Here is a 70,939-nt window from a genome sequence, read left to right on the forward strand (position 1 = left end):
AATTTTGTGCTTGAGAAGATCAATGAAATGGATCGGCTAAATATCTTGAGAGCCATGCAATAACTTTTGGGAAAATGTTCAGTTGCATCATGTGCATATTGCGTTCGTCTATATTCTAGAGACAATGCATGGGATATCAGTTTTAGCATTTCGGATAACTACATAATACTGCTCCTACCAGTTAGGTAATAGAGAGGGTCCGAGCACATGAGGTTGAAAGTTGAGACAAAAAATGTGTTGCTCTTTCTCGTAATGCAAGTTGGTGGATCCTTATCAACTCCGAAAGATATATCCTGATCTACTCCGAAAGCTTATATATATCCCAGACTTCCTTACTGGCATTTTCTCGGTTTGGCTCAGAAAAAGGAGCATGAACCCTTTTTATTTTTAATATCCGCTTGACAATCTAGCTAGTGTAATGTTGGATATGTACAATCCGCTAGTTGAGAGTGTGTATGTCCTAAGGTCATTCAATTTCTAGGGTCTAATATGCACTCAAACTATTTATGTTATAATAAATGATATTTTTTTAATGACATCTTTATCATATTAATTACTTACATATTTATATTTATATGATAAAATCTTTAGAGTAAACCTAACCAATGAAATCATAAAAGTTATGATAGTGAGATTCATTCGATTATATATAAAGATTTATTCTTAAATATATAGTCAAAGTATTAACAAGATAGGGCATTGTACTGTTAATACGGTTAGACTGACATATACTTATGTCGCTTCTATATAAGAAGTAGTAGGCATTATCTATTATGATGTGTGATATCTAAACTAGTATATGGATGCTTGATAAGATGATCAAATTCACTAGAGTGATTCGCATAAAGATATCCTTAAAGTGCCAAAGGATTAGTCTTTAAATTATATTTGTGTAAGTGATCCTTAGATTTAAAATTATCATAATATCTTGAGTATAAATTATTATGGTTTGATTCTATTTGATTGCTTCTCGTAACTAAGCAGCTCAAATTGTTAGTGATTGGATATAAGAATTTACCACCTCTTATGTTAAAGAAGTTATCTCAAGATTAGCTACTAATATAATTCAAAATTTTTAGCACTAAATGGAAAGGTTTTAAAAAGTGTTTCTGAGTACTTTTTTACTAGAGTCATATTTTGGTATAAGAAAATAATGTTAGTCTATATAGAATAGACATATACTCTAAGACTAATATGCGATAAGTATGGTGAAAAGATATTAATTACACAGTAAATATTCATTGAGAGGTGAAGTTATCTACTTGATTTTTCTCATTACTTTGAGTGGTCATGATACATTGCTAGATGTCAAACTTGATTGAATCAATGATAAATTAAAAGTGTTTAATTTATCTAGTTCTTATTTAATAAGAATTATAACTAATGCTTATTGCCAACGTATATGAGAACCTAATGGGCCACACACATTAAGATTTTCTTTAATTAGATTAAGAAAATTTTAAATAAGGACTTGATATATAAGTTTTTATAATTTATAGTTTTATTTGTCTTACAAATCAAACTTGAGGGATTTATGATGCAAATAAAGTTGTCTCCCAATGTAAGAGTTATATTTAAATAAGGAAACTAAGTCTTCTTGAAAACTAGTTTTAAGTTTTTTTTTATAAGGATTTCAACAATCTCTATGTCTATAAATACTCTCTAAAATTTTGTTAACAAGACCAATCAATACACAAATTGTCTTGTGTGAGATTTTCCAAAAAAAATCTTGAGAGAAAAATACCTAAAATTCATCCAAAAGAAGAAGGGATCTCTCTTGGACGGGTTTTTCCCAGTGAAAAAACTGTAGATTTTTCTCAACCAAATTGTGTGATTACCCTAAGAGCACCAAATTTAAGCTTTTACTAAAAGTGTTCTTAGCATCAAAAGTTGTACTCCTAATTTTATGAAATGATATTTACTAAGTACTTTAAAAGTACTTTTAGCACCTAAAAGTACTCTTTTACTAAAAACACGGCAACTCCAAATGGACCTTTAGTATTGGAATCCTATACCAAGGAGGCCTTACTCTAGTCACTGCTAACATTGAGGCGATTAGGAATTAGAGGTCATGGATTCTAGTCTTCCTTCTCTCTTCGTGTTTCTTTAGGCCCATCCCTAGGATCTCATATTTGACTTGTAGGATTTTTTTTTTTTAAAAAAAGAAGATTGGGATCCCATATTTGACTTGTAGGTATGCATTTATGTCAATATATTATTTTTGCTATAAATTTCTATTTCTTTAAGAAAAATAATGTATGTACATTTATGCGAATATATTATGTTTGCTATAAATTTCTATTTGCTTAAGAAAAATAATGTAAGACATTGCAATTAAGATTGACGTCGTGAGACCTACCTAACTGATTTGAGATGCAAGAAGGTATAACATTAAGGACATATGTAGTAGCTTTTTTTTTTTAATAAATATCTAAGTAGTATACTAAACTCAATGCTTTATAAACTAGTCCACCTTTTTTTATTTTACATTTTTTTTCTTAGAGTAAAGAGTAGAGAACATAAAAAAAAAAAAAAAACTTTTGTTGAGAAGGACGGTGGGGAAGATCCATGCAATTTCATCCGCAAATATGGAAGGGGAAGGGACACTCTTTTTTAATGATAGAATTGAGAGAAAAAGGACTGAAAGAGAAATTCTTAAGTCATTTTTATTCAATGATGTCTTTTCTCTTCTTGACATAGTGCTTTGAGTGAAGGAAAAGGAACGAGTAGGTTAATTATCAATGACAACAACATGAGATGGACCTGATGGTAGTCTTAGTTATTTGTTCTTTATGGAAATAAAAGACAAAATAAAAGACCTTTCAATTTATCTTTTATGCAAAAAATGGTTTCTTGATTGGACTGAAAAATTATTATTGGTTTCCCTTTATATCAAAAAATGCGTGGCTATATCTAAAGTTGGTTGCCCTTTATATGTGCACAGAGTAGAAAATAAAAAAAAAAAATTGAAAGAATTAAAATTAATGCAGATTTGTCACCTTCGTTTCTTCAACTGACTCATTTCCTAAAAGGATGTTTGCAGACTTTGCTGCAACAAGGACAAAAAGTCAAGGAATAACAATAGGGGAAATGTACTTTTCATTCACATTATTGTTTGGAGTTTGGACCAATTTTGGTCCCTATTGTTTTAGCAAAAACACATTTAGCCTCTTAAATTTTAATCTTTGACCAATTAGAGACAATTGACGTTTAATCATTCAATTTAAGCTAAAGCTGAAGTTTAATCACTCAATTTGGACGGAATGAAATGTATGAGGGGCAGGCATATATCGTTAGGAAAAAGTCATTAGTGCCTCAAAATTCATCACCTAAAATTCATCAAAATTTGAAAATAATGTGGATAAATTTACTGAATAGTGAGTGTAAAGAATCATAGGGAAGGCAAAGTGGGTCCAATCTAATGAATTTTGCTTCCCCTTACGCATTTTAATTCCGTCCAACTTGAGTGATTAAACATTAATTTCTGCCCAAATTGAATGATTATTAACTTATACCTAATTAGTCAAAAATCAAAAGTTATGGGATGAAAATTACAAGGGAACTTACATCTAAGAAGGGAAATTACAAGGTACACGTAAGTAGAAAAATTAGGGATTGTACCAAACTTGTCTAGCTATATAAGTGAGACGATTATTGCATCAAAATTAGTAAAACTTAAAATTAGATTGTCATGCTTCAATAAATAAAATTGAATTTAATTTTATCATTTTTTGGTGCAACAACAGCCAGATAAGTCTAACAAGAAATGTTAGCTGACACATTCTTGGGGCTGTTCTTGTAGCATGATGGATGAGTTTTTTCCTCAAGTGTGAGCCACAGACGTTTATGAATGGAACAATACGGCTGTAAGTGTAACTAGTACTTGCACTTATGACACTAACTTATCTTTATTTGACACAAAAAAAAAAAGAAGAAGAAGAAAAAAGGTTGCACAACATAAAAAGAAACTACTTCTGGTGCATATCTCTATAGATTAGGTATCAAAGAATCTAGAATAAAAGAATTGATAGACGAATTTCAATATCGATCAGCCTTTTTATCTAAAAGATTATCAACAACTAGAAGACTTTTTTATCAGAATTTTTCATATCCTCACATGCAAAATATGCAGGGTACTTGCTACTTTGATACGGTTGTTAACCATTTGTAGAAGTGCATTAACGTTTACAATAAAGGCATAGTAACACGGCTTTTTATACAATCTTGCAGTACAATTTAGTGTTTGGTGATGGTATTTTAAACCTCTCTTTGACGACTCTTTGTGGCTTATCCAATTTTTTTCGTGATTCTAATTTTCCAGTTCTTGCTTTTTCCACCATCTCGTCTCGTCGAACCAAGGAAAGGTAAGTAAAATTAAATAAAGAAAGCATATAAATACAATAGAAGATAATAATTGTTAGTATGTGTATATATATGGTAGATTAGGTGAATACTTTATATGTTAACGAGTATTCTAAGAGCATCAGTTGAAAAAACTCGTACATATCCGGAACCATTCCTTATACTTTTCTGTTGTGCAGATCATATATGGATAAACCTGCGAATCTTATTGGGATAACAAGTGCAGTTTCCGAATTGGATCAACAATTGACTGCGGCTAAGAATATTCTGCATTTTAAGCACAAAAGGAACCCTTTTTTCTTTCTTTTTCTGAAAGGAGCACCAAAGGAACATTATTCCTCTCGTTCAGAAGGAACTATGCAAAGTAAACCGGAAAAAAAAAACCCCACAAGAGGATATGACCAGGCATGAAAAGAAAATAAATTTGACACTATTTATTCAAAATAAAATGTGACATATTAAGGCCCTCAATTGATCATTAGAGTAATTATTAATCATGCATACCACTAGCAAGTAGGCAACATATTCATCATCTTTGATCATTACCATGCAACATTTTCTTCAATTGTGTGATATATGACATTTTGAACTCAGGCATCAGCCTTCAAGTGAGGGCGCTTGACTTGACCACTGGGGTATTAGGAGCTTTTCTCGAAGCAGGTATGCCAAGGAATATTCATCAACTTTCGTTGCCAATAATGGAGGTCAGTAAACAAGTATTATAATACTTGTCTTTGCTTGTATACTCATTAGGATTTTGACATATGGGATTTTCTTTGCATTCCCCTCAAAGAAGATTGACATATTCGCATTGTTGTCATTTGCAGAATGGTTGAGATCATTTTAAGAATAGAAAATTTCAGGAATAACAACTCCAGAAAGTTCTTCCTTTAAACAATCATGGTTTTATGGGCCCCGAAATAGATGTTTCTACGAAAGTATGAATTAATGTTTGAATTAAATAACGTTGAACCAGTATGCATACTTCAACAGCAACAACCAGCTGATTCAATCATCCAAATTAATCTGTATTTATGACTACAAATCAAGATGTACAATTTTTCTTTTTCTTTTTTTTTTTTGGGAGGATACACTTGATTCTTTTCTCTACTATTGATCTACAACTTAATTAATCCTGCAAATGTGAGCTGCGAAAATGTTTACGTAAGTTTATTTTCTTGCTTTCTGGTTCTTTCTTTTACCAAAGAAGGAAAATTCGAGCTTGCTGTCGATATTCAAGATCGAAGAACTTGGCTCTGATACAATATGGATAAGGGAGATTTAGTACTACTCCAATGACCAGATATCTAGAAGTCAAGTGCAGAAATGCCATTTGGGGTTGTATATATGGCAACTTAAAGCCTGTACCAAGAGTTAGAAGTGCCAAAGAAAGAGCACCTAGCAGGAGGCAAGAATACAAGAATTTAACCTAATCATTTTCTTAAAAGGTGATGAGAACTTCGTAGGGTTTCTTTTAGGTTTGATGATATTCTCTTTCTTACCGCCATAATACAAGACAAATTAAAGTACAGTACATCAGGCACTTATTATTTCCTGCTTAACTGATGTCCTGCTATGTTGAGACAAAACGCTTGAAATGTTAGCTGATCCAAGAACAGATGAGCAATAAATTTGACAAGTTGGTGGTAGCATCATATTGTTCCAAAATGCTTCTTGTTTCATAAACTTTAAACTTTCACGTCCTAGAAGCATTATTGACATTTTCCTACTGTCATAAAAACGAAGCATTCCATCAAGCTCAATTATGTTTCACTCTTGCAGTACTTGCTTGTTGGCAGTTGGCATGCGCCAAACATGGATCCTTTGATTTTGAAGATGGTATAGTCCTTCTTGTCGAGTCAGTAGTCAATCAAAGTGCGGTCCTCTCTCAATAAACAAACCAATCACAGCTTATCATACCATCCAAGCATGACTCTCCTTGTTTATATGTAATAATTAAAACAAACAAAATAGAGTAAATTTTGAGCTAGAAAATTGGCCTAGGTGACATCAATTTTCATGAGTAGAAAGAAATTAAGAATTTTTTTTTTGGGTGAGCTATAGAAGTGGCACCTACAAAAGCTTTATTCGAAAATTTATTATATATTAAGGACTCTTCGTACGAGTTTCAACTTCAGTCTCGCCTGAAATCTTCATCAATTTGTTGCGTAATCTTAATGTGTAACTACAAATATGAAAATTAATTAGCTTGTCATCTTCACAAGTCATCCCAAAATAAAAAGAAAAAGCCCATATCCCATATCTTTGGCTTAAAAGACACTGCTGGAAATAAAAGAACTTCGAAGTTTTAAAGAGAAAGCTGAAAATTAGCTATACCATGAGCTCAATTTGAAAAATCAGTTTTCAAGTTTCATATGCAAAAATAAAATAACTTTAATGAAAATTCTCTGTGCATAGCTCTAATTGAATTCTAGTGAACAAACTCTTTTCCTTGATTAAAATACCTTAGCCAAAAATTTCTGAATTACAATTAATGTCAGCAAATTTTAATCTTAGAAGTACTAATGTCAGCAAATTTTTTGTTGTTTACTTCACAGAAAATGGTAATATATCATCATTTTCTGATTGGATCGCAGAAACTCACAAACGGCTGTGTCGGATATAAAAATCAGAGCGGGCAAGCCGAGGGAACTTCTCACCCCGTCTCGACCACCGCGTGATGCCACGCTACAAGTCTAGAACCCAGAAGTCACTTTCACCGGCCCCGCATTGGAATTTTGAATTGTAATGGTTCGAGTCATGGCGGACCCACAGGTTCATAACTCCTCCGTTAAACCCAATGATTCTCGCGTCTACTCCACGCACGACTCTCGCGCGTGATGGGCCATGACAGTTCATGTTAGCTTATGTTTTCACTATTGTCCAAGCCGGGTACATGATTACACTAAGTGGAGGTAACAAAATCCTTCTCTCAGTAAAGTTACAAGAAGTTGCCGCTCACTGTTCTGCTGCCTTTATGCTCTCATCACCCAGACGGTGCCCCTCCACTGTGTGTGTTTTTGCTGTTTGAGTGTGTTTGGGTGTGAGAGAGGGAGAGAGAGAGAAAGAGAGTAGGAAAGGAAAAGTGGAAAAATGAGGACAGCCCATTCTTTGTAATGAGGTGTTAAACAGGGAAAAATATGGAAATGGGCTGTTGCAGAAGCTAAAAGAGGCCTTAAAAGCAAAAGGTTTTTTTTGCTTCTTGATGCCATTGTTGTTGCTGAGTGAAAAAAGAGTCCATTTTTATCAGATTTGTTTTTGAGCGCATTTTATCAGATATTTGTGAGTGGGAAAGAGAGAATCTTTGGTGTTTCTGAGCCATACTTCTTGCTGCTTTTGACTCTGCCTCAAAAGGTTGGTTTATCTTCTTTGCTCATACTGCACTTAGCTTTACAATCACTATTCTAGTTGAAACAATTTGTAGTTGGCTCATGGCTGTGGTTCTGTTTCTTTAGTGTGTACTAGTAGGATTCCTTTCATGTTCTTTCTTGATCATGATGCCTACTTTTGAGTACCACTTGCAATTAGTGCTTTTCCACTAGAAAAATTAACAGGTTTCAACTTTCTTGTTTGATGCATGTCCCCTTTTGCTTGCAAAGTTGACTCTTTTCACTCTTGGGAGCTTTGGAGGATTGGTGGAGTTGAGGATTCTTTTTGTGTTTTTGGATAGTGGGATCAATATTCTTTGCAGATTGACATCTCTGGCATTTATGGATTGTCTGGTTCAGATTTTTTTGGCTTCTTAGGTAGTTTTTATTTGCGTTTGATTTTGTATAATTTTTGGTTGGTTTTCCATATTACCAAATATTTCCAAGAAATCCCTTTTGTTTACTTTGACTGAACTTGTGCTGTATTCGTCCTGATGAACCTTGTCAGTTTCCTAGATTTCCTGAAATTTGAAATTTGGTAATTCCATCGTTTCTTGAGATTTTTATTTGTTTACTAGTAATGACTTATTAACTTTCTATTCTAGATGCTTTACAAATGTCTGTTTTCTTGCTTGAATTTCTTTTTGGGGGTGAATTGTCTTCCTAGTTACTGTGTAAATGTTTTTTGCTGAGCTGCTTGAAAATTTTCTTTTTTAATGTATATTTTTTCCTCTTTTGAAGAGTTATACCGACCTTGTTATTGTAATTTATGGTCTCTAACTTAATCATTGTTCTGCTTTGGAGCAACCCCATTCATATACTTCTTTTCTTTGCTTCATGGGGGAGGGTCTACCAGCTGGTAGCTGAAACTTTAGCTATTTTTGAAATAAAAGAAATTTTTGTCTTTGCATCCTAAAATTTGTGATTTATTGAGTGAAATTCATCTCATTTTTAGCATTTACAAAGTTTCTGTTGTCACTAGCGTTTATAATGATCGTTATCCCTTGCTTGAATATTTCCCCCTAACTTTGTATTAGCATTGACTCTCGTTGTTTGCTTACAACCTGATAAAGTAGAGATCACGTAATTTAAAATTTATTTCTGACAGCTTTGAGGCGTAAATTTCTTTGCAAAAATGGTTTCAAGATCTTATTCCAACCTATTGGATCTTACTTCTGGTGATCCACCGACATTCAGCCAGGGAGGAAAAAAACTCTCTCGAGTTGCTACCTTACCAGGAAAGTTATCTGAGCTCGATGAGGAAAGTAGAAGTAATGTCAGCTCTGATGCTCAGTCTTCTGTTTCCGAAGAACGAATGATCATCGTTGGAAACCAACTTCCCATCAGGGCACATCGAAGATCAGAAGGTAAGGGAGGATGGAACTTCAGTTGGGATGAGGATTCCCTTCTTTTGCAACTCAAAGATGGACTCAGAGAAGATGTGGAAGTAATCTACGTTGGTAGTCTCAAAGAAGAGATTGATCCAAGTGAACAGGATGATGTAGCTCAAACTCTACTGGAGACTTTTAAATGTGTGCCTGCTTTCATTCCTCCAGAGCTCTTCAGTAAATTCTACCATGGCTTCTGCAAGCAGCACTTGTGGCCTTTATTTCACTACATGCTTCCCCTATCCCCTGATCTTGGTGGCAGGTTTGATCGCTCCTTGTGGCAAGCTTATGTTTCTGTAAACAAAATATTCGCTGACAAGGTAATGGAAGTGATTAGTCCTGATGATGATTTTGTTTGGGTACATGACTACCATTTGATGGTTTTACCAACGTTTTTGAGGAAAAGATTTAACAGGGTGAAGCTTGGGTTTTTTCTTCATAGCCCCTTCCCATCATCAGAAATATATCGAACTTTACCCGTCAGGGATGAACTTCTTCGGGCTCTTTTAAACTCTGATCTTATTGGCTTCCATACATTTGATTATGCAAGGCATTTCCTTTCTTGCTGCAGTAGAATGCTTGGAATTTCATACCAATCTAAACGAGGTTATATAGGGCTTGAGTATTATGGCCGCACTGTTAGCATCAAGATTCTACCAGTTGGAATTCACATGGGCCAACTTCAATCTGTCCTGGACCTTCCTGAGACAGAAGCTAAGGTTGCTGAGCTGCGCGATCAATTCACTGGTCAGACTGTTTTGCTTGGGGTTGATGACATGGACATATTTAAAGGAATAAGCCTAAAACTCCTGGCTTTTGAGCAGTTGCTCACTCAACATCCTGACAAAAGAGGTAAGGTTGTTTTGGTTCAAATTGCAAACCCTGCTAGGGGCAGAGGAAAAGACGTACAAGAAGTCCAGTCAGAAACTTATGCTACAGTGAAAAGAATCAATCAGATATTTGGACGATCAGGATATCAGCCTGTGGTTTTAATTGACACTCCGCTTCAGTTCTATGAGCGCATCTCTTATTATGTAATAGCAGAATGTTGCCTGGTTACTGCAGTTAGGGATGGAATGAATCTTATACCTTATGAATATATTATATCTCGACAAGGAAATGAAAAGCTAGATGAAACCTTGGGCATGAACCCATCAACACCAAAGAAAAGCATGCTAGTGGTTTCTGAGTTTATTGGCTGCTCTCCATCTCTGAGTGGTGCAATAAGGGTGAACCCATGGAACACTGATTCTGTGGCTGAAGCTATGGATTCTGCATTAGTAGTCTCTCAAGCAGAGAAGCAAATGCGGCATGAGAAGCACTACAGATATGTGAGTACCCATGATGTTGCATATTGGGCTCGTAGCTTCCTGCAAGATCTTGAGAGAGCTTGTAGAGATCATGTAAGGAGGAGATGCTGGGGAATTGGTTTTGGTTTAGGTTTCCGTGTGATTGCTTTGGATCCAAGTTTCAGAAAACTGTCAGTTGAACACATTGTATCTGCTTATAAGAGGACCAAGAACCGTGCAATTCTTTTGGACTATGATGGTACTATGACCGTGCAGAGTTCAATGAGTACAAGTCCCAAAGTAGAAAATATTGAAATCCTAAATAACTTGTGCAGAGATCCCAAGAATGTGGTTTTTATTGTTAGTGGGAAGGACCGAAAGACTCTAACGCAATGGTTTTCCTCTTGTGAAAGACTGGGAATTGCTGCAGAACATGGTTACTTTGTAAGGTATGTACACTTGAGAATCACTGAATTCATAAAGTTCGTTACCTTTCCAAGTTTTTATTTTATGAATTTCATTCACCCTTCTGTTGGCTGCACAAGATAACATCAAGTAGCCACATTGCTCAGACTTTTAACTCTACTGCTAATTATGTTGCTTATGCTACAAGGAAGCATGGCTGGTATTGTTGTCTTGAGCAATGCATATATCAGTTTGCAAAGCTATATGTGCTCAAATTAATTGAGAAAATCTCATGAAAAGAAAAGAAATATAGAGGAATGATGTATGAAGTAGAAATGAATCTAAATTCCATCACAAGCATAATAAGTTTGGCGGAATAAGTTTAATATGAACAATTCCTAGTCTGTGCTGTAATCTAAGACAAATAGGCAACTAACCACTTATAATTATGGATCCTAAAAATTGGCAATGTTAAATGTGTCTTTCTCAAGTGACCATATTAGCTCATTAAAAGATGTGAATTCTGGAACTTGCCAAGTTGGTTGGTTCACTGCATTTGTTTGTGGCATCTTGGACCAGACTAACAAATGTTAAGCATCACGAGTGCCTAGGTCTCCATGTTTTGCTAAGGCTGCAACATGCTGGTAAGCTGTCAGCCCTCTAATTTTGAAGTGCAACCATACCCAATTCAACTGTCAAATTTTGTGGGAGGAAATAGAACGTATATATTTTCTTGTTTTGGGAGTGGAAGTAGTCCATGGCTATGGTGGATTTTGCCCTATGAACTTGTTTTGGTTGGTTTAGTTCCTTTGTCATCTGTGAAAAGTTGAAGATGAAAGCTCACTGTGAGACGTTCATGTATTGCAAAACTTCTTTGTAGTGATGGGTTTGGTTTAGCATTGCAGCCATGAACACAGCATCAGTGTAGTTGATTGTAGGTTCTCATTGTCGTCTAGAAGTTCTGAATGCTGTCTAAGTGTAGACAGTCGTATACTTTTTCCTTAGAATTCTTCAATGAATTTTTTAGAACATGCAAGTTGAATAAAGAAATGGTCCGAGATTTGCCAAAATACTTTAGCAAGATTTATGAGAATGGGCTAAAAAGCAGTTGACAACATTCTCTGTTGAGAATGTCTTGCACAAGCATAGGCACCTGAATGGTGGTGAACATTATGCCTACCCATGGTAGAAGCTTCTAGGTTTGGGCATGATATTCAAAAATAGCAGCAGAAATGATGAAATAGAATTTGAGCTGAGTACAGCAAAGGGCCTATCTCATTTGTAACCTTAAGCAGTCATTTTTGTTTAATAAGAAGTTTGCATGTCGCAAATGTGATCTCTGTTTTTTCCTCATAATTATGGCTTTATTTGACTTGCCATTGTATAACGACACAAAAGGACAAGCTTCCCTTGCTTTCTTGTTATACACGTCTCCGTATTTTCATTCACAACTCATCTGGTTCAGCCAAGTCTTACTATTGGCCATTTATATTTTTTTCATCTCCTTTACATTTTCACATTGAGCTTGCTTTTCCAGATTAAATCAGATGGTTTGGGCTTGAGCATCCATATTGGCCAATAATAGCTTATTTATTATCATTCTTTTTCAGGCCGGAACAAAATGCAGAATGGGAAACTTGTATTGCTGTGCCAGACTTTTACTGGAAGCAGATTGCTGAACCTGTAATGCAACTTTACACTGAAACAACAGATGGTTCTTTCATAGACACCAAGGAAAGTGCTCTGGTTTGGAATTACCAGTATGCAGATCCTGATTTTGGCATATGTCAAGCTAAGGAGCTTCAAGATCACTTGGAAAGTGTTCTTAATAATGAACCAGTTTCTGTCAAGAGTGGCCAGCACATTGTAGAAGTTAAACCTCAGGTTAGTCATAGATACTCTCCTGTCTTGCTTTGAACAGTTTCCACAAACTTAAAGATCTAGCAGCTGCAAGTCTGGTCTATGTTCATGATTACAACTTCACCAATCCAGAAATATAATTTGGTTCTACTTTTCGACTGTAGTTCTCCAAAAATTCAACTAAATGCATTTCATCTCTTCTAGACCTGCAGATTGCCTAAAAAAAATGTTGTCATAGAAGACGATTCATCTTACCCTCCATTCTTTTTCTCGTATGTCTCATTACCCCAATTAACTTAAGCACTTCTTGAACATTTACATCGGGGTTGTTTGGATTGAGATTTTTTTATCAAAAAGTGCATCATAAGCAATTTTTTCAATTACATTTTTATTTTTCCAATTATCTTTTTATCTCACATGCATCACATCTCAAAAAGTACTACAGTATATTTTTCAAAAAGTTTCCAAAAATTCTTCAATCCAAACAGGTGCAGAAGTATAACAAGTACATTCTCTTACCATCCAGAGCATCAATGACTTCAGTTTTTCCCGTAAAGTATCTCTTTCCTTTCTTGTAGAGAGTATTTTACTAATCTTCTACTCCCTGTTCTCTCAACATTAGGGAGTGAACAAAGGCCTTATAGCAGAACGCCTCCTAGCCACAATGCGGCAAAAACAAATGCTTCCAGATTTTGTTCTCTGTATAGGGGATGATCGATCAGATGAGGACATGTTTGAAGTGATAATGAGGGCAGTTGCTAATGCCTCTCTCTCCCCGGTTGCTGAAGTTTTCGCGTGTACTGTTGGCCAGAAGCCAAGTAAAGCTAAATACTACTTAGAGGACACCCCTGAGATACTGAGAATGTTGCAGGGTCTTGGTGCTGCTGCTTCTGAGCAATCAACCAAAGCCATATCTCCATCTTCTCAACGAGTAATCATTGAGAAGGAATGAGCAAAGGAGAGGGTTCTGTTTAGTTATCCCCCTTAGAAATGCAAATTGCCTGTGCAGATAGATTATTGACCTATTGTGTAGTTTATTTAGCTTCCTCTAATGAGGGTTGAGTTTCAAAATCTGGAATTTCATCTGCAGTCTGTTCTTGAAGTTTTATGGATTTAGTATGTTGTTCATCTGAGAAATATTTGGTTCCATTAATGTAAGTAAACTTTGTTGCTGCTCTCTTCTTGTTTCTTTTTTATGTTCATCAAAATTCACTCCTCTCAAGTGCAAGGCATGCTAAAAAAATAATCAGAGATCCTGAACACATTAATTCATTCCCTTGTAAAGACCTTTAAAACATTACAGTAGCTTTTTCCAATTGAGTTGAAATGTCTTTTCTTAGAAGGGAAAATGAAAAGGCAAAAAACTTTCTTGTCCTTGTCGTGCAAATACTTACTTTTACCTTTTAGGTTCCCATGTGTAAATGTCGCTTTCTCTACTTAAATGGTATCTGATTAGTATCATTCAGATTTCTTTACTAATTCTGCCCATTAACCTTCTTATGAAATTATTCTAAGTAAGATGATTATGAAGGAAAAAAAATAACAAGAAAAGGAGATAATCCACTAGTTGCGTTTTGCTTAAAAGCTTGTTTATGATTATGGGCATTTAATATTTAAAATGCACAACATATTAACAGAATAGCATATTTAGAAGGTTAGAAATATTTTTCTTCGCTAATTAATAGACACTGTTCAACTTTTATCAGCATTATGAAGGGCTATTGGTGGTGATGGTACAATACAATGTGGACACTGACATGACATATTAAATGTAGGCACTAAAATAACAAATGTAGATATTAATACAACAAATTTTTTGACACAAATTTGATAATAATTAAATCCAAAAGTTTGCAGTAATGTATCGCTTAGTTTTAGAGATGGATATCTCTCTCTAACTCCTCGATAACCTAGTTGGCCCTCTCCTAGTATATGTCAGAGTAGGGTAGCATGTCTAAATCCCCCGTGATTAGATGGACCGTTAGAGTATGAGTGGGAGTAGTACGTAAATATTGTAGATTGACAAAAAGAAATTAAAAAATTAATTCATCATATGCTTGTTTGGATAGCAATTTTTTTTTGAAAAATTGCTACGTTTTCCGTGAACACATTTGCCAATCACATTTTTACCTTACCTATATCAAATCATTACAGTAATTTTTTTACAAAAAATCTAAAAAAATGCAATCCAAACAAGGCTGGGGAATTTCTAAGAATATTGGTAAAATTGAAATTTGTCAGAAAAATGGTGTTGTTTGGTGGGGTCGCCCAAAAAAGGGTCGCCGCATTTAAGGTTTGCGGCTACTAATAAAATTACAATTAATTTATATTTATTTTTGGTTGCTTTACTCTTCTATAATTTCTCCCCCTTTTTTTTCTCCCAAACTTTCGCCGCTCATGCTCTGCTGACACCGACACGGACATGACAGCTACAACTAATATGGACAAATATCGTCAACCTTATTTATGATTTCTTGGCGGCATTCAGTTTTTTTTTTTTTTTTCTGCCGCAAATATCGTCAAGTTTATTTTTTTATTTTTTTCTGATGCCGCAAATTTGATTTGTGGCATCAATTTTTCTTTTCCCCGGGCAACTACGCACCGTTGCTCACAATGTGATCAACAGAAGCAGATTGTGGCCAAAACAAATTTTTTAAGTGAAATAGCAATTTTTGATTGCGGCCAACATTAATTTTTTTTAACTAAAAAAGCAATTTTTTTAAGGGATAATATCAGAAACCTCCCCTGAGGTTTCTTGAAATATCACTAAGCTCCCTCCACATTTTGGAAATCTCTCTTACCACCCTTTGAATTGACATTTTCTTAACAATGTCAGCCCCTCTAAGCAAAAGTAACAATAAAAAATGCATTTTGGAGGAGGGAGAGTATTTTAGTTCCCTTAATATCCTTAGGTTGACTGATACAATGACATAAGAAAATTGTAGTAGGTGGAAAATGTGAATTGGAGAGTATTTTTCTGGCATGAGCACTGTTGCATGACCATTGGACATGCAATGGCTACTTTGAGTGCTTCCAGTTTCTCCTTTACTAGGAGGTATAAAACGCGCGATGCGCGTAGGTGACTAAAGATAATATGCCCTGCCAAATATGCGAATTAAGGAAGTGATTGAATTTTGGTGCATTTTTCTTTTATCCAACATTGCATGCAAGTTCTTTTTTTTTTTTTGTACATCAGTATGAATATGCATGGCAGTTGACAGAGAGAAAAATATCATTGAGCTATATAGATTAAGGTTGATAATCCAAAAGTCCATTAAACTTCAAGGCAATGCAAAGACTTCAAATCCATTGCATTACATGAATTTGGCAACGATGATGATAATGTACCTGGCTGCTGCACTAGATAGTAAAATCACAAACTATAAAGCGAGGTATTCTCTACATTTTTAGAAAACCTAATAACTTGCAGGTTGAAGCTTTGTAAGTTGGTGCTATATCTTTTTAGATTCATCACCCGTGGCTTCTGATGTAACCAAAGTTATGAACTAATCAAAATGCCATTCAGGCCTGTAGTCAAAATGGATAAAAAGCAGCCACGTGTTTTTTTGTAACCAAAGTTAGCATCAACTTTATTGCTAAACATCAAAGGCTAATAAGTACATTCCGTTCAAACATCTACTATCAAAGCTTAACATCAAACTGAGGTAACCGAAGTACATTCATTATTAAAGCTTGATAAGTCCATTATCAAAGCTTGAAGCGATAAACAATAGTAACAACCTAGCTATTACATAATTTCTGTGCTTGAGTCCTCCAACAACTATAATTACATAATACACATTAACTAAAAAACATCCAACGAAACTGCACTCATAATCCAACGACATGCATGCCTAACACAGGACAGCAGATTCCTTCCTCTTTACTGCTTAGCCACATGAGCACTCAGTTCTGCATTCTGCAGCAAAAAATCAGAAACAAAATCATAAAATGCATTAGCACAAATAACCAATGAATTCCTAGTCTGTACACATTATTTATTCAGTCAAAAGCATTCAAAATCATTCAAGAAGAATAAGTGTAATCATTTAAAACAGCCCTTACACAAGTAACTTATAAAGATGCCTTGGTACACAACACACCGAAGTAAAAGTAACATCTTGCAGAAAGAACCAAACGCAGAAGAACATCATTTACAGGATTTGACCTATCAGTACTAGATCAAATAAGTTACTTTTGCTAATATCTAATGATCAATCCTAATCGTGCATACTAAAACAACTACTTTGCTGAAAGATCAGTTAGTTTCGAGCTGACAAACTTTTTAGCTCTCATCAAGAAAATTTTTAGAAGAAAATGTTAAAAAGAGATTCATTTGACAGTTCTGGCCAATTCCCAGCAACAATATATTATTTAGCCAAACAAACATTCCTCAAAAGAAAGCCTTTCAGCAATTTTTATACCATCCAAAGTTCAAAGGCAGCACAGAAAAAAATTAATAAGCAGCATGCAAGGAAAGGAATAATAGCCAAGAATGAAGGAAGATAAATTACAAATCTTCAAGGAAGCCATTGGAAACCCAAAAAAAATCAAATGAAAATTTTAGTTAACAGTTAGCAATAATAAAATAAAGCTGGAACTAAGGATACACAATCTTTTCAAATGGAAAATCACCTCTCCAAGTCTGCAAAGGCTTGTTGAACCTACAATGTAAATCATAGAGTATAAATTTAGCCAGTGATTTCCTACTGCTTAGCCAATGAATTCCTAGTGTGTACACACACTATATAATTATTTAGAACTTGGCACAAACAAGTGATTGCAACCCAACAATTTAGGAAAAATTAATTAATTTTGTTATCAAAGTGGATAGAGGGACCATTAATTTTTTTTGAAAAATTTAATTAATTTTTTTTTCTCTGAAAAAAAAATTTACAGGATATAAATAACCAATGAATTCCTAGTCTGTACATAATATCTATGGTTTCTCTACTAAATGACAAGACTGCGATGCTTATTAGGCATTTTGAGCACTGTACATTGAACAAGAGTGAACATTGTCATCATGGAGCGGAAGACATTTCAAATTCAGTTAAGGAAAAATAAGTGATACAGCTTTTTTTATTGCTTCCATCCCACACATAGACATAACCATCACAACCTCAAGTAGCAAATGTACCATAGCTACAAATTAAAATCAGTTTTGACACAGAACCTGGCAAAAAGCTAAAGGTATTCAATCAATAGATAATTGTAATAGATCCAACTCAATCATTCAACATATAATAAATCAAGAAAAGATAGGTCCACCAGTAATGATTCTTGGCATTGATTTTCCTTCTTAACAAAACCTGAAAAACACATAAAGGCCAAAGTTGCCAACTTCCAATAAATAACTGGTAAACAATAATCTCTTTGTTGTGGATAAATATATATGCAGCACTTAAATAAGATGAAATCCAATTTAATTCACGAAGTAGACAATGTCCCTTCCACCTCCAGGTTTCGGATGACATTCAAAAACATACCTACACATATAAACCCTCATGTAGTAGACAATTATCAAGGTCTACCTGTTTCAATCTCATTCAATTCTTGACATGAAAGAACTTCATTTTGCTGGAAAGGTATATCCAATCACATTTAAAAGCTGCTTTGATTGAATAACAGAACATGTTCCTCAACTATATCAATTCATGTTGATACACTTAGTCTCAGGTTGGTACACTTAGGCGCAGGAAGTACATCATAAGTTAGCATAGAGTAAAAAAGTGTATAATTTTTTCAACCTTTTCTCTTCCTTTTTTTTTTTGCTTTAACTGTTTCCTTTCTCTGTTTCCTCTAAGCAAGGACGGTTTGTCAGTCATTGTTATAATAATCCTTTTCTTATGATGACAGAAATTAGAGAAAGAAAAAAGAAATGAGTAATGAGCTTGTAGATATACGTTGGGAAAATGTTACCTAATTCTGCAAATTAAAAGAAAACCAGATAAAAAAATATATTTGGAGAAAAATCTTACAAGCAGTAATTTGAACTTCGACTCGCCATCACAACAATCATCTCCGCATTGTACACCTTGTTGTTGCTGAAAATTGCCTCAATCTACTCAAGGCATGACAAAATAATCAGGAAGCAATTAATTTTTAATATATTACAAATAACAAATAAAAAAATCCAATTACATATAATTTGAAACCGAGTTGTAGTCAACATATCTTTAACTTTTTCTTCAACGTTTCACAGAAGCAAATACTTCAAAATAATGCAGTAAGAGATGCCGAGGATAGTGACGAGCTTGCAGCGGATTTCAAAGTGCTCCCAATGGCTGAGAGGGGATCCGGCGAGAATGAACCTGAACAGGAGGAGGCAGAAGAGAAATCCCAGGACTGGTGGGAGAAGGGAAACCCATAATCCTGGGCGTAGAATAGAATGAGCCGATAAAGGAGAGGGAGCCGGTGTAGCGGTTGAGGAGGAGGAGGAGTGAACGGATGAAAAAGCGGAAAAAGGAAAAAAAGGGGAAAAACGGTTAAAAAAAGCGGAGGAAGGCGAATGGGGGGAATCCTAGGGCTGGTGGAGCAAAATAGATCTCTGATGTTGGGTAGAGAAGAAGCCGATAGAAGAGGACACGGAGACGGTGTGCCAGCGAAGGAGGAGACAAGAAATAGAGAGACAGACTCTGAAGTTGTATCTAACCCTAGAGCAGAGAAGAGAAATAGAAAGAACGGATAAGGAGAAGGAGACGGTGTGGTGGTGGAGAAGGAGGAGGAGGAGTGAACGGATGCAAAGACGAAAAAAGAAAAAGACGAGAAAACTAAAAAATAAGAAAACAGAAGAAGAAACGGTAGAGAACGAGCCGATATAGAAGAGGAGAGAAGAGGGAGACGATGCGGCGGCGGAGGAGGAAACAAAGTCTGAGAATGTATCTAACCCTAGAGGAAGAGGAAAAGAGAAATAGAGAGAACGACAACGAGAAGAGAGGAGAAGCCAGTGCAAGGCCGAGGCGCTAAACAAACGAGAACTAAAGGTCACGTGAGGACGACGAAGGCACGCGCGGAACAGCACGAGGGCCGACGAAAAATGAGGGTCGACGAAAACAAGAGCCTCAGACCAAAACCCCCCACTCGCTCTTATTCTATATATGTTGAAAAGGTGAAACTACCGCTTGAAATAGCTGCGCAGATGGAGAGGTAACTGGGCAAAGAAATGACTAGTTCATCCTTTAATTAGGACACTCATACAATTAAACTAATTAAACTCATCCTTTAGGGTTTGTGAAATGAATGCATTTAATTAAGTAACTAATTAAACTAACTAAATTACCTGCGAGTATTACTTTTACATAATTAATTTATGTTAAATACAAAACCTACCAGTTTTCCTTTCGTAAAAATATGAGTGTAATACTTTTTGAATTTTACTTACAACCATTTGTATATTAAATATAAATTAAATGATTCAGAGCAAAATGCTCATAAATAGCTATTACTTTGTTCGTGTAATAGAGGAAACCCATAAAAACCTGATATGTTATGGACAATTTCTTTTTTTCTTTTTTACTTTCACGTATTTAATTTATGTTAAATACAAAATATACTAGTTTTCCTTTTGTAAAAATATTAGTATATCACTTTTTAAATTTTACTTACAAACATTTATGTATTTAACATAAATTATATGATTCAGAGTAAAATGCCTATAAATAGCTAATACTTTATTCATATAATAGAAGAAACCCGTAAAGAGTTAGTAAAAAGTGGGTAATTTCTTTTTTTACTTTCACGTATTTAATTTATGTTAAATACAAAACCTACTAGTTTTTCTTTCATAATAATATTAGTGAAACACTTTTTGAATTTCACTTATAAACATTTATGTATTTAATATAAATTAAATGATTCAAAGTAAAGTGCTCATAAATAACTAGTAATTTATTCATATAATGGAAGAAACTCGTAAAGAATTGGTATGTTATGGACAATTTTTTTTTACTTTCAAATACTTCATTTATATTTAAGGGAGGTTACTGCTATTTCTGTAAAAATATTTGTGTAATGGATTTTGAATTTTATTTGCAAATATTTATGTATTTAACATAAATTAAATGATTCAAAATAAAATGTCCATACAAACCTGATACTTGGTTCATGTAATAGAGAAAAGCCATAAAGAGTTGGTACTTTATGGGATATTTCTTTTTTTAAAAATATTTAATTTATGTTAAATAGATAACTTACTAGTTTTTTTTCGTAAGAAATTACTATAACACTTTTTGAATTTTACTTAAAAACATTTATATATTTATTATAAATTGAATGTTTGAGAGTAAAATGTCCACGAAAAGCTTTAAGAGTAAAATATTTAATTGTTTTAATTTCTTTACTTTAAATTTTTTTTCCTTTTATCAGCTAAATAAGGTAACAGCAGAAACAAGGGTATTATTGGCAACTGATGAAGTCAACTAGTGACTTCTGACCCCACAATCACTTGAGGGGTGGTAAGAGAGATTTCCAAAATGTGGGGGGAGCTTAGTGATATTTCAAGAAACCTCAGGGGAGGTTTCTGATATTATCCCTTTTTTTAAAGTAAAACCGCAAACCTCGATTGCGGCTATAATTTGCCACCGTCCATCCCACCTAACCTACGTTAACCAACTTGTGATAGCCACGCTTATTATTTCTTTATACGGCCATGCACTAACGCCGCAATTTGAATTTTTCGCGTTAGTTTTTCCACCATCGATCCATCACAAAGTTTTTAGATCTACAAATCAAGGTTCATGATTTAGTCAAAAAATAATTTGTAGTCAAAGTAGCACTACTCCAATTATTTGTTATATTACCGACAATAACGACTCATGCCTCGTCTTCACGGACAATCTCAACTTTTCTCTCTTTTCTATATACATGCACTTGAGAAAACTCAAGTCTCTCACAACTTTTCTCTTTCTGGTGTGGTCCTCATCTTCATCTTAATCTTCTTCATATTTTTCTTAGCTTTTCGACGGTAGCTGGTGGATTAAAAGGACTTCAATCGAAAAAGCAATATTGGGATTTGAGTAATATAGGATTTTAGTAATACGAATTAGGGATTTTGATTTTAGAATTAGGGTTAAAGGGTTTATGTTTATATTAAGGGTTACACTGTGAGGGTTTGGAAATTAGGGTTTCATATTAGGTAAAATGTTAAATACTAACCCCTAATTAAGCCTAATTTATTATTATTTAAGTTTATATACTAATTATTACGTTTTATAAATATTGTTCAATGCTGCATTATTTATCATTATTTAAATTAACATTAATATTAAAAAATTTTCAAAATATGACTTAGGCAAATTTTATTAGTAATTTAATGGCATACTTGATTATCATCTAAATTTATAAAATTAATATTATTCTAATATCATATATTAAATTTTTGACAATTCTAGTTTATAATAGAAATTTAGTAATACGATTCAAGAATTTTGATTTTAAAATTAGGTTAAAGGGTTACACTATGATGTGATGGTTTGAAAATTAGGATTTCAGGTAAAACGTTAAACCCTCAAACCTAATTAAGGCTACGTTTTACCGGGAAAAAAAAAACTTCGTTAGGGTTACATTTTAATAAAAATTATGTTTTATTAAAAAGAAAAAAAAACAATCGATCACCGCTGCAGCTTGTGAGCGGCAATACATTAAAAAAACAATTAAGCCAATTCCTTCGCCGCTCATGAAATGAGCAGCAAAGCCATTCTGAAAAAAAAAAAAAACCAAAGCCATCCAAAAATAAATTAAAAGTATAATTATTTTTATTAGAAGCCTCACATCGCAGGTGCAGTGATCCCTTTTTCGGCAAACCCCAACCCTCCCCCCTCCCCAAAAAATAACACCCCATTTTTCTGACAATTTTCAATTTTAACGATATTCTAAGAAATTCGCCAACAAGACTTGAAATTTTATTCATGATTCTAAAATTTTTGGTTAAGGAATTCTTTAGGAACGTGTCTCGTGCTGGTGATTAATATTCACCAATTTCCATTGCATAAGAAAGTGTCTCATGCTAGTGATTAATATTCACCAATTTCATTGCATAAGATTCTTCATTTGAGAATTAAAAGAGAAAAAAATTAAATTACTCTATAAATCTATTTTTTATTTGCATGAATCTTGTGATCTTGTATTGTTGAGAATGTTTTCTCTGTTTTTTGTTTTGGGTGATGGATTATGTGGATACACTTTATTTTACCATTTTTATATTGCGTGTGAATTTTAAAACACTAGTAAATTTAAATTTGAAATTCAAATTAAATCATACACATAAAAAAATAGATCCATAGCTGCTAATGTAAAAAAAATTACTACAATATCAGTATATAAAATATTAATCCCACCTAAAATATGCATTTGTTATATACCATAGTCCAATTAAAAAAAATAAAAATTGTGAACGTGTTCATTAAAAAGTTAATTAAGCAACAAGCTCCTTAATACATACATGTAGACCAATTGATTTTTCATAGATATTAATCTCTTATAAAAAATAAAAATCTAGTAAACCTAAAACAACTAAAATGTTATTATGAATATACAATTTGTAAGAAAAGGGGAGCATGTGGAAGAGCGTCAAAACGGAAAAATAAGAGGTGAAAAGAAAAACAAAGAAAAAGTAGTAATAAATTAATTCATGCATTTAATATTAATAGGAGCACAAAATTTCTGATGAGTAAATTTAGGGGCAGGCAATGTGCCTCTAATCCCTAATGAGTAGATAACAAGCCAAGCCTTCTGTTAAAACGTAAACGAAAACCAAACTCAAAACCTAGGGTTTTAGATTTTCTTCCCCACTGCTCATCAATGGCGAAGTCCGCCAAGAAACCCAAAGGAAAAAAACCACCAGAAGAATCCAACACCCTTACGGCTTCTAATTCGAAACCCGATCGATCTAACTCGGAAAACCTAAATGTTACTACTGCTCCTGAATCGGATTCTAATGTTTTCAGTTCTCTGTTCGGAGAAATTCCTGAAGAAAACTCTACTAATTTGTCAATCTTTTCCAACAATAATCCGTTCAGAAGAAAACCCGGTAACCCATCTTCCGAAAGACCGATCGATGGCCGAAATGTGCAAACGGGTTTAGCTTTGGAGAACCCTAATGGAGAAAAAGCTGGGAATTTTGAGAATTCTGATGGGCCTGCTGAGCTGAAAAAGAGGAAGTGGAAGGAAGAAAAGAAAGGGGATATTGAGGAAGAAGAGGAAGAAGAACTTGGAAGGAAAAAATTGAAGAGGGTCGGGGGAAATGGCGGAAAAACGAAGGACAAAATGGAGGAAAATGGCGTTACTGTATCCACTGCTATTAATGGGGGACTCATGGACGATGGAAATGCGGTTAATGAGGAGAAAAAGGGAAAGAAGAAGAAGAGGAAGAGGGATGAGGTGGAAGCTGAGTATGAGGCGAAAAGATATGGAGTTGAGGAGGAGGGAAGAAAAGAGGAGAGAGGTGGGCTTGTCGGGGTGAAGAGGAAAGAAATGGATAGCTTGGAAGATGTTATGGTTTCTAAGGAGGGGTTTGATGACGAGATTAAGCTTCTGAGGACTGTGTTTGTGGGGAATTTGCCATTGAAGATAAAGAAAAAGGTGTTGATTAGGGAATTTGGGAAGTTTGGTGAGGTCGAGTCTGTGAGGATCCGCTCTGTTCCTTTAAACGATGTGAGTGTTTCCTAGTGTTAAATTTTTTTTGTTTCTGGCTCTGAAGTTTGCATTTTTACATTTGCTTGTTTTGTTACAGAGTAAAATTCCTAGGAAGGGTGCAATAATGAAGAAGCAAATTAATGAAACTGCTGACAGGTTGGATCCTATTGATACTTATTGAATTCTTTTTGAAATTTTGTGCATTTTGTTCTCAATCTATGAGTATTTTAATGCAAGCTGCTGTTCTTATCCATCACTAACCAGGATAATTTCTTCATGACTAATGCTTCTGAAAGCTAATCCAATTAAAAATGAAAGAGAAAGTGAAAATAACTTGAAATAGGAATTGAGTGGGGGGTCTTTGAGATACATTGGTTCAATAAATTTCTTGTCACATAGGATTTTATGAAAAGAGTAACTTAGATAGCCTTGGTTGCATATGATTGTGCATCTAGATTGCAGTTAGTTTAAAGCATTATCATTTTCTATGCTTTTGCTCTGCTGTGATTGCCATTTGCTTTCTACTGATTAATGGTTATTGTTGCAGTGTTCATGCTTATGTAGTTTTTAAAACAGAGGAATCTGCTCAGGCTTCTTTGGCCCATAATATGGCAGTGGTAACTCTTCTTCCTTTTTGGATTTCTTGATCTGTATAGTCTAGGGCAGTTGATTTTTGTGTGAAGTTAGTGCATGATATTTTGTTCATCGTTGGTGTTAACGCATGCAGGTTAGCGGTAATCATATCCGTGTAGATAGGGCATGTCCTCCGCGCAAGAAGCTGAAGGGGGATAATGCTCCCTTGTATGATAACAAGAGGACTGTCTTTGTTGGTAACCTCCCATTTGACGTAAAAGTAAGTTTCTTTCTGATTGTGCTTGGTCTGGATTTCACTTTCACTATTCTTCTGATATGGAGATCTGGACTGACTTTTTTCCAGGATGAGGAGTTGTATCAGTTGTTCAGTAGCATTAAAGATTTGGAATCCAGCATTGAGGCAATTCGTATTGTTAGAGATCCTGGTACAAGCTTAGGAAAAGGCATTGCTTACATGTTGTTCAAAACAAAGGTATGATTGCAGTGCATTTGTGTTATTTATCTTCAATTCATTCATCATTTTTTGTTCTCCCAGTGATTTATATTTCATGGCAAGCAGTAATGAATCTGTATCCCAGTGCACTTTGGGTATAGGCCTGATTGTCACTACTTCTTTTCAATCTTTGTGTTAGTGATTTATTCTCTACATGGCAACTGCAGTGTTTACCAAATTAAGTTCATGCCTCTTTGTACAGCAACACTGTCCACAGTAGAGATATTGAAGTTTGTTACAAAGTACGTGATATTTACTTAGGCACTTCTAATTCATAGATCTTTGCTGCGGATAAAATGGTTTATTGGAGGATTAGTGTTTTCATAGAAATTTAGTGTTTAAATATCTGATTCCAATATGCGACAAAGTATATAAGAGATGATGGTGCGAAAGGGCTAGAACAGGAGATTGTTGAAGTGCTTACCTATCAGGTCAATGGAGTTATCAGAACACCAATGAAATGCAGACAAATTTGTCGTTTAACTTTTTAAGTAAGTAAGAATGGTTGAGCACACTATCTGTGCCAAAAATGAGATGAATATGTGGTGAATGTTGGCATATGCATTTCAGTTTGAGATGATGCCTTGGGCTTGGGTCGCCTAAGAATTCTGCTTTTGGTATTTTTTGCTGCAAAACAATATATGATTTTTATCTTTTTCGAGTTAGATGTTTTTACATTCCTCTAAAACTTGCCTTGACTGCATAGGCAGCAATAAACCATAAATTTACTTGTGCCAGATCTCAACTTTGAAATGTCTAGAAGAATTATGATACAGAGACTCAGGGAAGGTGATGTTAAATATCCGTCAGATTTTGGGGGTTGTGCATCAGATATGGATAGAGAGGAAAATTTTGATTAGGAAAAGGATGTAATAGGAAAGCTAAACAGTGGTGGTGGTCAATTTTTCAACTCAAAATCTTTGTTTAATTGCAGTTAGTAGGTGTTTCTCCACTTGAGGCAAAGCCCTTCGCCAATTTGTTTGCTGTTCACAGCTTTATTGCTTTAATTAAAATGTAGTGGACGATAATGTGCAGAAGGATTATGGTACCAGGTGATCAAAATGGACACTAGTGAGATATGGTTTTATACAAATCTGGGTGCTAGATAAATCTAAATTTCCAAATGGGTAGTAGGAGATGTAATACTGGTGCACTTAAAGTTCCAGTTATACATCATCCAGGAGGGAACTCAGTCCTTGAAGCCATATAGTGTGGTTGTATTTTGGCCTTTCTCAATGCTTGAAGTGTTTAAAGAAATGCTGATTTGAAGTCTTGATAGCATAAGACTCCTATTTAACAGTCAAAAACACCCCCAAAAACAGCTAATCCAAACAGAAATGTACACCCCCAAAAACATTTCTGTTTGGATTAGCTGAAATATTTTACTGTAGCAGTGTATATAAAAAACTTTTACTATAGATTTTTTTGAAATATTTGATATATTGTATAGATGAGATTTTTTTGAGTTGTTTTTGTTTGTGTATTACTGTAGCATTGTATTTGAAAAACTTGTTTTTGAAAAATAGGCCAATCCAAACGGCTGTCTTTTGGTGTTATTTTATCTTGTGGCTGAAGCACGATATAACAAGCATGCACTAAGTAGGCAAAAAAATGGACTTGATTCAGTTTACACATTGTAATATGTTTTGTCCCTTTCCTGTGCTTCTTGTAAAATCTGTTGATGTTGTTCCTAAGTTTTCCATCGTGGTTAGGCAAATTGTTGCACATTAAGTTCAATGACTAATTTGTGGTTCAGCTGGATGTTATCTTTTGCTCTAAAATGGTTGGGTTGTTACTAGTTGATTTACATACTTCTCTGCTTAAACAAAATCTTTTTGTTGCACGTGCAGGATGCTGCAGACATGGTAATTAGAAGACGTAACTTGAAGCTTCGGGATCGTGATTTGAGGCTTTATCATGCCAAAGCAGAGACCACTCTTTCAAAGAGAAAAAGTCCCTTGCCAACAAATACTACTCCAGCTAAAAAGTTTGGAGGAAAAACCAAATTTGCTAGCCTTGAAAATAAGACAACTTCAAAGGCAGCCTTTTCGTACCAGGGTCTACGGGCAAGCAAGTCCGGCATCCAGAAGAAAACCCATCGACCAGCAGCAAATCCTCAGAAAGTGCCTATGCAAAAAGAACGCCAGCAAAAGAGACCTGCTGTGGCAGCTAGAAAGGCTAAACAAGCAGGAATTAAGCGCAAATTTGACAAGCAAACTCCTGATAGCATTCACCAGAAGAAGAAAGCCAGGAGATTTACATGAGATTTAAACTGGATCAAATCTCAATGAGCTGTAGAATTAACATAGCTAGTATACGGTCAATTAGTTGTCCCCAGACACTTTAGAAATCGTTGGCAGCTCTTGTTAAGTGATTTGTTCTGATATTTGTTCAGCAGGTCTGCTGGCTTTTATACCAAAAGGACTTGACGTCAAGAAGTATTTATTGACTCTAGTGTTGTTTGTCTCTGTAAAATTATCTCAAATGGTACTTCTATGAAAAAAAGAGCATTGGTCTTATTTCTCCTTCCACTTAATTGGATTTAGCATTTTGTAGCGCTCTGCTCATATGTGGGAATCTGTGTTGCTTAAGTCATGGTCTTAGCTCAGTCACCATGGATTATTTTCCCGCCCCCAAGATGTGGCAATCGTGACTATAATTAACTGTACTGGTTTGTGTTCTGCAGTGCTTTTGAGCTTTGTACATCAGGCATTATTTATAATGACTGTCCCTGCAATTTAGTACACTGGATACATCAGGTATGTATAGTCTGTTAAACTTGTAGGCTTATGAATCAGGAGCTAACAAATTTTGCTGAGTCTATAATATCCACGTACAACAGCAGGAGATTTTAGCTCAGAAAGTTTATAGAGTCACAGAATTTCCACGTGTAACAGCATGGAATTGTAACTTAAAAAGTACTATCAAAGAATGCCACAATTGTGGTTCTTCAAAAAAAAATCTACGCACCCGTCTGGTCCGGTGGTGGTTTTGTCCCCATCGGTCTTCCATAGGCTCAGTTGGGTTTTCCCTGTAGTAGTTAGAATAGAGTAGGAGTAGAAATAGGGTTGACGATTTACAAAAAAAAAAAAAGAAAAAGAATGACAAACGTATAGCAAATGTTTTAAGGCTTGCTCATAATAGAAAAGTTTCAGACTCGTACACCTGTGTAGTTCACTAGTAAATTGAATCTACATGATATTCTAGAAATTCAATATTATCCTTTTTAATGCCTATATTATGTGCATTAATATTTGAAAAGAGTTACTCCCTCCGTGCTCATAAAGATAGACTCATTTTTCTTTTGTGTCTATCTCTACTAATAGATTTATTTTATTTTCTAAAAGGCTAGTCAATGTATAAGTGATGTACAAATAAGTTTAGGTAACAAGTGTCCAGTGGTCACTCATTAAACTGGACTTCAAGCTCTAGATTGTTTACAAAAATTAATTTAAAAAGTATCTAAATGCAGAAGTGTAATATATGTGAGCGTGCGTATCCGTTTAATAAGTTCAGTGTAAATTAGATGTACTCTACAATAGAAAAATTCTTGATAAATTTATTAATAAGTACATATTTAATGTAATTTTTTTTTAACATACATGACATGTAGTATAATAAATTCCAAGAATTGTTTAAGAATATGAACCACTAAATCGAAAGGAATAATATAATTCGTCTTATATTAAAGCCTTAATGGAAGGGTACATAAAGAAAGTACTATAAGAAAAAAAAAATTGTTTCAACTAGATTATCTCTCCCTTCTGAACGTGGAGGGAGTATAAGCATGTAAAATTAATAAATTATTTACAGTAAATTATCCAAATTCCGTTTTTTTATTTATTTATTTAATTATGCGAGTATTCGCTTGCTGTGGTGCAAGCCGACCTGACTGCTCCAAGGCACAACAACTTAATAAACTATAAATTAGGGATAATTTGAGAACTTTCCTTGAGGTTTCTAACTATTTCACTCGGCTCCCCTCAATTTTAAGTAATTACACTTATCTCCCTTAGTATGGTAAAGTACCTATAATGCCCTCTATTTGGTAAACAATTCACAGTGTAAGCCAATAGATTTACAAAATAAAAAAAATCTTATTTTTCTATCTTGTGTCTATTTTCATTCCTCTCTTTTCTAGATTTTTTTTGTTATGCCCTCTTTTCATTATGTTCGATTTTATGGATATTATCAAATTGAAGTTGTAAAATCAACAAAGGAAGTGAATTATGTATCAAATTAGAAGGAAGTGAAAAAACTTGTAATGATAGAGAAATAACTAATGAAATTGGTGATTAAAATTGGAAGAAGGGCTAAAGATGTGGAATTTGTCGTATTTTATTTGTTATCAAGAAAATTTTTTGTAAAATGTCAAAAATTTGCATTATAATTTTTTTTTGTCGGATTAATAATTATTGGTTATGATTTTGTTATGGAGGTAGAATTTATTCTCTACTTCTTAGATGTTAATACTTTTAAGAACATGAGACTATTTTAACGGTGGTTCTAGGTTAGATTAGCTTGTATTAAAAAGATGTTGAGGCATTGAGATTCAATTTTTGAATATAAAATTAGTTGTCAATGGAGAGAGTGTGTATGCGTTCTTTTGTGTTGCAGGTATTGATGTTTTATATATAACTTGGGATCTTTTGGACGGTTACTTGCATTTGGATTTTTTCGAATTCATTGGATCCCTTTCCGCCTTCGAGAATCCCCTTCCCTCTTCCACTCCGTCCCGAAGAGTAAAGTAACTAGGACCAATTTAGTCACCTTTTCATGTTCCAATTGAACACTTTCCATTTTTTATTATTCTCAAAGGAGAAGATTATTCTTTTTAACAAACATATACGGATCCAATCACGATCTTATAATAAGAACAAGAGATCTTTGCCTCATTCTTCGAGAATCAGAAAGATCATTTTAAAATTTGAATTTGTTTATTTGGAATCTAGGTTCTTCTAGTTTATGTTTATTTAACATTTTTATTTAAATTGAATATTTTTCCTCTCTTTGTTTTATATCATTCCTTAAGTCCCATAGGTTTGATCCTGTAGAATTTGACCCATTTCTCATTGAACAAGGGGTACAAAATAAATCAGATTGATTTTTCGATCAAAAGTACTATGTGAAATCTTCGATTTTTCTTGTATAGTTGTTAAGGATTAGGATGATAGATTCGTGCAAAGTGTGGAAGAAAGTGATTAAGCATACTACATTTTTCTTTTTTAGTTTTGTACAAAAGTGCAATTTTGATTTTTTGAGAGAGAATTTAATTTGTTGGACCTGCATTTAGGGATGGCAACGGGAGCGGGCACCTTGCGGTGGGTCATTAGGGGGGGGGGGGAATTTCCCCCCCCCCCCCCGTTTAGAAACGGGGCGGGGTACTTCCCCGCCCCGCCACCCGTTTGAAAATATATATATATATGTACATAATTATATATATATAATGATATTATCAATTATACTACTAATTATACATGTTTATTAATAAAAATTATTAATTATTTATACTAAATTTATTAATACATTTATGTTAAATTCCTAACTACACTTAATACAATAACATTTTTTTCTAAAAAAAGCACAATAATAATTTAGTGATTGTATTTGTATTAAAAGTGAAAACTTGATTATTTTAGTTATATTTGTTTTATCATATTAGATTGTATTCAAAAAACCTTTGTTTAATTATTTTTATGAGTTTCAATTGTGAAGTTACAATGAATAATAATTTGATGATGTGTCGATATTTTAGTACTTGATTATTTGCTCAAATTTAATTATAATGAAATTATATAAAGCCTGACTAATGCGTCAGTGATGTTCTTAACAAACACAATAACAGAATAACATGAAGAGAGATTCCATGATTCAAACCACAGTACCACGGATATCTAAAAAAGAATTATCATCCAATTATATCCCTTGAGGATTAAGCACAATTAAGCTGTGCGGGGGGCGGGGATTGGGGGAGGTGTCCCCCGCCCCACCCCCACCCCCACCCCATTGCCATCCTTACCTAAATTGTTACATAAACAGTAAAATAGGAGAGGTATATATAATTTTTAAAACCTAAAAAGAGCTCTCTATAATTCTCAAAAACTTTAGGGGAGGTTTGTGGAATACCGAATACAATTAAGTGGTAACCCCGCGGCAAAAGGATTTTTTCTCATTCGTCTGCGGCCGCTTCAGAATCAGAGCTCAAGTTTTCTGGACTCTCTTGAGCTGGAATTCGAATTCAGCTCCAGGAAAACATGTCTTCAAGAAAAGGAGGCTATAGAAGAGGAGGAAAACAATCTCACTTTTATCAGCACCAAAACGACGAAAATTGGACTTTAAAACGCGTCCAAGATCACAATTTACCGCCCCAATTTGACCAACAATTCGCGCCTTCAAACTCTGAGCTGAATGTTGAACATAATCATCTTGAACAGCCCACAACGACAGCCAAGAACCAAAAATATCGTCAGAATCGAAGAAATGCGGGGTGGGGTCTGCGAAATCGGAGACCCCAGGCGGTCAAACCTCAGTTTGTTAAGAAATTTGAGGTGAGTTCTTTGGGTATAGATGAGAGGAATGATGAAAAAAGGGAGGATTTTAGGGATGGCCTTGGGGAAGAATTGGAGAAGATTGCTAGTAAAAGTGAAGTTGTTGAAGGGAAGGATGAGGTTGAGGAAAAAATTGAAGGTTCTGGTCTGAATGAGGAGGATGTTGATGTGGTGCAGAAAAGGTTGGAAGAGTTACTGTTGAGCGCTCAAGAGGCTGAGTTGTCTGAAGAGCAGCTAAGGATTAATGATCAAGCTCAGGAGGATGAGGTAAATTATTATACTCGACTTTGGAATGTGTTTGATTAATTGGAAAGTCAATAGCTTGTTAACAACTTAGTTGTGTTTATATGGATTTCTAATGCTGCTGCATATGATAACTTGATCTTCTGTACCCTTTTGTTTAAGAAATTTGGACTTTAACATGATTTTTTATAATGGGTTATGACTATATCAGATGCTATGCTTGCTATTACTTCTTGTTGTGGATAGGATGGTTTGAGTTGGATATTACCCTGATCATGACGATCTCAATTCACGGAGACATTGTGTTTTTTGTATTTCTTGTATGCTGGAATTTACAAGTACTGTATCTGAACTAATTTGACGATTCAATCCTGTTTATGCAAAGGAGAAGAGCGAGCTGATGATTGTAATTGAATTTCATTTGCCGAGTGAAGGGGCTAGGATAGGTCTGAAAAATTGTTTAGCTCAACTGGATAAAGATTTGTTTAACCTATTGAGAAGAAGAGTTGAGAATCTGTTTTAACTTAATTGAGTGGAATTCTTTGAGTGTATCTGAACTAATTTGACGATTCAGTTCTGTTTACGCAAAGGAGAAGAGCGAGCTGATGATTGTAATTGAATTTCATTGCCAATTGAAGGGACTAGGATAGGTCTGAAAAATAAGATTAGGTGAGCTCTGAATAATTGTTTAGCTCAACTGGATAAAGATTTGTTTAACCTGTTGAGAATCTGTTTTAACTTAATTGGGTGGAATTCTTTGAGTGTTAGTTCATGTAAAAAGAAAATACCCCGAATGACACTTTGATGGTTGGTGATACTAAGTTCTCTTCTTTATGGTGTCAAGTTGCAGTTCTGGTCTGATTATATATATGCAGCATTCTGTAGCTGCTATGGGTTGGGTTCATTATTTTTAGGATGTCTGATGGCTTCAAAATAGTCACTAAGAGAACAAGGATTCTTAACCAAAATTTCTTTATGTTTATCCCAATCATGCACTTTAGGCTTAGTCTAAGCATTGGCTAGGCAAGATAAAAGAGCTGTGATAAACTTTTCCGTGGTGGTCATTGTGGATCTAGCCTAGTCAGGATCCTTGATAAATGGCACAGTAATACTTGTCTAATTAGACTTGGAGCAGAAGAGATACTTTTGTCAGCATATTTTGCCGAAATATGAACATATATATCAACAGAAGGCAGATGTATGGTTCACAGAACGTGCTTTTGCAGTTGTTAGTAAATCAAAGCAATCCGTTGTTCCTTTTCTTGTAATAAATCCATTGGAGTCATCTCTCTCTCTCTCGCTCTCTCTCTCACACGCACACATGGACTCACACACACAAAAAAATACATGCATGTCATTCTCTAATTCTTTTTTGTTTCACCCGTTTCAGTTACTAGCTATGGAGTCAATTTATGGTGACAACATCTTCTTTCTTGACAAACAGAATGGCCTGAGATCTTTTCAGGTTATGTCTTCAAAGTTTATTGCCTGTTGATTCATGCTTGGAGGATATTATCTGACACTAGAATTGTTTACTGGAGGATATTATCTAACATTAATATTGTTTACCAGATTCATATTCATATCGAAACACCTAGTGAAATTTCTGTAGCTGTGAAGCTGAACTCATCTGCAGTAAGCAAGGCCAATGATGATTCATCAGAGTTCTCTTACTCTTTCAAAGTCGAGTATCTGCCACCAATCATATTGACATGCATATTACCTAAATCATACCCAAGTCATCTTCCTCCTCATTTTACCATCTCTGCCCAGTGGTTATCTTCCACTAAGATTTCTGATCTTTGCAATGTACTTGACTCCATTTGGAATGAGCAATCAGGCCAGGAGGTTATATATCAGTGGGTCGAATCACTACACAGTTCTTGTCTTTCTTTTCTTGGTTTTGATCAAGAAATTATTCTTGGTCCTTACGCTGTGAAGCAGGAACGAGATAGGCGAGCAATTTCAGGAAGTGTCTCCCCAGAGGTTGATATTCCATACATGAAAAGCTATAGCGATGAGCAGCGGCATGAGAACTTTAGCAAAAATATCCACGAATGCTGCATTTGTTTCAGCGAATTTGCAGGTAGTTTCACATGATGTAGTTCTAATCATCAAATTTGATTACATTTTCTCCTTTCTTCTGGCATCGCGGTATCAATATGTGTTCTTAGCATGAATTTATTTTGTGAAATGTTACAGGTACTGCCGCCAAACTTGGTCTGAAGTGCACAAATAGTTGAATCTTGCAGTTTTCAAATTATAGAAATGCTTGATAAGACCGTTGGACAGATGTTGTTCCATTTACTTGAAGTTGCATGTACACATCGGATTGTGAATGTTTCTATGTTTAGTGGTACTAGTGAATTTTATTGATCTAAGCCCAGTTTCATGCACACTCCCTCACATACATAATTATGTCTTCAGTGCAGATGACCATTTATTGAATTTCTTAACTTCCATTTAATTAATATTTAACTTGGTCTTATTCTTTCTTCTAGTGACAATTTTGCTTTGCTTGCAATTCTTTGTTTGACGCTATCAAGTGCTTTCTGAAGTTTGTTCAAAATGTATTTGTCTTTCAAAACCTGCGAAGATTTTGTAGTCTGGAATGTCATCATTTGAAGACCATAATAGTGTAAAGTTTTTTATTCCACTATACTGCCAAATGGTGCTTTAGTGACTTTTCCCCTCTCTCAGGCACAGAATTTGTTAGACTTCCATGCCAGCACTTCTTCTGCTGGAAGTGCATGAAAACCTATTCTGATATCCATGTAAAAGAAGGGACAGTTAGCAAGCTTCAGTGCGCTGATGCAAAATGTGGGGGCATGATTCCACCTGGTTTACTGAGACGATTGCTTGGTGACAAGGAGTTTGAACGTTGGGAGTCAATGACGTTACAGAAGACATTGGAGTCAATGACTGATGTGACTTACTGCCCAAGATGTGAAACAATTTGCATAGAGGACGAAGACCAGCATGCACAGTGCTCAAAATGTTACTTTAGCTTTTGTACCCTGTGCAGGGAAAAACGACATGTTGGAGTTGCATGCATGACTCCCGAGATGAAGCTTCTTGTTTTGCAGGTATTGACTTTGCGCTTGGTGTAAGTCTCTTCTTTTCGAGCTTGGTTATTAGAGACATGAGTTAAAATGTCTTGAAACCTATTAGAATTGAGATACCGTTTGCCATTTGACCAGACCTGTGATAGCATAAGCATGTTTTGAGATATAACTTTATGTCTAAACAATAAGAAGGCTACCATTAGGTAGATTGTGTCCCCAGTTTCCAAGTTTATTTCTTTTTTCTCTAGTGCATTAAGATTTTCCTTGGTTCTTCTCTCAGATGAGGTGTTAACTATGAGCAGAATTTGCTTTGCTAGTGTTTGCCTTTTCTTTTGAATAGTTCTGTTTGGTTCCTTTCTCGGCCTTCCTTGTATCAATTACCAGCTATGTATAGGTTTTTGTAGATTTGAAATGCTAAACTTTTGTTCTTTGAAACAGGAGCGGCAGAATTCATCTCAAGTCAAGGATGATCAAAGACGTCGTGAGAAAGAAATTATAAATGATCTCCTTAGTGTCAGAGAGATAAATATTTCTGCAAAGCAATGCCCTTCTTGTAAGATGGCCATCTCTCGGACTGAAGGTTGCAACAAGATGGTATGTGGTAATTGTGGACATTATTTCTGCTACCGCTGCAATAAGGAAATTGATGGATATGATCATTTCAGGTTTGAAATTCACTCTCTATTAGCTTCGTACATGCCTCTATATGCCAGTTTGTTTTCTAATCTGTTTGGCAACTCTTGAGCTTCTTCTTATTAAAGGGATGGAAGTTGCGAACTTTTTCCACCTGAAACTATTCAGCATTGGGAAGAGAGAATGAATGCTCGTCAAGTTGTGGGTCAGATCCAAGCCGAAATGTTTCCAGAGCGTGGTCACTCATGCCCTAATTGTGGTCAAATAAATCTAAAGGTTAGAGAAATGTCTTCATATTTTGAGGCTTAATATTTCTGCAACCTTGCTATAGCTATTATTCATGATAGTATAGAGCTCGAGCATCAAATTTGTTAAATTGATTCCTTAAGCTAGAAGCATAGCAATATCATTAGCATAGAGAATTGTGGCAGGAATGCCAAAGAGGAATGAGTTGATATCTCCTGTGTCTTCTTCAATAACTCCACTCATTTAAATGGGTGTTTCCTATTTCTACTAAGTTACACCATGGAAATGACAGATTGTATCTTTTGTACCATCCTCAATTAAACAATATGAGCAAATAGAAAATGCAGGACTGTAGAAAAGACGAAGGGAATTCTTAAGCTGAACTCTTATGTGTTGCAGAGAAGTTTATGAAGCAATTTCTAACTCTCTGCTGCATATTGAAACTATATTAATCATCAAGAAAAAACGATTTGGGTATCTAAAAACCATTTCAAAGGTATGGACCTGAGTATGTTACTGGTACTTGGCCATTCATAAATTATCTGTTTGTTCCGTAATTGCAGGTAAAATGAATGCTCATCATGCTAAATGAAGAATCTAGTTAACAATGATCTTTCTTAATGGACAGCAAAATTATCAAACAAGTATATCAAAGTAGTATCTTGGCAGTGGAAAACCATTTAGCTTGAATTCATATGAACTTAAAATAATCTTGCCTTTTGAACTGCCATACCTTGTCAACAATCTGCTGCAAGTCTTGAAGTTTATTTTGAAAGCAATATTGGTTTCCCTTTAAAATCAAATATGGGCAGAAGTAGAAGATTTTCCAATCAATTGCTGTAAAATTTTCTTTCTCCAATCTTCGTCTTTGTCGTTTGCAGTTATAAAAACTTTGCTTGTTATTACTTTTAGTTGTAAACTGACCTTTCTGTTATCTTTTCCAACTTGTGGAGTTGATATCTGATTGGTCCTCTTTTTCCCTCTCCGATCCTCTGGCAGGCCGGGAACAACAATCACATCTTCTGCTGGGCATGCCAGAATCATTACTGCTATTTGTGTAGAAAAATGGTGAGACGTAGCGCCCAACATTATGGACCAAAGGGTTGCAAACAGCACACTGTGGGATGACTACGATTAAGTCACCAAGTTCTAGTACCTTGGAAAGCATATGCTATATACAACAAATGCATACCAAACCTGTGCTTTTTAGATTCCAACAGAGTTAATGGAATTCCCATGAAACAGTACTTTCTTGCATCAAATCAGGACGTACCAGAATTTTGTATTGCTTTTCTTCAAATTTCACTCGTTAGAGCTTCTTACTCTTTACTTCCAATTTCCGGGATTTGTAGATTTCTACATGCTAAGTGCTGTTGTATATCCTCAGTTTTGGGTTGTATATCTTCTTTTTTTTTTTGTCACTCTTATATAGAAAAATGCCAATTGTAAAATTTCTCTACATTTTGGTCCCCCTCGAAGTCACGATTATTCTGAAGTTCTTTCTCCTAGATTTCTATCATTTTGAAGTTTGTCGATGCAGTGCAAATGGGATTTTCTCATTTCTTGAAGCTGAGAAAGAATCACGCTAATTAATACTCAAATATTTCTTGAAGCTGAGAAAGAATCACGCTGATTAATACTCAAATACCATGCTTTTCAAATTGCCTACAGATGATCAAAATGGATGAGCAATGCACTTGTTTTAGTTTTAACTATTTGGGATCAGGGCTTGCTGTTGTTTCTTCACCATTGTGCTCCAAGAAACACTCACCTGTATGAGGAATGGACAACAATTTTACATGTAGAGCAAGTAGAAGCCAAAAGAATGCACTACTGTTTTGCCATAAAATTCAACCTATCAAGAAAGACTATTATACATTGCATCAAGAATAAACCTCATGTAAGTTTTATTTTATATTTACTTTAACCTGAAAACTTGAAAGATCGGAAAGCATGAAAGGAAATTAGATTATAAACTTTCGACCACAATAATCAAACTTAAACCTCCAGTAGCAAATTTAAAGATAGCCAAATTCATCGACCATGAAAGCTGAGGATTTTTTTAGTTTGGTGTTTAAAAAAAAAAAACCAATTTAAAGATACCCAAATTAATCGACCATGAAAGTCAAGAATTCTTTTAATTTGGTGTTCAAAAAACCATACTAAACTGAGATCAAGAAAATTTTTTGTCAATTTTAGATGTTATAGCATTGCTTTTATGATGTGAATATCTATGTCCATACTATAAGTAAATCTTAGGGCCTAATGGTATTACAATCATTTTGTGATCTACATTTTCTACCCTCACAATAAAGGGTATACCGATGCAACCATTCTCATATACATACATACATACATATATACATATATACATACATACATATGTACATATATACATACATATATATATATATATATATATATATCTATAATATAAGAATCAGTTGGTTCTTGGTTCTACTTAGAGGTGTCAAAATGGGTGACTTGGGCGGGTTTGGGTTGGGTAATAGGTATAAGTGAGTCAACTCATTTATACCCATTTAATTAGATGGGTATAAATGTGTAAGTTAAAAAATGAATTGGGTAATCCAATTACCCATTTATAACCCATTTATTTTAATTTTTGTAAACTCATTTAAATTCATTTTTGCAAACTAAGTTATCAATTTATACCACTCTTTGTACCCATCATTAGTTTTAAATATTTATTTATAATGTTCAATAAACTTAATTACCAATTTTTTTTCATTTATACTCTATGTCACAAAATTACTTATTATTTAATAATTGAATAATAAGAATATAAAAATTTGAACTAAGTACTATAAAAATTAATATAAAAACTTAATCCAAAAATTTTGAACCCCTAACATTTTTTTCATATACAAATTTAAAATTTCATTTTAGAAAGATAAGAAAATAGGCTAAAATTTATCATAAATTAGTAATGTTGAAAAATGAGCAAGTTAACAAACTAAGAGAAAATAAAATAATAAGATAAAATCAACAAATAATAATAATAATAATAATAATAATGAAACAAAAGAAGTTAACATCATGAGAAAATAAAAAATTTGAAAAAAAAAATGGGTGGGGGAAAAGAAGAGACTTAGGGGGAAAATAATTCTAAATGGGTTAATTGGATTACCCAATAATACCCATTTAATAAATGGGTATTATTGGGTAACCCGTTTATACCTATATACAAAAATTTAAGATACCCATACCCATCTATTCATGACCAGGTATGAGTAAATTTAATTAAGTGGGTTGATTTGCCATCTCCAGTTCTACTGTAACTCCTTCAGGCACCGCTATGTGGTACAATGAGAGTTGAAGTTTGAATTTCTTTTGCTGTCTTGACCTTTGTTCTGCCATTATAAGAATCCAAACGGGCTGCATATTTTGGGCCATGGAATAATGATATGATATGAAGGATGGTAAGAGAAGGGCAATCCAGTCACTTGCTATGAAAAAAAAAAAGAAAAGAAAAACAGTGTAGACAATCTGTTTTATTATTAACATCTATATCTATATGTATTCAGGAAGGGGTTTTTAGTAGAAACCCTCTCAATGACTTCTAAACATCTCATTCTTTTTTCTAAATTTTTGTATTTATTTTAATACATAAAATATAGTGGGTTATAACCCACCTTATCACCCATCAATATTCCCACTATCTCACTCCCACTATCCCACTATCTTAACTCATCCTACAACCACTCCTACAAATTCTCTATTCCCACTATCCCACTATCTCACTCCCACTCTCTCTCAGTTTCTTATTTGTTTTTGGTTCTCTATTCATTTTGTAAATGTATTGATTTTGTTTCTTTTATGAGCAGTAGTGGAAGATATTATATGCAGAGACTTCAGCAGAACTCAACCTTCTTGCGGAGAATTGGAAGTATATTTTTGCCAGCTTAATTTTCCAGGTCGGTCCCCTCTACCTTTTAAGTATGTTTTGCTTTTGCTTTGCTTTTTGTCATGAATGATAATGCATTGATTTTCTGATCATCCATTATTTTTGAAAATTTTTTACAAAATCCTATGAACGGTTGTTTGCTTATTGTTACACTGTAAAGCAAAGATAGTCAATAGTGGGATAAAGTATAAACACAAAATCACAATCACATTTCTAATATAAGGTATTGCTTGCTTATATAATTGCGGATGGTATAGGTTCATGATTGAGGGTTTTACTATTTCTAACATAAATTGTATATTATAAAAATTTATTTGTTTGTATTACTAAAATTTTTTTAATTATTTTTATTGCACATTTATCACATAAAAAAGGTGTTACGATAGTTATTTTCATAATTTTATTCAAAAAATGATCGTGCATGAAATAAAAAAAATATTTTTTGATAATTAAAAATGGTTTATAATTAGAGAAAAACAATTCAGATACTACTAATAACTAAGGCACTATACGACCATTATTAAAATTGGATTAATTTTTAATTTCGTCAGAAATCCTTTTGGCAAAATTGCATTCTAGCCTTTCTTTTCTTTATAATTTTTTCTCTGCACTAACTGCAATAATTTTCACTTCACTTTTCATGGGTAGACTTTCAAAATTGGTAGAAAGAGAGTTTATTAGCATTCAAATAACTGTTCTGTGTTGCATCTTTTTGAGATGCTAAAGAAGGCATGAAACTTCTTGAAAGATGGTATCCTACTTTTTAGAGTTTGAATCACAATATTATCTTCATTTTTTGTATTTTTACATCCACTGGATTAGAAAAAACGCGTCCTTCTAAGTTTGGATTATGTTCAGCAGTGATGCCAAAGACCTAACGATATTTATATGAAAAAAAAAAAACCAAGGGACATAATTATATATCATACCAGATATCAGGAAACTAATTGCATAAAGGAAATAATCCTGACTCATATTTCTGCTCTCTACCTGACTCAAGACGGTGATTTTAAAAAAAAATCTGGTTTCTCTTGGTATTTGAAAATTTCTGAATTCTAACTGAACTTAAACCAAAAGAATAAATTATAAATTATAAAGGCTGCTAAATTAAAAGACAATATTGAATTGGATATTAAAAGATGGTTTAAACATAGTAGGGACTATGAACCAAAATCTTTGAAAAACAATTCTGTATCCAAAAAATATAAAAAAAACCTACAAGAATAAACTCATTTTCCCAAAAAAAAAAAAAAAAAAGAAGCCTATAAGAACATACGCCATTTTCCAAATTTAATAATTTATCTACATTATGAACATATTATAAACTAATACATTCCTTTTTATTTAATATTAAAAATTGATTTTAAATATACAAGTGATAGCAGAGGGAATGAAGCAATTAGCGACATGTGAAAATATCGAGAAGGACAAAAGCAATTAGAGGGATAATTTCGCACAAAATTCGTGGGTTAAAGTGCAATTTGAGGTATAGATGGGAGGCATTTTAGTGCATTTATTGGTTTGTTTTCGATAAGTGGTGGTTGGTTTTGCGGGGTTTGGAGGGTCTACATGTACCAAAATATATTTATATAGGGATTACTTCATTAACTATGGGTGCTAATAACAATTCTATTAGTGCGTAATTTTCATTTGATTACAACACAATTATATTAAATTCTATTGATGCTACTTCTATATTAACTATTGTATTTTTTTGTTAACAATTCTCATACAATGTATCACTTACTACACATAAAATAAATACAAAAACAATTTATTTTTTATTTAATATAGATATATTTTTCTAGATCAAAGAAATGAAAATATTGCCTCTCTTCAAGTTCGACAGCCATCCGCATCACCAATACTTTTGCGTGATCATGGTAAATATGCAGTTTTTTATATCGTCAAAGATCGTGCATTTTTATTGGTAGTACTAGGGAGAAGGCCCATGCAAAGCATGGGAGTTTATACCTATGGTTTTGTTAAATAATTTGGTAATGTTGGATAATTTGTTTTTATCTTAGGCAAGGCATGCTATTAATGGTAGCCAAAAATGTCATACCATGTTTATCTAAACATTGCATATTATTATTAACATATCTAGTCTATGCGCGAATGCCATTGTTTCCAATTGGGTTCTGATTGCTGATGTGGCGCGCTGCTATTGGGTGATTGGTGGTCGTCCACCCGTGTGAATTTCCAATTGTTGGTCGTCCGCCAGTGTGAATTTCCAATTGATGGTCGTATGCTGATGGATCTTCAATCGTTTTTCTTCCTCTTTTCTCTCTCTCTCTCAGTCAAACGCACAACTATCAGTCAGTGTCAAGAACTCTTGAAGACCGATCCCTATTGTTGTTATCCTCCAGACAAAATTCCATCTTCGTGAGACCCATAGTTCTCCCCTGAATTTCTGGCATTTGATTGTACTTGAAACAGGTTGTAATCTCAATTGGGGCCGGGGTCCAAATTTGTTTTCTTCTGATAGAGCTGATGGACGATAGGCTCAAGACTGCAAAGGGACTGGTAATCTTCCTCTCCTCCCTTTGTCGATTTCTCCCTCCTGCTGTCCCTCATCTCCCTCTCTCCATACCTCAAGTAATTACAGCTGATTTTTTCTATTTTTCTGCCATTTTGCCTGATATTTCCTTGGCTAAAAACAATCAGTTCTTCTCCCTTCTTTTTTTTTAGGTCCTTTTCTGAAACAACGAGGAAGTGAAAGGTTAATATTTCATCTCCACTGTCTATATGAATTTCTAGAATACAGATATGGTATTTTTCTTCCCCTTTCTTTCCATGATTAATGTCTTTGTTTCATTTCAGTTTTATCATTAAATTTTTATTTTTAGTTTCAACAAAAAACTTTTAATATGGTCGGAGATGGTGAATAATTCATGATTAGCTGGCTTGTAGATATTTATTTGCTTTATTTTTTGTACCTACTTGGTGTTTTATTGTTCCATTTTTCTTTACGTTTTTGCCTTTCTTGGATTTCTTCTGCAACAGGGAGGAAAATGGCCACCCGTGAAAGACAGCTGCTGAGGGGAAAAACGTAAGTTTTGTTTTATCATTCTAATTTAATTTTTACTTTAAATTTCTCTTTTCAGAGCTCAAATGATGGTATACTTTTCTTTGACCTTTACTCTTTTCAAACCTCATTCGAGTTTTCTTTTTAGTCATTTTTTTTGGTGTCTTTCATGCAGGTGTTTTGTTGATCTCCTGCTCAGAAAAGCAATCCATATGGTAACCAAAAAGATTCACTTGTTTAAAATAGATTTCTTCATCTTCAAAATGTCTTTCTATTTGCTCCAGTTCTTCCGATTCCTTTTTCTTCATTCAGTTTTCAACATTTGAAGAATTAATAAATTTCTTCTTTGAGAATCAGGAACTTCCATGTCACATTGGTCATCGGCCAAAACTTTGAGTTACAAAAGATCGTGTGATGCTATTTTTTTTATTGCTTTTGTGTTGAAATTTTTTGTTTTAGTACATAAATTGTCTCTTGGTAAAACCTCTTGAATATTCGTTTTATGAACCTTAAGTGGATATTAAACTGAGTATCTTCAGCAATATATGTTTTTGTTACAATGGCAATCTAAATGGTTTTCCTATTTGTAGGTGGTTAAAGGTTTGACCAAGACGAGGATTCTCAAATATTACATTCTAAGCACCTACTTGAAATAATGAGTAAGTTACTGTTTTAATAAAACACCTTAAATTTTCTATTCCTTGATCAAAAAGGAATTAAATTGCTACATAATTGCAGTTTTGCCTCTTGAATCATCGACTACGATGTTTAATAGCTTGGAAATTCTTATTAGGAAAATCAGTTTTGGTTGACTTAAGTTGATATTTACAAAACATGATGTTCTCTTAGATTTGTAACGTTTCAGTAAGATTAAGTCTGGAAAACTAAACCTTATGATAGTTTTTTTTACTTGTAAAAATGAACTTAATTGAGGTAAGCCTAAACAGAAATTTTGTGAGAAACATTCAGACGGTATTCCAATTGATAGGTTCAAAAAGGTGAATGTGATGCAGACCTTCAATTTATGTTGAAGTTTTTTATGCAGGAAAGAACATAAAGGAAGGGCATGTTACTTTTGAAGAAAATTTGGTAGAACTCCTAATTTGTTTTAACTGGATGGATAATTTGTATTAAATATAACACATTTAGATGTTCAAATATGAGGACAAGATGCCTCTACTTTGAGATAAATGGCATACAATTCTTCCTAGAATTTGAGAATACAATCATTTCTTTGACACATCCAACTATTTTTGGAGAGGTGTTCTGGAGTCATCTTACCTCAGATTTTTTATGAGAAAACTTGACAGAAAGACCTCAGAGCCATCTCACTCCTATCTTTTGTGTCAAAAAAAAATCTCTCCCATCTCCTCTTTGCTAGCGAGTTAAAGTACTGGGAGTTACAAAACCAGAGGCCTTCCCTCAAATTCCTGTATCTACAATAGAGGAGTTTGGTTCAATGCTGACAAGACTAATCAATTCCCATCAAATAATTTTCCATATCTCAATCCCCTACAACTCAAAGCCTCTATTTGAAAAGTGCCTTCTGTTCTTATCTTTCTTTCTTTCTCTCTGAAAACTGCTGGCTTCCCCACTCTTGTTCTATGTATACTTTTTTCTCTTGATTAAATTTTATTTTATTCTCTAATAAGTTTTATATGTTTGCTACGGGTTGAGGAATAGGGATTTGATACCAAGTATGAATGATTGGAAATTCTTTGCTCAAGTAAAATACTTTTACGATATCTGTTTTGCTATTTTTTTCTTTCTTTTTACCAGAAGTCAACTGTAATCTTCTCCTATCTTTACTCCTCTTTCATAGATGTTCAAGAAATGGACTATGGAGAGGATAGTCTGCCTCTTATTGAAGTATTTCCTAAAATTCCAGTGTAAGTCATGATTAAGAGGTTGTCAGGTCTTTTTAAGTAACTCCATACAGTAATTATCCTTACTTAAGATCCGATATTTTATGCTTTCACTTTTTTTTGCATTGAAACTTGTGATTATTTCCTTAGATGAAATGGTTTAATTTCTTTCTTCTTTTTTCATGTTCATAGAAATTTTTGTTTTCCAGTTGATATTGCCAATAACGCTTTATAAGTAAAAAATTCAAAGTAAGAGGATGTGGATTGACTGTTTCTGTTAAACTCTCTTAGTTAGTTGGTAATGATTTTGTCATTCTTTTTTCTTTTTGCAGCCAGCTAATGCACTTTTTGGACAACTTTTTATAGCTCAAGTGAGTGGAATTCCATCTTAGGGCCACTTTTCCTTGGATTTGGATCAAAATTGTTTGATTAACGACTAGAATGTCATATTTGCTTTGTTAAGCATGCTATCTATGTAATTTGTTCAATGCTTGGGGTTAAATTTTAGGCAGTTAATGGTTGAAGTAGTTAAATTTCAAACCATGTAAGGTTTGTGAACTATTAAATGAAAATATTGAATTCTTGAAAGGGCTGTGAAATCAAAAGGGTCTTACTCAGAAAGGAGAGGAAAACTTGTGATATTAATCTACATATCATCTTGCTTCATGTAACTATAGACTTTTATTTTAATGTAAAAAAAGCAAGGAAAAAATGGTGGGTTGTATATTTCATTTGCAACTGTTAATAATGTTGAAGAATATGGAGAATAAGTTCAATAATTTTCTCTGAATCATTCTCATGTTATTACCATGAGGTTGTTTTAATTATATTCTTCATCTGGCCGATGCTTGTTTACACTAAATTTTTGTTAGACGAAGGAAGAACGAAATAAGGAGGCTACTTTTCTTATTTCAGCCTTCAAGGTATGTGCAGGAGTTATCGTTTCAGTGTTTTTGTTTTCTCTTTGCTTTCTTTTTTTTTCAAATTTATTTAGCAGTTTATTCTTTGCATGACTATTGATGGATTTTGGGTAAGTCATTGGAGGCTATTTATGGATTTCAAGGTGAAGAAGTGGATAAAGAATCTAAATTGACACCGGTGAAAAAATTAGTCGAGGTATATGGTGATGGAAATATCACAATTAGCCTGGCACTATTGTCTTTGAGCTACTGGAAGATGATCAATATGGTTCTTTACAAACTAAAATTGAAGGATATAGTAGTCTAGATGCAAAGTCAAACCCTTTACAAGACCCTCGAACTAGCTTTGGATTCGGAACGCAAGTCATGGTTTTCTTTTGAATTGATGTAGTTCCGAATTTGAGTTAAATAGGTACTTATTTACCTTATGCATCTTATTCTATCCTCGGTTACTTGTTACTTTTTCTAAAGAAACTTAACTGATACAAATTCCCCAATTTATTCGACCAAAAAAATTTTTGCTTTTGTTTTTAATTGGACCTATAATACAAATTTCCCAATTTAATCGAGATCTAAGAATTGTTACATTGCAGCCCTGTTTCTATTTCAAAAAGGCATATTTGTGGAAGCCTTATGGAATTGTATTAATAATTTCTGCATTAAAAGCTTTCAGTTGCTCTTGACTTTACTGATTGGTCCAAGATTGCATGTAATGATCTTATGCCTTTTCTTAATGAAGATGATGTAATCCATGGGAACTTCAACTTGCTATTTCATTGATAGTTTAAATAGTTCATATCAAGTTGGTTAGTAGCTTACATTTTTTCTTGGTTTTAGGTATTCCTGTTAACTTGATTTTTTCTTGAATTCCAAGTCATCCTGTCCGCTCATTGCCTTTCTATTAAATGATGGAAACCACATGGATGACTTGATTGTGGTTGTTTCCAAATAATGTATAGGTATTACTGTCATTTTTTATGAATAGCAAGTCTCTGCCTAAATCCAACATCTTTTAGTTGAGGACTGCATGTGCTGAACCCTCTTAGGATCATTTACTTTCATCCCTCAAATTTCTAAATCCCTTTGCATTTCCTTCACTCGTTGTTTTTTGAATAATCACTTGTTGCTATCAATCATATAGTACTTACTGAATTTGCTTTTGAAATTTTGGGAAAAAAAGTTAGAAAGTTGATGAACTGCTTGAGTTGACTGGCTACTACAAGACTTTTCTTATGAATTCTTATCAAGAAGCAAGGTATGGTTTTCCAACCACAAACAGTGTGGATATGAACTATTTTACTATTTGCTATCATTTATCATTCCCTGGTATAGTGATCAATAATTGTGAGATTGATTGGCCTCTTTACTTAATCAATAATTTCTTTTTCGTATTTGTTTCCCATGGAAATGTTAGTTCTTTCATTTTTATTTCTCAAATTTCAATATTTTTGGCTTCAAAACTTATCACATATTTCGTTCCTATTTTTACATGGTGTCACTCTTAATTTTGTCTAATGTGTAAAATTTTGGTTTCAACATACAAGAGCTTAATTTATAGTTGATTTTGACACATACAAGGCCATGGCAATAAAGAACGTTATCACCATTGCATGTGCATATCAAGCATAGCTACCGGCAAATTGCATATTTTATAGCGGAGAAAGTAGTTTTTATTTGCTTGCTACTGGGCCAATTCTAACTCAATTTATACTGTAATATTATATTCCTTTTAGATCCATCAGAGTAGTTCATTTATTACTCTGTCCAGATTATATCCTTAATGATACATAAAATTCATATGGCTTAAACATAAAATTGCATTACCTCTTGTGCAGGATAAAAACATGGCAATAGGAGATTATTCAAATAAGCTCTGGGAAGAGGAAGACAAATAAACTCTTGAACGATTTTCGGCATTGTAAAGAGATTGAGAAATGCAAGCTTGAATCATAGTTAGTAAACACTGGTATCCAATTATGCATACAACTTGTAATAATTTATAGAAGTTTTTTTTAAACTGTATTCTTTATTAATATGCTTGGCCTTGACTCAACATATTTGGCCAATATAGTTTTATAACTTATTTTAGTCATTACTCCTAATTATCGATTATCTATTTTGTTTAAAAAAAAACTATTACAATAGGCTTTACACTGGGCATACTACCTATTAATTTCACACCGCGCTTTGGCGCGGTGATCCCCTCCTAGTAATAGGTAATCAGTTGAGAGAATTTTAAAAGTTTTCGCAACCATAGTGAAGGGATAATAGACATAGTTATAGTTCAAATTGAGGGTTGATGCTTAAGTAAATAACTGAGGTAGCAGTCTCGCAATCTTTTCCATTGAAGAGTAGGTGATATAGGAATGAGAAAAGACACAATTAGGTTTCTACTTCTCTAGGTACGGTACTTCTTAATTGGTAGTTGAGAGCCTTCCGCAGAATTTTGAGTTTTAGTAATTGTGGCCGGAACTTCTAGAGTGGAGCTTGGTTTTGTTGTTACTTCTGAAGACTTCTGTGTCATGAGTTCAACTAAATTCAGTAAGAAAATAACATAGCATATGAATATAGAGATTTGTGTATTCAAATAGTAATTTCAATCCACACACACCAACTCATGCACTTAACTATTGAAATAAAACATTGCATCACCTGTAATATACTTTTAAAACTGGATCAATCATTCAAACACTTGCTAAAATCGCCACATAGTTGTAATCAATGCAATAAAATTGAAATCACATTTAAACAACAGACAACATGCATCAAGTGGAAATACGCAATTACCTTGTACCTTGAGGAACAAAATGCAATCTAAGAAAATTTGCCCACACTTCACCCACCTACAATAGCTATTACAAAAGTTAAATTAGGATTTTTTATTGTGCAAACAAAGCTATACAGTTAACAAAGCGAGAAGAAAGAGTGAAAATGAGCATACCTCTACAAATCTGATTCTAATGGTGTGAAATAGAAACATCTGAACCCACAATTTTTATATTAATGACTACCATTATTACCACTTAGTTCAGAAACTAATCTATAAATGGTGGAGAAAATAGGGGGTCTTCAGTTACAACTTGTAACGTTGAACTCAAATGATTCTTAATCTCTCACACTTTAATGAGCTCTTCAACATGCTGCAATTACCGGTTCAAATGAGTGTGTTTTGTTGGAAGAATGCAATTAATGTTTCTTAAACTTAACGATGAAGAGCACAATATTTCCGACGGTTACAATTCACAAAGAGTTTTCAAATGGTTCTTCTACTTTGGGCAATTAATATTGTCTTAAACACATTTAATTCAATAGGATGGCTTTCCCCCAATTCACCTCACTTCCTTTGTGTTTTATCATTAACAACACATAACTACCATTTATGAATGTAATCATCATCTCACAAAGGGCACTTTAGTAAACTCATATCCCAATGAGCATGGCCCACTTGTACTGTAAGGTGGATTACTTGTATGATGCTTATACAATCTCTAAATTGCTCCTTAAAATATCAGATAAAAATCACCCAACAGACAAACTATAACTCCTTTTTATATATATATAGGACACACTCCACAAAATTCAACATAGTTAATTAAATCATCAATTTTGGCTTTCGTACTAAAAGTGGATTGGTGTGAAGAGTGTTCGCACCTTCAAGAAAGATTATCAAATCGAATGTTTAGTATTTGTAAGTATTTTATTTTAACAACATTCAATTACATTCATTTGTAGAAATATATCATTCCCTTTTTAATATAAATTTTAATTTTTTTTTTCAGGATCCATCTTTCAAAAAAAGACAGTTCTTGAATGATATACACATTCTATTATATTTCAAGCTATTGTTAAACAAATATTACATTTAAATTTTGTTGGTTCAATTTTTTCACCTTTATTTGTTCACTATTTTATTTTTTTCAATAATGTCAGCACCGTGCGTAGCACGGGTATTCATACTAGTATCTAGTCTATGAGCGAATGCCATTGTTCCCAATTGAGTTCCAATTGCTGACGTGGCGCGTTGTATTGGTTGATTGGTGGTCGTCCGCCCGTGCGAATTTCCAATTGATGGTCGTCCGTTCCACGCGTGAATTCTTTTGTTTTGCTTGCTCAGACGTTTAGCAATCCTTTTTGTTTCTTTGTTTGTTGTTTGCCGGGGGAAGTGTTCCGCTAAAATTTGGTCCCACGTGCCTTTGATTTTTTTTTCTGTTCCCGGCTTTTTATCGGTGGTAGTCAAATGGGCAGACCTCCTCTCTCTGTAACAGCTTTTTTTGGTGGGATTTGACAGGGGGTTGGGCTCGATGCATCAAAAGTCTCCTCTTTCCCTCTTTGTTCATCGACCGTCACTCTCTAAACCTCTTAGAACAACTCTCTCTCTTCTTCTTCATCTTTCAGCCTCTCTCTGAGAACAACAATGAGCAAGATGGTTTTCTTCATCTTCCAGCCTCTCTCTTCTTCTTAGAGAGGCTCTTTGTTTTAAAGTTCTCAATTGGGGAGAGGGGTCCAGATTTTTTTCCTTCTGATTGAGTTGATGGACGGTGGGCTCAAGACTGCAAAGGGACTGGTAATCTTCCTTTCCTCCCTTTGTCGATTTCTCCCTCCTGTTCTCCTTCATCTCCCTCTCTCCATACCTCAAGTAATTATAGCTGATTTTTTCTATTTTTCTGCCATTTTGCCTGATATTTCCTTGGCTAAAAACAATCAATTCTTCCCCTTTCTTTTTTTTTTGGTCCTTTTCTGAAACAACGAGGAAGTGAAAGGTTAATATTTCATCTCCACTGTCTATATGAATTTGTAGAATACAGATATGGTATATTTCTTCCCCTTTCTTTCCATGATTAATGTCTTTGTTTCATTTCAGTTTTATCATTAAATTTTTATTTTTAGTTTGAACAAAAAACTTTTAATATGGTCGGAGATGGTGAATAATTGATGATTAGCTGGCTTGTAGAGTATTTATTTACTTTATTTTTTTTACCTACTTGGTGTTTTATTGTTACATTTTTCTTTCCGCTTTTGCCTTTCTTGGATTTCTTCTGCAACAGGGAGGAAAATGGCCACCCGTAAAAGACAACTGCTGAGGGGAAAATCGTAAGCTTTGTTTTATCATTCTAATTTAATTTTACTTTAAATTGCTCTTTTCAGAGCTCAAATGATGGTATACTTTTCTTTGGCCTTTGCTCTTTTCAAACCTCATTCGAGTTTTCTGTTTAGTCATTTTTTTTGGTGTCTTTCATGCAGGTGTTTTGTTGATCTCCTGATCAGGAAAAGCAATCCATATGGTAACCAAAAAGATTCACTTGTTTAAAATAGATTTCTTCATCTTCAAAATGTCTTTCTATTTGCTCTAGTTCTTCCGATTCCTTTTTCTTCATTGGGTTTTCAACATTTGAAGAATTAATAAATTTCTTCTCTGAGAATCAGGAACTTCCAGGTCACATTGGTCATTGGCCATGAGTTACAAAAGATCGGGTGATGCTATTCTTTTGATTGCTTTGTGTTGAAATTTTTTGTTTTAGTACATAAATTGTTTCTTGGTAAAACCTCTTGAATATTCGTTTTATGAACCTTAAGTGGATATTAAACTGAGTATCTTCAGCAATATATTTTTTTGTTACAATGGCAATCTAAATGGTTTTCCTATTTGTAGGTGGTTAAAGGTTTGTCCAAGACGAGGATTCTCAAATATTAAATTCTAAGCACTTGCTTGAAATAATGAGTAAGCTACTGTTTTAATAAAACACCTTAAATTTTCAATTCCTTGATCAAAAAAAGAATTAAATTGCTACATAATTGTAGTTTTGCCTCTTGAATCATAGACTACGATGTTTAATAGCTTGGAAATTCTTATTAGGAAAATCAGTTTTGGTTGACTTAAGTCTATATTTACAAAACATGATGTTCTCTTAGATTTGTAACATTTCAGTAAGATTAAGTCTGGAAAACTGAACCTTATGATAGTTTTTTTACTTGTAAAAATGAACTTAATTGAGGTAAGTCTAAACAGAAAATTTTGTGACAAACATGAAGATGGTATTCCAATTGATAGGTTCAAAAAGGTGAATGTGATGGAGACCTTCAATTTATGTTGAAGTTTTTTATGCAGGAAAGAACTTAAAGGAAGGGCATGTTACTTTTGAAGAAAATTTGGTAGAGCTCCTAATTTGTTTTAACTGGATGGATAATTTGTACTAAATATAACACATTTAGATGTTCAAATATGAGGACAAGATGCCTCTACTTTGAGATAAATGGCATACAATTCTTCCTAGAATTTGAGAATACAATCACTTCTTTGACACATCCAACTATTTTTGGAGAGGTTTTCTGGAGTCATCTTACCTCAGATTTTTTATGAGAAAAATTGACAGAAAGACCTCAGAGCCATCTCTCTCCTATCTTTTGTGTCAAAAAAATCTCTCCCATCTCCTTTCTGTGCAAAAAGTTATTGTTCTCCTCTTTGCTGGCAAGTTAAAGTACTGGGAGTTACAAAACCATAGGCCTTCCCTCAAATTCCTATATCTGCAATAGAGGAGTTTGGCTCAATACTGACAAGACTAATCAATTCCCATCAGATAATTTTCCATATCTCAAACCCCTCCAACTCAAAGTTTCTATTTGAAAAGTCCCTTCTGTTCTTATCTTTCTTTCTCTCTCTCTGAAAACTGCTAGCTTCTCCACTCTTGTTCTATGTATACTTTTTTCTCTTGATTAAATTTTATTTTATTCTCTAATAAGTTTTTTATGTTTGCTACGGCTTGAGGAATAGGGATTTGATACCAAGTATGAATGATTGGAAATTCTTTGCTCAAGTAAATACTTTTAAGATCTCTGTTTTTCTATTTTTTCTTTCTTTTTACCAGAAGTAAACTATAATCTTCTCCTATCTTTACTCCTCTTTCATAGATGTTCAAGAAAGGGACTATGGAGAGGACAGTCTGCCTCTTATTGAAGTATTTCCTAAAATTCCAGTGTAAGTCATGATTATGAGATTGTCAGGTTTTTTTAAGCAACTCCATTCAGTAATTATCCTTACTTAAGATCCAATATTTTGTGCTTTCACTTTTTTGCATTGAAACTTGTGATTATTTCCTTAGATGAAATGGTTTAATTTCTTTCCTCTTTTTTCATGTTCATAGAAATTTTTGTTTTCCTGTTGATATTGCCAATAACTCTTTATAAGTAAAAAATTCAAAGTAAGAGGTTGCGGGTTGACTGTTTCTGTTAAACTCTCTTAGTTAGTTGGTAATGATTTTGTCATTTTTTTTTCTTTTTGCAGCCAGCTAATGCACTTTTTGGACAACTTTTTATAGCTCAAGTGAGTGGAATTCCATCTTGGGGCCTTTTTTCCTTAGATTTGGATCAAAATTGTTTGACTAACGACTAGAATGTCATGTCTGCTTTGCTAAGCATGCTATCTACGCAATTTATTCAATGCTTGGGGTTAAATTCTAGGCTGTTAATGGTTGAAGTAGTTAAATTTCAAACCATGTAAGGTTTGTGAACCATTAAATGAAAATATTGAATTCTTGAAAGGGCTGTGAAATCAAAAGGGTCTTACTCAGAAAGGAGAGGAAAACTTGTGATATTAATCTACATATCATCTTGCTTCATGTAACTATAGACTTTTATTTTAATGTAAAAAAAAAAAAGCAAGGAAAAAATGGTGGGTTGTATATTTCATTTGCAATTGTTAATAATGTTGAAGAATATGGAGAATAAGTTCAATAATTTTCTCTGAATCATTCTCATGTTATTACCATGAGGTTGTTTTAATTATATTCTTCATCTGGCCGACGCTTTTTACACTAAATTTTTGTTAGATAATGGAAGAACGAAATAAGGAGGCTACTTTTCTTATTTCAACCTTCAATGTATGTTCAGGAGTTATCGTTTCAGTGTTTTTGTTCTCTCTTTGCTTTCTTTTTTTTTTCAAATTTATTTAGCAGTTTATTCTTTGCACAACTATTGATGGATTTTGGGTAAGTCATTGGAGGCTGTTTATGGATTTCAAGGTGAAGAAGTGGATAAAGAATCTAAACTGACACCTTATGGTGAAAAAATTAGTCGAGGTATGTGGTGATGGAAATATCACAATTAGCCTGGCACTATTGTCTTTGAGCTACTGGAAAATGATCAATGTGGTTCTTTACAAACTAAAATTGAAGGATATAGCAGTCCAGATGCCAAGTCAAACCCTTTACAAGACCCTCGAACTAGCTTTGGATTCGGAACGCAAGTCATGGTTTTCTTTTGAATTGATGTAGTTCAGAATTTGAGTTAAATAGGTACTTATTTACCTTATGCATCTTATGCTATCCTCGGTTACTTGTTACTTTTTCTAAAGAAACTTAACTAATACAAATTCCCCAATTTATTCGACCAAAAAAATTTTGCTTTTGTTTTTAATTGGACCTATAATACAAATTTCCCAATTTAATCGAGATCTAAGAATTGTTACATTGCAGCCCTGTTTCTATTTCAAAAAGGCATATTTGTGGAAGCCTTATGGAACTGTATTAATAATTTCTGCATTAAAAGCTTTCAGTTGATCTTGACTTTACTGATTGGTCCAAGATTGCATGTAATGATCTTATGCCTTTTCTTAATGAAGATGATGTAATCCATGGGAACTTCAACTTGCTATTTCATTGATAGTTTAAATAGTTCATATCAAGTTGGTCAGCGGTTTACATTTTTTCTTGGTTTTAGGTATTCCTGATAACTTGATTTTTTCTTGAATTCCAAGTCATCCTGTCCGCTCATTGCCTTTCTATTAAATGATGGAAACCACATGGATGACTTGATTGTGCTTGTTTCCAAATAATGTATAGGTATTACTGTTATTCTTGATGAATAGCAAGTCTTTGCCTAAATTCAACATCTTTTGGTTGAGGACTGCATGTGCTGAACCCTCTTAGGATCATTTGCTTTCATCCCTCAAATTTCTAAATCTCTTTGCATTTCCTTCACTCGTTGTTTTTTGAATAATCACTTGTTGCTATCAATCATATAGTACTTGCTGAATTTGCTTTTGAAATTTTGGGAAGAAAAGCGAAAAATTTGATGAACTGCTTGAGTTGGCTGGCTTCTACAAGACTTTTCTCATGAATTCTTATCAAGAAGCAAAGTATGGTTCTCCAACCACAAACAGTGTGGATATGAACTATTTTACTATTTGCTATCATTTATCTTTCCCTAGTATAGTGATCAATAATTGTGAGATCGATTGGCCTTTTTACTTAATCAATAATTTCTTTTTTGTATTTGTTTCCCATGGAAATGTTAGTTCTTTCATTTTTATTTCTCAAATTTCAATATTTTTGGCTTCAAAACTTATAACATATTTCGTTCCTATTTTTACATGGTGTCATTCTTAATTTTGTCTAATGTGTAAAGTTTTGGTTTCAACATACAAGATCTTAATTTACAGCTGATTTTGATACATACAAGGCCATGGCTATCAAGAACGTTATCACCATTGCATGTGCATATCAAGCATAGCTACCAGCAAATTGCATATTTTATAGCGGAGAAAGTAGTTTTTATTTGCTTCCTGCTGGGCCAATTGTAACTCAATTTATACTGTAATATTATATTCCTTTTAGTTCCATCAGAGTAGTTCATTTATTACTCTGTCCAGATTATATCCTTAATGATACATAAAATTCATATGGCTTAAACATAAAATTGCATTACCTCTTGTGCAGGATAAAAACATGACAGTAGGAGATTATTCGAATAAGCTCTGGGAAGAGGAAGACAAATAAACTCTTGAACGATATTCGGCATTGTAAAGAGATTGAGAAATGCAAGCTTGAACCATAGTTAGTAAACACTTAGTATCCAATTATGCATACAACTTGTAATAATTTATAGAAATTTTTTTTAATTGTATTCTTTATTAATATACTTGGCTTTGACTCAACATATTCGGCCAATATAGTTTTATAACTTATCTTAGTCATTACTCCTAATTATGGAATATCTATTTTGTTTTAAAAAAAACTATTACAATGGGCTTTACGCTGGGCATACTACCTATTAATTTCACACCGCGCAGATCCCCTCCTAGTTAACATATATAGTTCAATGTGCGAATGCAATTGCCCCAATTGAACCCAATTGCTGACGTGGCGCTCTCCCATTGGTCAATTGGTGGTAGTCCTCCAATTGATTCCAATTTGATGAGTTGTCGTTTTCTGATTGGTTGATTGGTGGTAGTCCTCCCAATTGCATATGAAATTGATGATGTGGCGCGTTTTGATTGGATGAAAAGTGGTAGTCCTCTAATTGCATGTAGGATTGTGCTAAAATTTTGCTTCTTTATTTTTTATCCAACAAATCACATTAACAAAAAAATTGGATTACTTTTTTTTTGTTGTCCATCAAATCACATCTAATTACCAATTCTTTGCAATTAATTGTTAATAACTAATTTAATGTCATGTTTTTTGTCATTCAACAAATTGCGCTTGATGAGTTGGGTTGTGTTTAATTACCGATTCCTTCAGTTATTAGCAAAATATATATATATTTTTGGCCAAAACAAATAATAATTATCAATTTTTACCGTTGATTGTTAACAATTATTTATTGCTTTTCGTTGGCCTTTTTTAGTCTTCCGCCAAATCGCATATATTTACTAATACTTTACAATTCATTGTTGCTGCCTGCTTAATAATGTTTTTTTCCTTGCCGTCCAATGGATCGCGTCTAATTAGCGATTTCTTGCAGTTGTTAGGCAAAACAAAAGGACATTTTTCGCAAAAAAAAAATTATTTATCAACTCTTTTATTTTATGGATGTTATCGAAAAAAAAGTGCCCTTTTTGCCATTAATGTTTCGTTAGTTAATTAATACTTTCATTTTTTTCCCGGTTAATGGTTTGTTGGTTTGTTAGCTTCTTTTTTATGCTCCAGCGGATCGTATGAACAGAAAGTGTCCTTTTTTCCTCCTCCACCCAATTGCATGTATTTACTGACACTTTGCGCTTAATAGTGCCTTTTTTTGGTCATCCAATAAATCGTGTTTAATTAGGGCTCCCTTGCAGCTGTTAGCCAAAAAAAAACCCTTTTTTGTTCCAAAAATTAAAAAAAATGAATATCTTTTTTAATTTTATTTTATCAAATAAATGCTTTTTTGCCATTAATGCTTCGTTGGTTAATTAACAATTTCATTTTTTTCCCTTTGATGATTCATTGTTTATTTGGCCGCTCTTCTTTTTGCTCCACTGGATCGTCTTAACAAAAAAAATGACCCTTTTTTTCTTCCACCAAACTGCATCTATTTACCAATACTCTACAATTTATTGTTAATAGCTATTTAATAATGTCTTGCTTTTTGTTGTTCATCTAATGGATCATGTTTAATTACCGATTCCTTTAGTTATTAGGAAAAAAAATATTTTTGCCAAAACAAATAATAATTATCATTTTTTACCGTTGATTGTTAACAATTATTTATTGCCTGATTTGACCCAATATGTTGGGTTAGCCAAAAAGTGCCTTTTTTTCTACTGACATTCATATTTACCTATCAATTTCTCGCTGTTAATTGTCAGCAGTTAATTACTAAAGCATTTTATTTATTCTATTGTCCAGCAAAATTATGTTTAATTGTTGGCTTTTCCTCGTTACTTTTTTTTTGTTATTGTTAATGATTACTTAATTAGTTGGCCTGCATTTTTAACTGTTAGAAAAAAAATTGCCTCTCTATTAATATCTTTTTCCCTGAACAAAATCTTTTTTCGTATATTTGTCTACAAAGTTGCACTTTCCGTTGCTTGCATCGATTTTTCAATCTACTTTCTGCGCATCTTAATCGAATACATCCTCAGCCATCACTTCTGATTACTTCCATTTGGTGGAGAGTTGTACTTGGTGGGAAAGTTGGGACCTCTATTTTACTAAACTACCCGGCCTTTATCTTTCCATTTGCTTAGTTTCTTTTTTTTTTCCTTATTTCCTGCTCATGGACATATTTGTAAAAATGGAGTAACCGTCACTGTTGCCTTCTGCCAAACATCACCTTTCAACCTTGCTCTGTTCAGGGATAATCTGGTGTTTTCCCTTTGTACAGTGGTTGTTACCATTACCTGGTTTGTTCTAGCAGAACCTCGGCGGCTTACCATCATGATCGGTGGTAGATCTACAGTTGCTGCATCCTCCATTCTAATCCCTTTCGGCTGCTTTTTTTCTAGACAGAACAGAGGTTAGCTATCAACTTCCTTCTTCTCTTGCTCTTGCTCCTTTTTGGCTTTTTCATTACTAATTTCCTGACTTTGTTTCAGCTTGCAAAGTTGCTATCGCTGCTGTTTTGCTGGTGAGTGCCTTGCTCCAAGAACGTTTTACTTAGTCTCTCTGCATCTGTTGAGCTTTTTTTACAAAAATTAATTACTTTCCTTTTTTTCCTTGTTGCTTTGTCATTTTATTTAGTTATTGCCTTCTTTTTTCAGCAACGGTTTCTTTCTTTTCTTGCGCACCAGTTTAATGCCTTTAATTTTTCATTGCACTTGGTCTATTAGCACGGGCTTATTTTTCCTTGTTCTGTTTCTTTTCGTTATTAGCTTTTGTATGCTCGATTTTATCGTGGTATCGCCTGCTTTTCTCTGATTCTGCCCCGGCGCTTTTTCTGCAGCCAAACAGGTTAGTGTTTCTGGTTCTCCTCTCTTTCCTATTTCTTTTATAATTTGCTATTTATATTCCGTCTCTATCACTTGTATTTTCTGCTATGTCATTGGTTGCATCTTCTTTGAGTCTCACTTCTTTGACTTGAATTGCGGGAGCTTATTTACTTCTTCTCGAAACTTTTGGATGACTTTGTTGGGTTAACAAGGAGCTTTTCAACTGCTGTTCCTGTACTATTACAGCTGAAGGATAGAAATTATAGGAAGCCTTGCATTTCATGCTGAACTACTTTTTGTTACTTATTTTATGTGTCTATTTCGTTTGTTTGTTGCTTATTTGCTAGCTGTTAGATTCCTTATCTTCCAGCTCATTGCTTGCTTATTAATTTTAGCTTAGACATTTACAGACCTATTTCCTTTTTTTGTGTTTTTATTTGTTCAATCTTGCCTTTCTATATATAGTCCCTGTACACTTTACCCAATTAGAGTGAATGGGTAGAAGTTCTACTCGCCGCAAAAGGTACGCAGAAATGCCGGACATAGAAAAAAATGAGCTTTTGCGTCATCGAAGAGAAGATAGGGCTTCCAAAAAAAAAAGAAAAACGTTCTCTCTCGCGTATTCACAAGGTTCCACTTGGTTATGTGGAAACAGGTGTTTCTTTCCCTGAGACACTCACTGTCCCGTCCGATTGTAGAAAGCACCCTATTATGCATGGCCAGATGCTAGAAAGTGGGAGTTTTAAGGACGGCCATGATAGCATCGGTGTTATTGCTGAAGCGTTACAGTACATGTCATCTCATGAGTCTGCTTTCTTTAGTCTTCATAGCCATTCTACTTCCTCTTCTAGGGAAATGCATCCTGCACCAGCAAGGGGTGTATTAGGAGGTGTCAACCTAGAACATCCACTCATTGATACGGCTAATCTTAGAAGCTGTCGACCTACATCCCTCCAAGGAAAACGAAAAAGCTTAGGCCCCTGTTCTTTTACGGCTACGCCTGATCTTCATCTTCTTAACAAAAAGAATAGGAGCTCTGCCTTTGTATCAGGGATTGATGAACTAACAAACTTTCTGGAAGCTCCTTACTGTGACAAAGAGATCCTGCCTATGAACAATCTTTTTGAAAATGTGATTCAATATTGTCCTATTACTGATTTTCCCATGAATTCTAAAAAACTATATTCTCCTCTTCATGAGTGCTCAAGTCTTGGAACAAAAACTGCTTGCTCTGAACCTTTTATGCTGCCTGACCAAACAAGCAGCTTTCCTCTTCTATTTGATAAATCCATATGTCCATTTTCCACTGAGAAACAAGTTTTACCTGATAATGGACTTTTTGAAAATGTTGTTAAGTTCTCTCCTTTGTCTAATCCTTACATGGACATTGGAAAAAAACAGCCTGTCTTGAATGATATCCATAGAGAACTATATCGGCAAAGAGAAACATCTGTCTCTCAAAGACAATCTTCTGCACCAGCACCTACTTCTCAAGGTATATATTCCTTTGCCTTTTTTCATGTGATTCCAGATACTTCTTTGGCTGCCCTGCCCAATTAGATCCTTTACAAAAAATATATATTTTCCGGTTCTACTTGGCTGGAACTTTCATTATTTGCTCGCTCTGCTGACTATACGCAGCCAAATGCCTCTAAACTTTTAAATTCAGCTCGTTCCTTTATATAGTTGCAGAAATCTCTTCTGTTCAAGATAGAGAGTCTAACAAGTCTGCCAAAAAAAACGTGTTCAAGGGAAAAAGGGTCACCATCGTAGTTCTTCTGCTCTCCGATCTAGAGAGCAGCCTTCTGGTCAAGCTCGTGATTCTCATGAACATGTCAGGAAGCAGGCTCCGGGTTAGCTTTTTAATTCTTCTTCGCTTTCTATAACTTACTAGACTATGTTATTAAGTTGATTACCTAGGATGCCGATACTTAGTGCCCTTCTCAGCTATAGTTTGGAATTAAATGCAGCGAGGCCTCGCAGAGGTCCCCAACAGGGTCTTTTTCAGCTTGATGAGATCCATCATGAAGCCATTACCCTTCCAGATGTTCCTAATTGTCACCACTGTGGAGCTAAGAGGTTCTATTTAGAACCTCCTAGCTTTTGTTGCTCTGGCGGAGAGATCTCTTTAGTTATTTCAGCAATGCCTTATGATCTTAAGCGCTTGTTTATCGGAAATGATGAAGAAAGCACCCACTTTAGGAATAATGTTCGGACCTATAATACTAACCTGAGATTTACATCCTTTGCTGCGAGGTATGACTCAGAATTGATCAAAAATACGAAAGGTGTTTATACCTTTCGTATTCAAGGCCAAGTCTATCACTTCCTCAATGGTTTGACGCAGCCAGCCGACAAACCATCAGGAATTCAGTTCTACTTCTTTGACACTGATGAGGAATTAGCAAAAAGAACTGGAATCTGTGAAAAGTTGCGTGAAAGCACTTTAAAATTGCTTATGTGCATCATTTTGAATAATCCTTACACCAAATTCTTTAAAAGCCTCAGGGATATACCAAACCTTGATAGCTATAAAATCATTCTTAACTGTTACCCTGGTTTAGACTAACGTGTCTATAACCTGCCATCCGTCTCACAAGTTGTTGCCATATGGACTGAAGATGAAAATGAAACAGTAGACAGGAGTGCTCATATTCAGGTCTATACTCACTCACATACCATCCATAGGATTAATCATTATTATGGCTGTTATGACCCTCTACAATATCCTATTCTTTTTCCTCGAGGTGAATGTGGATGGCACCATGGTATTAAAAGACTATATAAGAGGAAAAGAAATGGGGACTCCTGTGAGGACGATTCTAACATTGACCCTTCTTCTGTTAATGACCCTTCGCACTTAATGGACTTGGAGCACAGAGGCAAGTATATCACTTACTGCTTCTGCACTATTAAATATTAAACTTAGAACATCTTCTTCATCGATCGAATATTTGTGTCTTATATAGCTGTCGATCGAGCGAAGAACGAGGGAGATACGATATCAGCTAGAGAGTATTATTGCTACAGATTTCAGATAAGGGATGATGATGAATTGATGCTATTGCACTGCCTTAGGCTTCTACAGCAATTTTCTGTTGATTCTTATGTGAAGATAGAAACTTCAAGGTTGGACTTCCATAGGCATCAACAAAATGTGATAAGATCGGAGATCCTCTAAGGAGTCTTGGACAGTGTTTCTATAGGCCAGTCTGAAGGGTCTAAAGTTGGTCGTAGGATAGTTCTTCCATCCTCTTTTATCGGCGGTCTGAGAGACATGAGACGCCAGTATCTTGATGCAATGGCGCTCGTTCAGAAATATGGTAAACCTGATATTTTCCTTACCATGACCTGCAATCCAGCATGGAAAGAAATTCAGGACAATCTAAAGTATCATGAGAAGCCGCAAGATAGACCGGATCTTCTAGCCAGAGTTTTTAGAGCTAAATTTGAGATGCTCAAGTCTGAAATTTTGAGTAAGCAGATTTTTGGTGAGGTCGCAACATGTGTCTATGTTATTGAGTTTCAAAAGCGTGGCTTTCCCCATGCTCATTTACTCCTGATCTTAAAACCTCAGTCCAAGCTGCTTAATCCTGAATCTTATGATAAGGTTGTGTGTGCGGAGTTACCTGATCGTGCTCGTTACTCTCACCTATACAATCTTGTTGTCAAGCATATGATCCACAGCCTTTGCGGAGATATGGATAAAACTTGCCCTTGTATGAGAGACGGTTCATGCAAAAGTCATTATCCCAAAGATTTTTGCTCACAAACAACTCATGCTGAAGATTGTTACCCACATTATAGAAGAAGGGATGATGGTAGAAAAATAAATGTCCGACGATTTACTCTCGATAATAGGTGGGTTGTGTCTTACAACCCGTACCTCCTTGCTTTGTTTGATTGCCACATAAACGTCGAGATCTGTTCTACTATAAAGCTGGTGAAGTACTTGTACAAGTATGTGTTTAAAGGTCATGATCTGGTTTCTTTTAAGGTTGTAACTGATGCCGGTCCTCCTGATATTGATGAAATTAACGAGTTTCAAAAGGGTAGATATATTTCGCCTCCTGAAGTTTTTTGGCGCATCTATGAATTTCGTCAAAATGAGATGACTCCTTCTGTTTATACACTCCAAGTTCACCTTCCAAATCAGCAGTTTGTTTCCTTTGATAAAAACTCAGATCTCTTGCTGTTACTAGCCAAGGCTGATTTTTCAAAAATCATATTAACTGAGTTTTTCAAAATAAATGCAACGAATGCAGTGGCTAAAAATCTTAAATGTTTCTATAGGGATTTTCCTCAGTATTTCGTTTGGACTGCTAAGTATAAACACTGGACAGAAAGAAAACGTCGGAAAGTGATAGGTAGACTTGTTAGTGTTAGTCCAACAGAGGGAGAGCGATATTATCTACGCCTTCTCTTAACTCATGTTCCTGGACCGACATCATTCGATGATCTGTTAACTGTGAACAGCAAAAAAATGAGTTCGTTCAGAGATGCTACCTTTGCACTTGGTCTGTTACAATCTGATTCGTATATAGAAGAGACGCTTGAAGAGGCTGTTGCGTTTCAGATGCCGTCTTCGCTCAGGCTCTTATTTGCCACTCTTCTGGTATATTGTTCTCCAACTAATCCCAAAATGTTATGGGAGAAGTTTGAACCAGATTTCTCTAGAGATTATGAAAGACATCAGCAATATCATCCCTGCTCTCCTGACGAAATTAGAAGACTTGTTATGGCCGATATTAACAGATTGCTTGGCCAGATGGGTAAAAATATTAGTGACTATCAATTGGTGCCACATAATCTCATGAATTCATATAGCACGTGCCTGACGAAGGAAATTGAGTATGAGAGAAACATCAGTGTACCGTCAGAGGACATATTACTCTCTTCTAGATTAAATTCTGAACAGAAATATGCTTATGATTTAATCTTGCGAGCATGTTTCTCTTCGCATGGCCATTCTTTTTTTATTGATGGCTCGGGGGGTACCGGTAAAACTTTTTTGCACCAGTCGCTCCTCGCTACTTTGAGATCGCAAGGTCATATAGCCATTGCAGTGGCGACATCTGGAATTGCAGCATCTATCCTACCTGGAGGAAGAACTGCACATTCAAGATTTAAAATATCTCTTGACTTTTCAAAGAGCAAAACTTGTCACTTAGCAAGCAAGGTAGCGTTGCGAAGTTGCTCTCTGAATCCAAATTGATCTTGTGGGATGAGGCTTCAATGGCGAGACGAGAAACTATTGAAGCATTTGATGATTAGCTGAGAGATATTATGGAATCTAACCTGTCTTTTGGAGGCAAAGTTGTCGTCTTTGGTGGGGATTTCCGACAAACACTGCCTGTAATAGAGCAGTCAACAAAAGAGGTCCTTTTACAGTCATGCTTTCTTAATTCCCCTTTATGGCTTCAACTTCATAAGCTAAAGCTGTCAGAAAATATGCGAGCTATATTAGATCCTCAGTTTTCTAAATTCTTGTTAAGCGTGAGCGAAGGAAAAGAACCTATTAACCTGAATGGTGAGATAACTCTCTCTACAGATTTAGTCATTCCTTATAACGATAAAGAAGAATCGCTGAATAGGTTAGATAATTTACTACTATGCTGGCTTATCTGTTTGACTTTTACCTATATAATTCCTAACTTAATTCCTCTATTAACAGGTTAATAAGTTGTATTTTTTCAGATTTACCTCTCTATTCTCAAGACCCTTATAGTATGATCAATAGATGTATTCTTGCTCCTAAAAACAGTTCAGTTGATGAGTTAAATGATATCCTAATTAGGAGATTTCCTGGAAAGCTGTATACTTACACTAGCACAGACAAAACTGTTGATCAGTGGCACCAAGGTGATTATGAAGATTTTCTCAATTCTCAAAATCTAAAAGGCATTCCTCCTCACAAGTTAATGCTAAAGGAAAACTGTTCAATTATATTGATGAGGAATCTTAACCCGCTAGAGGGCCTTTGTAATGGTACTAGACTCATATGTAGAGAACTTGGCCATCACACTATTTCTGCTGAAGTTGTTTTCGGCCAGCATCAAGGAAAAATTATCCTTATTCCAAAGATGCCTCTACAGACTCCTGATAATGAAAAGAATGGCGTTGCATTCATAAGAACGCAGTTTCCAGTCCGCCTTTGCTTTACATTGACTATCAACAAGTCCTAAGGACAAACTCTCGACTATGTTGGCATTTATTTACGTGAACCTGTTTTTTCTCATGGACAACTCTATGTAACTCTGTCCAGAGCCAAAACTTCAACTGCGCTCAAAATTCTCATTGTTTCGGGGACCTTTGATAGTACAAAAAAAGACTGCAAAACTAGAAATGTTGTATTCAATGAAGTATTTCAGTTCAGTTAACTGTATATCTTTCTTGCATTCAGGTATATCTGGATACCCCTATCCCTTAGTTTACTTATTAATGTTATTTCATCCATATATCACTTTCCAGATTATAAATCTTTTGTCTTCTTCTTTTTTCAGGATGACTAACATGTTATCAATCAGAAATATCGCTTCTAATATGAAAAATTGGTGCTGTCTTGTAACTGTTCAAGAAAAGCAACAAGTTACTGATTCAATGGGAACACCGACCAAGAAACAAAAATTGATTTTCTATGACTCCGAGGTTATGTTTTAGAGCATATTTTCTAAGCATAGCAGTTCTTCAATCTTACACTCGTTTTAATGGACTTTTTCAATTGATCTCCTTAACAGGGTTCTAGAGTAGAAGACATCATTTTCAATGCTGACATACCTAAGATGGTCCTATTCTTCAAGTTTATCGAAAGTAGAGGATCTCAAATGCTGATGTTAGAAGCATTCCACCAAAATTTTAGACCTCTGACTTGACTGTGCAATGGGTGATTACTGTTAAGACTGTTATTGAAGAAGTTAATAGGGAAGAAGACATCATGCCTGTTAAATTTACCTTCACAGAGTTTGCAGATTTAACTCAATACATGGATGACAAAAGCAAGTCTGTGGGTAAGTTTTAGCTACCTTTGAAGTGCGAGTTTGCCCTCATCAAACTGATTATTACTTTTCTGACCTACCTTTGCTGTCTCATAGACGTTTTGGGAGTTGTAATCAGTTCGTTAGAGAAGAAAACGATAACTAGGAACTCCAAACAGTCAAATGTCCAGAAATTTGTCCTCCTTAATGAACAGTAGGCGCCATCTTTTTATAATCCTATTACTGTTTTTGGCTAGCTCTATCTTGTTGTTTTTGTAACCATCTTTATTTCTTTGAATGTTGACTTATATGTCAATGTGAATACTAGGTCTCAAACAGTGATGCTATCTTTGTGGGATGACTTTTTGAACAATGAAGGACAGATTTTATTGAATAACATTCAGACCTATCCAGTTGTCATCGGACGAAGATTAAAAGTTAACAACTATAATGGTTCGTTAAAATACTGCCCTTCTGTATAATAACCTTTATTTACTTATTTTAAAGCTTGCCAATGATGCCTGAAATCTTCTGCTATTGTTTATTCTATAGGAGTTTCGCTCTCTACTTGGTTTGATTCTGTACTTCTTGTTGACCCACCTATACAGGAAGCAAGAGAGTTGAAGAATTAGTTCAATGCCTATTTCTTTGTTTTTTTCATAAACACGCAATATGAGCTGTTCTCATTTTTTTCCCTTATTCTCTGATTTCATCATTCTCTGTGCAGGGCAATGAGAAATACTAAATTAATTGCGAGCCTGATTGAAACAAAGAGTTACATCAAATACAATCCTGAACTCTTTTTGAAAGCAGACCAAAAGACTACTTTAATCTGTAATGTTTCTCTGTCACAGAAAGTGCTATGACTCTTTTCCTATTTATCCACTTTCCTTAAAATTGGTCATGCATATTTAACTTCTGAACTTATATCTGGTTACCTTTTAGACTACGCTGGTCAAGGCAGAAATCTCTTTTGAGCACATTTTTCAGAAATATTGGTATATGAGCTGTGGAAAATGCAACTGTGCTACTGCAGCAGACTACGGCATTGAGTTTACCTGCAATTCATGCAAACAGAAGAGTCATGTTGTGCCCAGGTGCTATATTATTAAATCATTAGCATTAAATTTAGTTGCAAATTGTACCTAATTTCGCCATGCTTCAATCTATTATCTAATACGGTACATGTTTACTTTTCAGATGTCGGTTCGACATTGATTTAAGTGATGACAGCGGAGTTATACCAGCCTCGGTCTTTGGAGACCTGGCAGAGAAGCTTCTCACATTCACCGCCCTTGAAGCAATGGATCATTTTAACCAGGTTATTTTAGCTTCATGTGATTGTTAGTGAAAGCAACAATCTACTCCCAATTGTCATTCCTTTTTGTGTTGCCTGTAGAACCACGAACTTCAACTTGAGTTTGCTCACAACAGCCTGAAAACAAAGACATTTCTGCTCCATATTAAACCAATCCAGACTCAATTAGCGGATGCTAGGCAACGTTATACAGTTTTGCATTATTCTGAACTTGAACAAGGATTTGATTCTGCTCAATTACTAGAACAACCAAATGCTTTACCTATCTCGTCTGAACACAAAATTGAAACTGCTCAGCTGTTAGCTCCAGGTTGGTCCACATAGTTACAGTTTTAGCAAATAACTTTCGTATCTTACCATCATATCCAACTAATCTTTATCCTTGTAGGAGAAAGCAGCTCTGGTTCAAAAGCTCGCCTTCGCCTCAGTGATAAGTTTGATGAAGCAGAAACTACTGCCAGTGATGACTTTGAGACTGCTACTGAGAATTCCAACAAGAGGACAAATTTGGGATGAATCACCTTTATCCTCTCTTAGACCGCAGGAGTTTGGAAACTTTTTTGCCTTTTTCATCTGCACTTCTATATGCAAAATAGCAAAATTTTGTTACTTTTGAATGTGCGACTACTATGTTTGTAAGCCTTTTGGCTTTTCTGCGTGGTGACCTGTTAAACAGCTTTTGCATCACCATTTAACGTCGATGCTTACTTTTGTATCAATGTTCCTGCCAGCCCTCCAAAGATGAACTGCAATCTTTATCTTGGATATCAAGGAGATTTTCGCAGAAATCTTTGGATTCCTGGCAAGAAACTTACTTTGTTCGTTGTGTCGACTTTAAAATTTATATGATTTTGGAGTGTTTTTCTGTTCCTTTTCATCTTCTTTTATGCAAATATTGCGATCAATTCTTTAACCGTCCAGCTATGTATGTACACTTCTTTATTTATTGCACCTGCTACCTTCTTTGGGACGTAAAGATTATAAATTCACCTTGTGTTGCTCCTTTCTAGACTAATACCTTGACTGCATATATGACAGAAGTGACAAAAACACGACTATCTATGAATTCCTTGCAGGAAATTAAATTTTCCAAGTACAGGGTAGATGTTAGCTTTATATTGTGGTCAGCTGACGCCTCACACCTAATAAATAACATTGAATTGTCATTTCTATTGGCCATTCTTTACCGTCCTCTACTGCAATCAATAAATTGCTTCACTTAGAGTACAAAACAGGTCTGCACTCACCATTAAAACCAACGAAAAAGGTGTTTATATGTGTTTTTAAATCTTCATAAGATGAGCTTGCCTTGCGCTCCCATCTTTCTTAAATTGATGCCTTCTTTTTCTCCGCTTCTTGAACCTTCCTTCTATTAGTTCAATGTCAGAAATAAGCTGCACAACAGCACCAGACCTTCATCTCACGTATGACAATTTAAAAGCTTGTTGTTTTCTTCTCAAGTGCATCCATAGAGGACAAGTTTGGTCTTTCTTTATACACATCTAAATGATCTGATTTAAATGTTTATGCCAAAGACTTTATCAACATTATTTATATTCTCCATGTTCTCCAGATATTTCCTTCTCAATTTGAGCTATTGTTTGCTCAGCACCAATCCAGCAGAATCATTCTCAGGATTGGACTGCAACAATGGATAATGGTCACTAACCATTCGTTTGGAGAAGGTTGAGATTATTTCTGCGAGCACAATAGCATTAAAAGACATGACACGCTATTACTTCGCCATGCCGGAAGTCTAATATTTGATGTTATTCATTTTTCTGAACTACAAACATAGGTTTACATGCGCTGGACAGCTCCCCTGCCAAATCTTTTACAGACAAGCAATTTTACTTTGCAAGGTTCTAGCACCATTCTACCTATCCTATATTCTAATATATACAATATATTACTTCTAATTCAATACATGCTTCGTAATTATGGCTAATAACTGTTCAGGCACTAGACAACAACATGTAGCTTCTTCAATGCAACCGGATCTCTATCAAAATTTATCCGATTCTATGTGTTTTTACCAAATTTTCCACTCAGCAACTCCAAATAGCTTGGTGAACTATTCTCTCCTTGCCTTCGTCCTTTTAATCCCTTTGCAAGAAATCTACTTCTCATTCTACATACATTCTAATTTTAATCTATTACTACCAACAAATTCCACGCTTTGTTGATCATTTCATAAATCATGAAAGAACTCCCACATTGCTTATCAAAACTAGATATAGAAGCACTCAAATTGGTGTCAAGTGTAAACGCCTTCAGCGAAATTGGAGAACTTTCGTTCTTGAGCACCAGCTGCAGCATAATGAAATCCTGGTGTTTATTCCAGAATCAGAAACTATCTTCACAGTTTTAATCTTTGATGATACCGTGTTGAAAAAATTTTCCCATGGTATCACACGTTTAATATCTATTCAGATGTCTAGAAATCCAGCTGCAATATATGATGTAGTATGCTTATCATTAGTTAAATAAAAGCAATTTGCCATTTTCCATCAACTACAACCTTTATTTCCATTGATCGGTCAACACTACTATAAAAAATTATATATATTCTTGTGTCTCATTTTTTTACAAAAAACAAATATATCCCATGTCTTCTTTCTATGAAAAAAAAAATATTTAAACAACAGTAATGGTAGCATAAAAAAAATTCCTTCGGCTATTTTTACAATTATCCATTACCGAATTAGTCACCTATTGCATACTCGATGTCAATGATCGTTGTTCACTGATCAATCTTAGCAAATAAAACAAACAATTGATTAGCATTCAACAGGCATTATGAAATTCTTTACTCATAATAAACACACTACATTCTTTTTTCAAATTTACAATTTTTGATAATTAGTTTGTCTAAGTTATACATGTTATTATGTTCTTTACTCTTTCCATTTATTCTACCAAAAAAATCTTCACAAGTGCTACATATAGCTATTAACTTATGTATAAAAACGTCCCCGCTAATATTACAAATAACTAACCATTTTATACAATTCTTGCTAAATACAAAATCATTTACCTATTAATTTTTCTATTTCCACGCATTCTTTTTTAGATGCAAACTAACCGCACGCTTCATCTTGTGTAACACTTGTTATATTACTTGCCGTTTGAATTAGCTAATATTGTTAGTAAATTACAATTAAATTGGCCATTACTGGGCATAATTGCATTCGCCCACCGCGTATCGCGTGGTGATCCTCCTCCTAGTAGTATTAAAATCAAAGAAAAAGTAGGCTTATCTCTGTTTGGATTGATAATTTTTTCAAAAATAATTTTTTCAAATACAATGCTACAGTAATACACAATAACTCAAAAAAATTTCATCCATACAATATATCAAATATTTTAAATAATTTTAATAGTAAAATTTTTTTCATATACACTGCTATAGTATTTTGAATTTGTATTTTAAGTTTTTTCTATTTGTTTGGGATTTAGAGGAAAAAAAATCTACCAAAACTTATACTATGGCTATGATATAAAAAAGTATAAGAAAAACAAAGCTCTTTTATTTTTATTTTGTTTTGTCAGATGAATTCTTTATTGTCAATTTTGAGCTGCTGGATTTGAATTTATCAATTGTTCTTCTCTTAGTCACCATTGGATTGTTAACTTTGTGATGCACTTTGCTAGAGTTTAAAACCTTTGACCATTATTTTTTAGATATTGTCCCTTATAGATAGGCGGCAAGCTTATTTGAGATGAAAATCAAAGAGATTTCTATCATATAATGTCCACAAGGTGAATTAAGAAAATCTCCAGAAAATGAGCTTCCAATCCTCTAATTATTTGTTTTCTTCACAATATAATTCAATAGTGCAACCTCATGCCAAAAATAAATAAATAAAAGGACTATACTATTCCAAGCTAACAGAAATAAAAACTAATTTTTCATATATAATTGAATGGTTTCTATACTATAAAAAATAAAGAGTTTGAAATAAATACTTCTTTAGAGAATAACAAAACTAGTATATTTTTTAAACAACCATGCACATTTTTCTTTATACTACTATAAGGTGACAAAAAAAACAATTCGTGAAAAAAATATGCACATTTTTCTTTTTGTTATTAAACACCAACTAGGTTGTCACCTCTAAATTATGAAAACACTTATATGTTTTGTTATTTTTTC

General features: G+C 34.3%; 3 protein-coding genes and 1 long non-coding RNA gene across 7 annotated transcripts; all 4 read left to right on the forward strand.

Moving 5' to 3' along the window:
- Window positions 1-7,320: 7,320 nt before the first annotated feature.
- Window positions 7,321-13,845, forward strand: LOC113779743 (alpha,alpha-trehalose-phosphate synthase [UDP-forming] 5). 2 transcript variants are annotated; one of them, XM_027325446.1, is made up of 4 exons: window positions 7,321-7,716; window positions 8,839-10,856; window positions 12,423-12,696; window positions 13,295-13,845. In XM_027325446.1, exons 2-4 carry the CDS (start codon window positions 8,866-8,868, stop codon window positions 13,622-13,624), a joined length of 2,595 nt encoding a protein of 864 aa, XP_027181247.1. In that variant the 5' UTR covers window positions 7,321-7,716; window positions 8,839-8,865; the 3' UTR covers window positions 13,625-13,845. The 2 variants fall into 2 exon arrangements, with proteins under 2 accessions (XP_027181247.1, XP_027181248.1); XM_027325447.1 differs by lacking the exon at window positions 7,321-7,716 and adding an exon at window positions 7,962-8,108.
- Window positions 13,846-23,378: 9,533 nt separating this feature from the next.
- On the forward strand, window positions 23,379-27,960 carry LOC113779609 (nucleolar protein 12). Its single transcript, XM_027325252.1, has 6 exons — window positions 23,379-24,324; window positions 24,404-24,462; window positions 24,854-24,923; window positions 25,034-25,159; window positions 25,244-25,372; window positions 27,244-27,960. The coding sequence occupies exons 1-6, from the start codon at window positions 23,473-23,475 to the stop codon at window positions 27,655-27,657; spliced, it is 1,650 nt and encodes a 549-aa protein (XP_027181053.1). The 5' UTR covers window positions 23,379-23,472; the 3' UTR covers window positions 27,658-27,960.
- Window positions 27,961-31,537: 3,577 nt separating this feature from the next.
- On the forward strand, window positions 31,538-37,621 carry LOC113779607 (E3 ubiquitin-protein ligase RNF14). The gene is made up of 7 exons (XM_027325251.1): window positions 31,538-32,208; window positions 33,575-33,649; window positions 33,757-34,270; window positions 34,885-35,270; window positions 35,688-35,914; window positions 36,011-36,158; window positions 37,128-37,621. Exons 1-7 carry the CDS (start codon window positions 31,648-31,650, stop codon window positions 37,254-37,256), a joined length of 2,040 nt encoding a protein of 679 aa, XP_027181052.1. The 5' UTR covers window positions 31,538-31,647; the 3' UTR covers window positions 37,257-37,621.
- Window positions 37,622-43,064: 5,443 nt separating this feature from the next.
- Window positions 43,065-54,143, forward strand: LOC113781442. Of its 3 annotated transcripts, XR_003469606.1 has the most exons (8): window positions 43,065-43,105; window positions 43,257-43,296; window positions 43,672-43,740; window positions 44,904-44,970; window positions 45,279-45,317; window positions 45,819-45,869; window positions 53,882-53,938; window positions 54,035-54,143. It is a non-coding gene; the product is annotated as an uncharacterized LOC113781442 (long non-coding RNA). The 3 variants fall into 3 exon arrangements; XR_003469604.1 differs by lacking the exon at window positions 54,035-54,143 and having other exon boundaries at window positions 53,882-53,995; XR_003469605.1 differs by lacking the exons at window positions 53,882-53,938; window positions 54,035-54,143 and adding an exon at window positions 47,702-47,858.
- The last annotated feature ends 16,796 nt before the right edge of the window (window positions 54,144-70,939 follow it).

Source organism: Coffea eugenioides, chromosome 8 (assembly GCF_003713205.1).
Source record: "Coffea eugenioides isolate CCC68of chromosome 8, Ceug_1.0, whole genome shotgun sequence".
In the NCBI taxonomy this organism is placed as follows: domain Eukaryota; kingdom Viridiplantae; phylum Streptophyta; class Magnoliopsida; order Gentianales; family Rubiaceae; genus Coffea; species Coffea eugenioides.

Bases quoted from the DNA above. Each gene is read 5' to 3' on its own strand.
- LOC113779743 (XM_027325446.1), top strand. From the start codon at position 8,866: ATGGTTTCAAGATCTTATTCCAACCTATTGGATCTTACTTCTGGTGAT. The intron at 10,857-12,422 runs GTATGTACACTT...ATTCTTTTTCAG, and splicing joins GAACATGGTTACTTTGTAAG to GCCGGAACAAAATGCAGAAT. The intron at 12,697-13,294 runs GTTAGTCATAGA...TCTCAACATTAG, and splicing joins TTGTAGAAGTTAAACCTCAG to GGAGTGAACAAAGGCCTTAT.
- LOC113779609 (XM_027325252.1), top strand. From the start codon at position 23,473: ATGGCGAAGTCCGCCAAGAAACCCAAAGGAAAAAAACCACCAGAAGAA. The intron at 24,325-24,403 runs GTGAGTGTTTCC...GTTTTGTTACAG, and splicing joins GCTCTGTTCCTTTAAACGAT to AGTAAAATTCCTAGGAAGGG. The intron at 24,924-25,033 runs GTAACTCTTCTT...TAACGCATGCAG, and splicing joins TGGCCCATAATATGGCAGTG to GTTAGCGGTAATCATATCCG.
- LOC113779607 (XM_027325251.1), top strand. From the start codon at position 31,648: ATGTCTTCAAGAAAAGGAGGCTATAGAAGAGGAGGAAAACAATCTCAC. The intron at 35,271-35,687 runs GTATTGACTTTG...TCTTTGAAACAG, and splicing joins TGAAGCTTCTTGTTTTGCAG to GAGCGGCAGAATTCATCTCA. The intron at 36,159-37,127 runs GTTAGAGAAATG...ATCCTCTGGCAG, and splicing joins GTGGTCAAATAAATCTAAAG to GCCGGGAACAACAATCACAT.